Source organism: Poecilia latipinna, unplaced genomic scaffold (assembly GCF_001443285.1).
Source record: "Poecilia latipinna isolate Pla-1442-1.1 unplaced genomic scaffold, P_latipinna-1.0 Scaffold140, whole genome shotgun sequence".
Lineage (NCBI taxonomy): Eukaryota > Metazoa > Chordata > Actinopteri > Cyprinodontiformes > Poeciliidae > Poecilia > Poecilia latipinna.
In genome coordinates, this window is record NW_015112756.1 from 411,219 (window position 1) to 483,307 (window position 72,089).

The 72,089-nt window shown below is 38.0% G+C and overlaps 1 protein-coding gene and 1 long non-coding RNA gene across 2 annotated transcripts; one reads left to right on the plus strand and one right to left on the minus strand.

The window, feature by feature from the left end:
- The first annotated feature begins 22,568 nt into the window (after nucleotides 1-22,568).
- Nucleotides 22,569-30,763, plus strand: btbd3b (BTB (POZ) domain containing 3b). The gene is made up of 4 exons (XM_015028964.1): nucleotides 22,569-23,590; nucleotides 24,910-25,000; nucleotides 28,231-28,349; nucleotides 29,725-30,763. Exons 1-4 carry the CDS (start codon nucleotides 23,253-23,255, stop codon nucleotides 30,755-30,757), a joined length of 1,581 nt encoding a protein of 526 aa, XP_014884450.1. The 5' UTR covers nucleotides 22,569-23,252; the 3' UTR covers nucleotides 30,758-30,763.
- LOC106945343 (uncharacterized) lies at nucleotides 23,605-24,969 on the minus strand. Its single transcript, XR_001424539.1, has 3 exons — nucleotides 24,877-24,969; nucleotides 24,587-24,734; nucleotides 23,605-24,432 (listed from the first exon to the last, which is right to left on the minus strand). It is a non-coding gene; the product is annotated as an uncharacterized LOC106945343 (long non-coding RNA).
- Nucleotides 30,764-72,089: the final 41,326 nt, after the last annotated feature.

Below are 72,089 nucleotides of genomic sequence, written 5' to 3' on the forward strand. Positions count from 1 at the left end.
ACGTATGCCAGCCTGCATCAACACAGTGAGTCCTGTGAGACATTGCTAAGCCGCTCCTGTAAAACGGAACCCTACGATTCAGGGATTGCTAATGTGCGTCTATGTGCCTTCTGTCTGCTTGTTTGCACTGATGGCTGGTCGACACTGGTCACAGTTACGGCATCTATAGGAACATGAGAGCACAACAGACGACATTTCAGTGATTTTAACCAAACATATCTGCGAGTCAAATTTAATCCTGACTGGAGCAAAACGTGGACATTTAACTTGGATTTTGTGTTGAGAATCAAAGATGAGCTGCTTTGTGATGCGTAGTTTCACTACAACTTTACAGCATCTTTATTCTCCTTTACAGTTTTTCTGGTAACACGTAACAATGTGTGTTACGTGTTATGTGTTAAGTATTATGATATACAAGATAAACTAACACAAAGTGATGCAGAACTGTAAAATGGAAGAGAATATATTCAAAGGTATTTTATAAATAAATACCTGACGCCCCTAAATACCATGTGCAACCAATTGCCTGCAGAAATCACTCTCCAAGCTCTGTAAAAATTAATTTCTGCATAAATACGGATATTCTGTGAAGGCCTCAGAGGTCGTTTCAGAACTTGAGGGAACAAACAGCATCAGACCTGCAGATATCCACAGCTCAGGTGGGAGAATCAGGGACATAGTGTTGTTGCAATTGTGGTTTCCCCAGGTCTGACTTTAATAGCACCTTGGCAAATAGAAAGTAATAAAGAATTCCAACGTCTTTCACAAGCCAAGCCATTTAGGGAAATGGCATAAAAAAAAAAAAAGAGACACCACGAGGTGTGGAATCATGCTGTAGTGAGCTTTTCCTTTAGAAGAGATAAGGACAAAGCTGAACAGAGATCCAACCTGAAGGAAAACCTATAAGAGACGAAAAAAGACTAAAGCCTTCCAACAGGTGAACAGCTACAATGGGAGGGTTTAGAGAAAAGTGTTTTTTTATATTAGAATGGCCCAGTCAAAGTCCAGACCTAAATTCCAATAGAGAATCTATGACTAAACTAAAAAAATTTAATAAAATAAAAAAATAATAAATAAATAAATACCACAGATGTTTTCTATCCAATTTGAGTTTAATCAAAACCCCAAGTCTCTAGAGAGCCTAAAAGACTTGAAGCCGTTTGTTTTGGCAAAAGGTTCTAATTCAAGATGAATACAAATACACACCACACGTTCATCACAATAACATTTTAATGTTTGTGGCTGTAACTTAATAAAGTGCAACAATTCAAGGGCATTCAAACTTTTACAGAGCACAGTAAATGTAATGAAGCTGCAGCCACTAACAGGACATCTCTGCTTTCACTTTTGGTCTAATTCATGCACAGTATTGGCTGCGTCTCTTCACCCTGTCCCCATGCTCCACCAACCAGCGTCTGACGATTTGAAATATTGATTTGCATGTCCACCCATATAACCACGCCTTGGCTTTGCTGTCAAGTTCATTTAGACGAAATCTTCTTAATGGCCTTTTGATGCCAATAGTGTGGCTGTGGCCACAGAAGAGTTGCAGGGATGTGTGTGTCGGTGGCGGGGAGGGGGTGATGGTTGGTGTGCAACCAAGAAGGAAAGAAATATAAACAGTGTAGAGATTCTCATAATTAGAAATCATCTTTGAATTCAGCATAGCTAGATGCAAGCACTGTTTTTAGGGCAGAAACCTGCAGTTATTCATGTGAAGAGAATAAGCTGCTTGGTGCATCAAATCAGGTTGTACACTGTATTTCCCAATTAGTCATTTCAGCATGGATACACTCTTCTGCTTCACATAAACAGCCAACAGCCTTGCCTGAACATCAAGCCACACGCACTCATAAGCAAAAACACAGTGAGGGTAAGAAATCCTGCGTGCTATGAGTTATTTCTGAGACGGCCTTTGCAGAGAGCACGAGGTAAAAGGTTATTCTGTTGTCACAGAGTTTAGGTCAGTGGTGTGTGGACAGATTTTAGGCTGAAAACTAATGTCACCCGCAGTCCATTTGAGAGATAACAAGGTGACCTTTTCATGTACAGGATCTAAATGACAAATTGATGTTAATGCCTCGGCTCGAAACCTCTTTAGTCTTCTGCTTCGTGGGTTTCTTCTTGTCAGACTACTGCAGCTCAGCAAGAAAAGATGCGGCTGATAGCTGAAGGGTTCCTCCATTTTTCTCTTGCAGTGATTTCTTTTTTTTTTTTTTTTTTTTGGACCCTGCGTCAGTCAGACAGCAACAGTTCATCACCGAGCCGGAGAAACCAATGGTCTTTATTCTCACTGCCACGGTCCCTGACACCGTGTGAGTGGCAGGACCGAGAAAGAAAAACTACTGATGCAACAGGGCAGAGGCAGACGAGATGGGATTGAGGAGCAAAAGATGAGAGGCAGAAAAGAAAGATAGACGGATATTAGCTGTGAGGAAAGATTGAAAGGAGGAAGGCTGCAACCCTCTCAATGTGAAGGTTAGGGTATGCTCTGTGCTGCCCTGAAGTGCAAAGAAAAAGGTGAGTCACAGCACACACTGTGGGGTAGGCTTATTATGAGGGAAGCAGATGAGAGGAGGTTAGAGAATGAGCAAGACGGGATTGATCTCCCCATTGTGCTCAGTGTGAAGCCCAAACTCTTTGTTGTTATAATGTCATTAGCTCATCCTTTGGCCCTCCTCTGAAGATTTGCATCATCTCCTTTAAACCCCTGTTTATTTATTTATTTGCATGCAAAATATAGGTCATGCATTCATACAGACCATACATTTTTAATAGAATCGCAGCTTTAGCTCAAACGTCTGCAAAGAGCCCCTGTGAGCCACTCTGCCGCCGACTCGGGGTCTGAATGGAGCAGAAACGGCGCGCCCGGTGCGGAGCGGTGCAGGGTGTCGTTAATGCCAACGCTAATGCTAATGCTAATGCAGACGCTGTGTGATGAAAAGGTTTTGTATATCCTTGAATACAAATATGAATACAGATTCACACCACACGTTCATCACAATAACATTTTAAAGTGTTAGGTGAGCATCACAGCATCCTATGTGCTGTGATGCTCATAGGGTAAAAAAAAATAAAAATAATACAAAGCTTAAAACTTTGGCTAAATACCTGAGCATAGATTTTAATGTATTATCACAGAAACTTATCTAGATGTAATCCTGGGCTTCCTAACTGATGAATACGCTTTGTGGTTAGGTCGTATGAGCTACTTGTGGTTTAGAGTTGTCGTTTCCTGGGAAAGTGCTCCTCTAGCGCAATCTTAAGTATTTTACAGCCTATAGTTTTTCTTGATGATGCGGTCACTACCCTGGTTTATCCTGGTGTAGGCATTATGAATATGGATTGTCAGTAACCACAATATGCAGAATTTTGTATGTAGGCCAGAAAGTTCTCTCTTTAGGTAGTATTACTCCAGATATGAATAAATTCATGCAGTTGTATAGTGGAAACAACAGCAACAAATAAAAAAAAACCTGTGGATGTTTGTTTCTGTGACAATGCCAAGACACAGGAGGGCTCTTAACTAATTAGGTGACTTCATAAGACAAATGTGCACTGGATTTTATTTTCGGCTATCAAAAGGGGATGAATGCACATGCATTCGACGTTTTTCAAATATCACTTTCAAAAGAACATTTGTAAACCAGGAATCATGGGATACATCTCAAAATACCTTAGAATTTGAGGTTACAATTGGACAAAATGTGTAAAGGGTCAAGGGATTTGAATCCTTGTGCAAGGCACTTTATATGATTACTTCCGCAAAAGGATAAGCCAACTGATGAGAATGTTATATACAGAAGACAGCAGACTCTTATCTGTGTTTGTGTAGATCCGTCTAGCTCCATTTCTAGGAATCACAAAGGAGCCCAGAGGCAATAAATGGCCTTTTCCCTCCCACAATATTTTTACTCCTCTCTTACCAAACAGAAATGAAAAAAAGGCGCTCTCTGTAGATCTTTAGTGCGAATCATCACTGCTGTGGTTAAGCAAGTCAAACATGTATGCGCTCCCGTAAAAGAATTAGGAATCTGACAACTCTCCCCTCACCCCCTCCTAAAAGTCCAAGGCACCATAAAGAACAAGCAATTTTCAAAATTTTAAATTAAAAATGACTTACCAGCTGCAATTATTTTGCTCATAATCTCTGTAATGGGTTTGGATGTTTTATTAGCATCCTAGCGGGATTATGAGAGAAGCACTTAGAGCCAGATTCATGTTGAGGTCTCATTTATTCTCTTTATGCACATTAAAATCTGATATGCGAAATGTGACACCTCTGTTTGAAAAGAAGGCAACGCAGTGATTGCTTTGATACAAGAATTCTTCTGAGGTGATAAAACATTAACCGTCTCTTGATGATAACAGCAGATAAATGATAGAGATGTTTAAGAGCTGCTCTTTGCTTATTACTTGTCCCACATTAGTCGTTTCCGAATGAAAGCGTATTTCTATTACATCCATTCCCCCACCCTGGCTGCAGCCTGATTGCTTTCAGCACCTCTCGGATTGCACCAACCAGCTTTTGATTTTATTGACGCCACATCTATTTACACGTGTTTATTTCAGCGAGCCGATATTCTCCTGCTGCAAACGGGGGTGTCAAAGCATCAGCACATGCAGCCTTTACAGTCTGAAACATGCATGTAACAGTGGCGCCACGGAGAAGCAATTTGAAAAGGCTGCCTGACGTTCTCGTTCAATGGAAGCGCAGGCAACTAACGCCAAACTGTGGCATCTACATTACAAATGAAACGGGAGCTTATGTTAGACTGACAGGTTGCTCAGCTGAGTGGAGTAGAAATATTATATATCGAATGCATTAAATGGGTAAAAAATCAATAAACGTCTGCCCTGTCGGTCTGGCAGAGCAGAAAACCACTTTTATTTCACGCTCTGTCTAAGAATGAAATTGCAGGCACCAGAATATAACCATGCATATGTTTGACGTTATAAATGCTCGCTTTCTTTGTGTGGCTTAGTTTTCTCACAATCTCTTACCTGTAAGTCAGATTGCAAAACTCTAATTAATTTTCTGCTTTTATTTTTTTTTTCATGCTGCAAAGATGAAGCTTGATTTACTGCTGTTATCTGTTTGTCTAACACTGACGGCAAGTTTCTCATGTTAACTAAAGTGAGGCGCTGCAAAGTGAAGTGATAAAGACATAAACAGAGACAAAAAAAAAGAGAAAAGCTCTTTCCAAATGGCAATTTATTTGTTTAGGAAGTGAAGAAAAAAAGGGCCTTTTAAACCAATCTGGTCTTAATTGAAAAAGTGATCACCCTATAAACCCAAAAATTGGTTTTGCCATATTTGGCAGCAACAACAACCTTTTCCCTCATGTTTATGGTACCTCGCAAGGAGGCTTTTACATCACTGTGGATTAACACCGGCCTTCTCTTTGTTTTCATATTTAATTTAATTCATTCACACTGAAGTTGAGACATTGATTATGCCACTCCATAATCTTCATTCGGGGTTTATTTCAGTCATTGTCCTGCTGCGTAACCCAAGTATTCACTCAAACTTAAGGTCACAAACTGCTGGCTGAACAATGTCTCTCAGGATTTTAAAGGGCACAGTTTATGAATTTATCAACTCCTGTAACTCGTTGATGTTCTATTGTAGCAAAGCAGCTCCAGCCGCCACAGTCCGGTCAAAAGTGCTTTTGGCTTGGCGCTCTCCTTTGGATGCCATTTTTGCCAGTGTTATTCTTAATGTGGAACCATGAACACTGACCTGAACTGAGGGAAGTGCATCCTGCAGTGCTGGGTCATAAATATATTCCTAGAGAGAGGTTGGTAGTTATATTTACTCATGAATATCAATTTTAGTAACCTTTTGAAAAATAATTACTAGATTTACTGCTCCATACTGTTTTTAAAAGGCTTTTATGGGAATGATGGCTTTCATTCAACAGTAGCTGGATAGGCAGAAGGGCAAAGAGAGAAGGGAAGACATGCAGCAAATAATTTGGGTTCAGGAATCAAAACCTGCATAGAAGACTGCGGCCTCTGGATAGGGTGTGCATGCAAACAATGCACTGACCTCTGATACAGATGAAAAGATACTTTTTTTCAGCAATACAATAATTCTTTTCTTGTATCGCTGTAGCTGTTTCCACGAATACATACATGATTAATTGTATGTAAACAAAAATACAATAAACTTTGGCAAAAAAACCCCATCTCAAGTTGTTTCAGGAAATCTACCTAGCTAAAACTACTTTCCTTTTTTTATAAAAAACCCTTTTGAAATATAAAAAAGGTGACTTTTACTCCTGTACCTTCACTTTTTTCTAACCTAAACACGTTTTATTAGGCTGATTTTTCTCGTTTATATGAGCTGCGAATATCGTCGCAGCTGTTCTGCGAGCCAAACTTAATTTCGGGATCCCATAGTGACAGTTTATCAGCTTAAAAAATAACCTCATTTTATCATAAGGCAGAAGGAGAAGCTGGAGTCGAGGCTTAACAAAAATAGTAGGCAATGATTTCTGACATAAAGTTAAACACTTAGTTTATTGCTTTGAAATGTTGTTGTACATCTACTTTATCATAGCTTCTTACTCTGAAAATAAACTTATTTAAGCGAGTTTAGCACAAATTGTTGTCAGATATCATAAAAAAAAAATCCTACTTATAGAAAAATAGCAGAAAAGTGTTTTCTCGTCGAAAGTTAGTGGTAATATGCTTCTGAAAAAAATGCCACTATGAGTGACTGTCTTGGAGAGACATGTATGTGTGTGTGTGTGTTTATATGTTTACATCTCACTGAACACCGCAGAAAACCAGCAGCGTTGACACAAGCCACATCGGCCCTCTGTGGCACATCAGGGACAGCTGGATGTTGTCAGCCAGCCATCGCTTTGATGAGAATGGGCTGATCGCAGCTCATGGGCCCCTCCCACTTATAAATCAGCTTCTCAGCACTCAGGGATGGATTACAGCAGCGGCAAGCAGAGCCATACCTGCTGTGCCACATTGGAAACCCTGCAGTAAGCAGCAATTTCAAAAGGCTGTGTTGCCTTCCTGGCAGACAGATGGAAGTTCTGTTGATGTTATAATCTCAGAGTAAAAAAAAAAAAAAACACTAAATTGAATTCAGCTTTTACATTTCATTCATTCGTTTTCATAGCTGAGTTAGGGGAGGAGAATAAAGTGGGTAGATCATCAGCTTAACTGGGAATCGTCAGTCAACTTTATAGAAAGTCCGACAAGCAAAGATAAAAAAAAAAGAAACATGTCTGGCTGTATCCAGAGTAGCCTCGCTTGCACCAATAATTAATTTTTTATGTATTAATTCATACTATGGAGGGGTTCTTTTTCAGTGGAGATGGCTTGTTATGGAAAAAAAGCTGCATTGCCAATTGCTGACTGTCCAGCACAGCTGACTGAGTGAGGATGCACAGAACATGGTGTGCTCGGTGAAAGCAGAGCTTTTAGCCATGCATGACTTTTAGCCTACCAGCAACAATCGACTGCAATCTGCTCTTTACAGCATTTTTCCTCATGATTAACAGTGTTTTTGTTGTGCTTAAAAATATGTCTAAACAATGTCTGAATAGTGCAGACAAACTTAGGGTAAAGCTGGCACACAAGTACACAGCCTAACTAGTGTACTTGGTCGAAAGTGAAAGTTTGATTCAACATCTAATGAGTCTTAACATAGCCAAACACTTCAGTTCAATATATTTTATTGCTACTAGTTAATGCTTGTTGAGTCCTTGCTAATGAATTAATGACTTGTATTACCCTCAATGACTTGCTTCAGCGGTGACTTGTTTTCACTGCTATCTGATTGAATATCAGAATATTAACAGATGAGAAACTGTTATATACTTTTTACCTGCGTTCATAAAATGATATAGTGCATAACAACTAGACTTGCCAAATTTCTGCTCACCCATTTTGGGAGAAATCAGAGAGGTGATGTCTGAGGGCTTTCAAGTAATAATCCTGATCAGAACCACAGCAGAGTTTACAATCTCTATCTGAGTACTGCCAGACTTTTAGATTATTCTGTGATTCTGTGATTTGGCCAAAGACACTACTGTGAATAACAGATTGACCTGACTCACCATAAAGAGCTTTTAAATCGTTGGATAGGTTGCCAGTTTGTCAAGTCTTTGAGCTACTGGTTATAGGTAACAGGTCGGCCCATGTCTTCCTAGTGACTGGACAAATAATTTAAATCTTATAACCAGCAACCAGTTAATGTGAAGCTGAAAATCAGAGCACCTTTGCACAGCATGGATTGTTAATAACTGTGACTAAATTGCTATTTCAAGGAGTAAAACGATTCAGAGTTAAACTCTGGTGACAAAATGCATGCAGAGTGAGTAAAAGGACTAAGTGTTTAACATTTTCTGCCAGGAAAATCGACTGTTAAAAATACAAAAACAAAGCATTACATTCATTTTCACACATAATCTAATTCTTAACCGTGTCACAGAAAAATCGTTTTAATTAAAAAGCTATAATCCGTCATTCCCTCCTGACCTTTTCATAAAGTTTTAGTGAAATTGTGAAGTTAATTGTAATAAGGAATTACAAGCTACCCTCAGGGTAAACACACACAGAAAAAAGAAAATTATAGTTCCACTGACCGTTCAACAATCAGATTTGCACGCTTTTAGAGATTTCTTCTCAAACAATTTCTCCATTAGCTCAGAAGAAACCAACAAACGAATCTCCTTTGAAGACTTTATTCAAGCCAAGCCATCATGATATTAATTTCTATGGCAGTCAAGAGGAAAACTATGGTTGTCTTTGTTGGGAGGGTTGACAGCAGCCACACCGTGACCGTCTCCCTGTCTTCGCTGTCTTCACTCATCCATGTCTTTCTTAGACACTTGAACAAATCAGTGTGTTTTTCAGCCTCTGCCTGAACTTTTGTGGTTCATATTCTTGCTAGTGTTACCATTACACTTAAAGATCAATGAACTTTGCGACACAAAAAGAGAAGTAATTCTTTTAAAACCGTGTTTTATCAATGAGGAAGCAGAATCTCAGTTATTATATAAAAAAAGACTCTTTCTTTTATTCGCAGACCTTCTGTTCCAGCAGATCTCTGCTGTTTGCAGCTATTCATTACATAGTTTAAAAAAATAAATAGTGTCTGACAAACGCATATTATGCTCTGTGGGTTTTCCTTTATCTGCTGTGATTTCTAAGAGCTGCATCTTTATTGTCTGCAAAGCCCAACACAGATTTATTTTTCCCAAATAGGAACAGCTCCTGAGCATCCAGAAATGCGTCATCTGTTGTGCTGGACTTTTTGTCCCCCTACCTGTGGAAATGATTTTGAATCATGGTATTTTATTTCCCTCCAGTGGGTGTTAGGTTTTATCTAACTTAAACAAGAAATGAGAATCTGCTTGCATGACAACGTTTTCAACATTTAAGTTAATAAATAAAACCGAGACTCTCAAATAGCTAAGGGAGTTGCTATCATTCTTCAGGAGGTTAGGGACCACAGCCAGATGCAAAAAGCTGAAATCCACAATTTCCTCTAAGAACGCTTATATGTGCCAATTTTAAACGTTCCAACACCAAAGATACTTTAATATGCAATAAATATGTACAATGGAAACTGTCTTGTTACTACTGCAGAAGCCTCATCTGAGAGGAGGACTGTGTGCCTTTGTGTAGCTAGTTAACCCAGTCAACGCCATTCGAAATAAAAGACACTGTTGAATTGGCTGCATGTGTTGCTAATACCATCTAATAATGCGCTAAATAGAACTTAACCTGGGTATTTTAACTTCCTAAGCTACATTTTATTTTAAATATTTTAGATGTCCTCAAAAAAAATCTGTGAATTTTACACAAATAATTTGGAGTCACATTCTGTGAATGTTAAACTGAATCGAGTTTAACATCTTCCCTCCCTCCTTATGATTTTTAATTTAGTAAACTAGATTGAACCCATTTAGTAAACTTGGCAAAGAAAGAATACCTGTACAGACGTCTTTGTTTAGCAAACTTCCAAGCCAAATTCTACGTTTGTTAAAAAGCAGACAACTGAACATAAGGTGTCACTGGAAACTTTCAACAACATGGACGAGTTCCCCTTATCGTTTGACCATTTCTATATAAATGCAACTTATATTCCAGAGTGACTTAAACATGTTTCTGTCCTCTTCACGAAGCATTTTTTTGCCTGATGTGACTAACCCTTAATTTACACTGCATGTGGTTCCGCTGCGCACTTCGCAGGCGTATCGCTGCTGTTCTGGAGCTCCCCATTTTACCACTGTTTGCTTCCCTTGTTCACTTCACTGAGAACCACAGAGGCGCTACAAGACGAATGTGCAGAAATAAAAAAATCAGATGATAAAGCCGGTGATAAAAAGGATGCGTAGTATTATGACAAAATACTGCAGTTCTCAAATTCCAAAATTAACATCTTTCCCTCTGTTCTCCCACTTTGTCTGCTTTGACTGGTGTAGTGACATGAGCAAATATTGATATATGTATTTATGTAACTGATTCATGCCGACAGCTTATATACTCATAAATATACAGGTAATATTTTGAGCAAATAGGGTCTGCCTAGGCGAGTTATTTTGAAAATACATACCCTGTGCTTATGCATTTTCCTGTTTGGGTGGTGTGATCTTTGAAGATTGACTCCATACTTGTGCTGGCATCTGGCAAAAATAGGACCAGTTCTAATTTTAGCGACATCCTCGGCGGAAGTGCGGTGCGCCATGCTGTCTTTCGAACGTGCAAATGTTCTCATTTACTATAATGGGTGAACATTTACTGCGAAGGCCACACCATGGTGGTGTGGAGCCAGAAGCAGTGTAAATTAGGGGTTATATTCTGGAGTAACATATAGTCCGGAAAATACGGTAAGAGTGTTTCCATCTATTGGTTTGGAGCAGATGCTGAAGCCATACTGCACCTTGATACATCATGCGTTGGTAACAGATGGAAACTGAACTGCTGCTGACATTAAAAATCCTGTTTCACTTCACAAAAACTTACTGAAAGCAAAAGTGAAGCTTTGTCCATCTAAATCTGTGTGTAGTCTTTGAAACAGACAGAAATAAATAAATTAGCTAAACAACAAAACAGCTACTTCAAACATACTTCACTAAATGTCATCTAAACAAAGTGCGTTTATGCATCACCTCTGTCTTACTTAAAGTTGCATCAACAATCAGTTCTACAGAACCGCTAAAAAGATGCGGTGGATATCCCTTTTGGGCTGGGAACTCCAATAATGAGAAGGAGAATGTTGCTGGGGAGAGAGAAGTGTGGGTTTCCCTGTGGAACCCGTTATGGACAGATAGATGGATGGATGGCTGTTGGTGATAAAACTAGAAAAGGTCATATATTTAATTCTTACATCAGCCATGTTGAAGCTGCAGATAAGTGATGAGAAATTAGCTCTGTGAAGGTTAAACTTCCCTCTCAGGGGGTTGCTAATTAGTCTGAATGAACAAATATAGGTGGTCACAGGGCTCACCAGACTTAAACTGCCATGAAAAACGTTAATGTTGGTGCAGAGTTGGAGATTAAACTGAGAGAAGGAGGATGGAAGAAGGCAGGGGCAAAAAAAAGGATTAAGAATCAGCTTTGAGGGGCTTTTCCCATGTGCTGTGCAGAAGCATATCTTTTTTTTTTTTTTTTGCTTTTTCACAGGTTTCTACAGGGGCTGCTCTCTCTCCGTTCTGAGACCCCAATCTCCTCTCTGACCTTCTGCTGCTCGGCGGTTTCTGCCTATTAACGCGCACTGAAGCGTGCACCCAAAGTCACAATTTCATAGTCCATCCAGAGATTTGGATCATATACACACATAGTTACAATATGCTATTAGCAGCAAGTTATCATTTATTTGAATACAATGTAAAGTATTGCTTACCAAAACTGTATATTCTCTGAACGCCAGAATAATGAGGGAGAAAGCCGCTCTCTTCGGGGTCAGAAGTTTACATGCACTAAAAGTATGTTTTTAATAAAAGTCAAAACATTTAACACCAAACGTTCTTCCAGATACAAAAACATTTTTTTATAAACTTTTAAATTTGAAGAGAGCCTTAAAAATATCTTCCCAGTGCTTTGACATTTAGCAAATATAAATGTATCCAGTAATTATAACCAATGTAAATCAGAAAAGTTACATTTTATTTAATGTCAGACATTGACAAAGAAGTGTCTCTTTACACTATTTGCAAATATTTTGTTTCAACTATATATCCATGGGAAATGGGAAGGTTATGTGTTGTTGTACTGAGCATATGACAAGTGCTGTCTCACTGCCTGGTTTATTAAGACAGTAGGAAGACATTCCCTCTTTTCTAAACAATAGGGACGTTATTACAAACTATCTCCCATGCTCCTTATTCCATCTGTCTCTTTCTTTTCTCCACGCCTGCATGTGCCTGCTCAGCACTCTGCTCCTCCGGGGCTCCTCGGGTGCAGCTTGAACGCATATGGAGTCTGTTTAGATATTTATCTACATATTTATCACAATCCACGGCACAAGTCTCATGGAATTATGTTGTTCACATATGCATTAGCACTCGCACTAAGACGTGCATTGCGATTGCTGCTTGTCTCGTGTAAATAAATCAATTTCTGCATCTGCATGGATTGCAGACGCGTCAAATCACATCACAGGATGAACCATATGGTCAGCCTTTTCAGCACCAGCGGGACTCCCACCGACACTTTGTCAACACCCAGTGTTCCATATTTCAGACATAGCAGGATCTGCTGTGCTATTGCAGACATAAGCATCTGTGCATCCCCCCATAAGTCTGACAAAACATGCAGGTTTCAGCACCTGATCTCTAAATAGCTGATTTTACATGACAAGCACCTCCTGCCTGACTGCCATTATGCAAATCAGTGAAATCATCTGCTGATGCGACGTTGGTTGGAACAGAAGCCAGCATGATTCAAACCGTTACTGATTCAAGTACTCTGAATTTAACATCTAAGTGTTGGTGTGGGTGAATTTATGAAAATGACATTGGGAACAAGATGTCTTCCAAACTCGGAGCTGAAACTAGGAGTCTTACATGTTTCAATGACACATGTGAGCAACAAAGACCAAATCTTGACAATTATACCGCTCTTTGCTCAAAAAGGGGATGTATTTAGTCATGAATATAAACTAGATTAATATAAAATGCTTCAAAGTTTTACCTGCAATGGGGAGAATAAATACTGCACATCTTATTTTTCTGAATAAATCTATTCTAATGAGGCCTTTGACAAGGTGACAAAGGAATCAAAACAGATGACTCCATAAAATATGTGTAATAAAATAGAATGACCAAAGTATTACGTTTAAGCCACGCATACTGAAATGTGTCATTTGCTATACCAGAAAAGCCTTATTTGGTAATGAAAACGTAGGAATGTTAGGTTTAAATGTTAATGGAGAAACTAAACTAGACTAGAGGAGATGTGATTTGGATTCATTCTTCTAACCATCTCTTTAAATCTTAAATGCTCTGGGCTCTTCTAATCATCGCATTGCAGTCTAATCAGGAATTCTGTCCATCGATTTCTAATCATATTCATGTCTGGTGATTGACAGGGCCATCTCGACAGATTTATTATACTTTCCTTAATTAGTAGTGTTCCCTTGGCTGTGTTTCATTTTGAGATTCTAATCTCGAATATCTCCAACTTTCTTCATTCTGTTGGTAACAGAATGGAGATAAACAATAAGCATCAATAATAATATTTTATTCATTTATAGCACTTTTTAAACAAATGCTACAGAGTACTTCACAGTAAAGATAATCAATTAAAACATCATAAATGACAAGAAACACAAAGGGTAAACCGCATAATAATGTAGGACAAAATGAAATGACAAAAACGCAAAAGAAATAAAAATATAAAAAGCCCCATTATACAAGTAAGTTTTAACTAATTTTTTAAAGGAAGACAATGAAGAGTCCTGTCTAATATTTAGAGAGAGAATATTCCACAGACTAGGAGTCCTGATCTAGTCCTCCTAGTCTGTGGAAAAGACTAGGAGGACCAGAAAAGCTCCTCCTGTCACCAGCTGAGCTCTGGGAGTGGAAAGTAGCAGCTGATTTAAGGATCCGAGATTGCGAGAAGGGATATAAAAGGTAAGAAGCTCAGATAGATATGATGGCGCAAAACCATTCAGGGATTTAAAAAAAACAAACAATAAAATTTTCAAGTCAATTCTAAAAACCACAGGGAGTCGATGCAATGTGCTGATGTTTATGGGCTATTGTGAGAACGCTAGCTGCCCCAAAGTTCTCTCAGTCAAGATGATTGAGAGAACCACCAGAATACAAAGGATTATAATAATCAATCGAGCGTCCCCGCTGCATGATATTCTCACCTCAGGAACTCACAGAGCTCAGTTTGGTTTTACTGAGTCATTTTTCCCTGCAATTTCACTGGCTTCTCCAAATGCTTTTCAGCAAGCTTTAAAGCAACTCTCGACAAGTTTTTTTTTTTTCCTTTAGCAGAGACGTTTTATTGAGTTACCACTCACAGAGATCATTGCAGTTGAGTTAACTACTTATTGCTTTCCTGGTAAAACTGTACATACTCACACCAGATCTTCCCGAAGCTTTCTCCAAGTGGTAACTGGATCTCGGATTGATCTTCAGATAATGCTTTTTGACTCCACTATGAGAAATCTTACAGCCTTTATCTATATTGATGACTTGATTAAATACATGAGATGGAGATACATTAACAAAATAAGAAATCTGTTTAATACTCATTCATCCCATTGTGTTATTAGATTACTAAACATTGTTTTTCAGTGTTGCTGAGGTGTTTTTCAAGTGACTAGGACAAGAGTGAGTTTGTAAGACATGAGAATACTTGAAATCCTCAGCATGAGGGCCAGGACTCGCCTTGATATTCTTGTAGTTGTATTAAAATTATCCTGAAATGGACTCTTCTTCCAACCTTGGTAGGACCTTGACTTCAGCCTCCAAAATAAATTACTAGTCTGAATTTGAAACAACAACAGCCTGCAACTGGTTCTGTGGCAAGGTGGATATTTTAATAAAAGTCTTAACCTTGGGTTTACAGGGAGACTGTGCTCACTGTAGAATTGCTTCCTCAGCATCCTCTCTCTCTCTCTCTTGTGTCAACAGAAGTGATGTATTGCCCCTACGCATTTTCAGAATAGCCTCAACACTGAATATGCAAGCTGTTTCCAGACTGGATTAGTGTGCAAGCCAATCGATATTGATTACAATGTTTCCCACAAGCAAAATCCTAACTGTACTTATTGTTCATATATCGAAATATTTTGATCATTACTTGTGGAAGCCCAAGAAGAGTTTCCTCATGTAGCTGGATGACTGAAGCAGAATTTCTTCAAAGTGCAAATTCTTCTTTTAAAACTCGGAAAACTTTGAGGATTTATTAATTCCCACTGACTTAAATTCATCCATCAAAGATTCAGCAGAAGGTCACTAGGGTCCTGAAAACTAAACCTCGTTTTTAAACCATTTCACGGGAGCTGTCACTTCTGGGATATTAGTGTCAGGAGTTGTAAAAGGTGAGAATGCAAATGCAAAGAGCAGGTGGCAGACAGGGAGATGGATGACACAAATTAGTTTTTCAAAGGAGAACACAAGGGGTTGCAAAGCAAGGAACTAGATAGGAACAAAAAAACAAAAGCTGAAACAATGTGACAAGCTAGGAAAGTTAAAAGAGTGGTCTGATGAAGATCAGAAAAAAACAAGTCAACCCAGGAGTATAAGTGCTATAAGACATCATTAAATCCATGTGATGAGATACATTAACAAAATAAAGTAAATTAACTCTATGATCTTTAAAGGAAATTCAATATAATTTTTTTTACAAGTTCTCTTTGTGTTTAGGCTTGCAGGACACATAGGCATCAATGCATAACATGAGGGTCACCAAAAAACTCAGGAGAACTAAGCTCAGTCATTCGTCTGCTGTGATTCATTTTCAAATCTTGAATTTTCTGTTCATCATGATGAACCCCGTCCTGTCTAGCTACTTTTCATTATATTCAAGTTCTGTAACTGACAGGGTCATCTTGGCAGGTTTATTTTGTTTTTCTTAACCGACAACATTTTCTTGACTGTAAATGTTTTGCTGAAAAACACACCCTTGTTTCATTTTTATATTCTGATTTAGAAAATGTTTAAACTTTGTCTAAAGAAATATATTTCACACTTTTTGCTCTCTTGTACAAGACGACAAAGCGCAACCTAACTCAAAAGACGCAGTTGGTTTTGTGTTTTGAGTGTTATTTAATAATAATGTAGCTCTGGTAATGTATGCAAAGAAAGGAGTGAGAGGGGATCTGTTATATTGCATTCTGTTGTTACTTTAACCAAAGCATGTATATTTAATTAAAACCTAAGGGCATTGGCATGACTTGTAAAAAAGGCGCAATACTTCTCCTTTAATTACACACTGGGAACTCATTTTAGAGCAAAAATCACACTGCTTAACCCAGAAACAGCTTTGCCACATTTTATTTACAAAGCTGTAGTTTTAAAAAAAAAGCATAGGAAATTAGTTAATTATTACACAAGTAAAGAATTGAATTTGAAAGTATTAAACACTGACATTTGGACATATCATGCGTACACAATACAGTCATTTTTTTTTTTTTTTGGTTATTATTTTTATGTATGCAAACATACATGCAGGGTCTTGCAGGGTCAATCTGAAAAACCTTAAATGGATATGTGTGTAGAAAACATTCAATTAATGGGCAGACATGCAGAAAACTATGCCAAATCAGTTTTATACGACAGCACAGAGAAGATGAAGAGTGAGCAATGGAATAGGATGTGTGGGAGTCAGCATGTGAGCGTGTTGTGGGCCAGGGTTAAAGGGTCGTCTCTACACTGTCATTACTGTATCCACACATTTAGCTGCAACACACACACACACACACACACACACACATGCCGGGAAACACAAGCACAGCCACAGGATAGGTGCATATAAATTGACCTGCACAGGCCAAAACAACGTACCTATTTTATATGGTGGCTCTGCATGTGATTCAGAGGAGCTTCTGGCTCTTGCAAACCTCCTACAATCTTTGGTATTTCTTTGCGTTCCCAGCAAGTGAAATTACCCCCATAGATCTTCCGAGTGTGACATATTGATTGTTAGCCAAAGGGGAGGCTATCATCTCATCTGCTGTGTAGCTGCCTTTCTGGCCAGTTAAAGTGTGTTGGGATATTTGTTGGACAAGACGTTGTTAAGGGTTCAAGTTGCTAATAGAGGATCACTGCATTTTTGTAATTAAATGTTTATCCTGCCATTTGCTATAACTGCCATTTGCAACTAACAATGCAGTTATGCAATACAGAGGCTAAATCTAGCATGAGTGCTGCGAAGGCCAGTGGGTCTGATTTGTCAAAAACCTACATAGATTTGGGGAAAAAAAAAAAAAAAAACATTAGTCCCCCATCTCATAAATCTGTTGGCTTAAAGCAATCGCTATTTTGACACTTCTATCTATTCATAGTTTTGCCCACCCCACTGTTAAAATTTCTATAATAAATGGAGAAACGGGCGACAGAAGAGAAAATGCAAGGCAGACAGAAAAGATGAATCATAGTCTCCAACACAAAGAAAGTGTCCAAATATTGTGTCACATCTTGTTATTTTCAAAGTAGATTTACCTCAACAAGTGTTGAGCAGTCGCACATTAGAAGTGCTAGATAAGGTCCTGCCTCAGTCTGGCAGCAACCAAACCCAAATTAGTTCTTCACACACCACACTGTTCTGCAAAAATGCACATGCTAAAATGATGGCCTTCATAAACTTTCTCAGGCTTTTACAGCAGATTCTCCCCAGAGGCAAGCCCACACCCTCTGCAGTACCCCTAAAGAAACTGCCCACGGTAAAATTTGACTGAATGAAAGCGTTTTCAATCTCATTTTGAGAAGTTTCATCCAAAAGCCCCCAAGCATGGACTGCATTAGCTTAGGAGTGTTAGGTATCCCTCTTTTAAATCCAATTATGGGTTTGGGAATAACTTCATAATGACATGCGTGGGAAGAATTAATAAACTTAATACTCACTGGCAGTGTTGTACATGAACGCATTCAAGAGCAGTTAAATTTCTGAAGTACTTGCAACTTAAAGCTGTTTTTCACATGACAAAGCTGAAATGTGCACAGCTGTCACTGGTGACTTTGAATGCTAATTGGCAACGAACAAAAGACAAAAACTGAAAACTTTAAAGGCCTTCTAAACATGACATAGCATGATCGTTTTCTGATGGTGCTTTGCAGGAGCTTGGATTGTTGACTCAACTGAGGTTGTTTTGGTAGTGAACAATAAATAAACATGAAGTGATATATACTCACATATGAATTGACACATCCTGAAATTAGATAAAAATTGGTCCTCCTCCCACCCCCCCAACATATTATGTTGATAACTAAACCCCAATGACAGCAAATGGTAACAAAAAAATCAAGGAAAGTGATGGATGAACTACAAATTTTAGCCTCACAAACACACTTTAGCTGGGGCAGTGCACGTGCACACAAACCCTCACACTGTTCTTGCACCCGACTGCCAGCTCTCTCCAAGACCCCACTGAAACCCCCCCCCCAGCTCTTTCAGGACTTCTAAGCCCCATATCTGGGTGGACGCCATCACTTCCGCCCCTTCCACCTGTCAGGTGCCCTTGCCTGCTTTAATGGTGGCAGCAGAGTGAGGGGTGGAGGCAGAAAGGAGGGGTACGGAGAGCCAACAGTGGACGGCGAGCTGCTGGATCCCATCCCTGCCTTCGTGTGCCAACCCTACATCACAGTTCATTTCGCAGCCTCCCCTCTCCTCCGCTGCGCTCAGCCAAGCCTCTCAGCAGGTTTCCCTCTGCAGAAGAGTTCTGTCGCCACACAGGGTGGCATCTCTGTGCTCAAACCCAAAGTGGCAAGCAGCCACCTCCACAACATAACTAATGACTTAGCATTCAGAGTTTTGCAGAAATTCTATTCAAATTCCACTGAACCCAAAATAATTCACACCAATACAGATTTTTTTTTTTTTTTTACACTGAGCATATTTCAGCAGTCTGCTTTTCTGGTTTGTTTGTACAGCACACCATCTGTAGTTAGTTCTTATAGGACGGAGGTGTCCTGGTAAAACAACTTTGAAGATAAAGGTGTTTCATTGAGCGCTATCCTCAAGAAGCAATCAACAAAGGCACAGCTGGACTTCTGCTGCTTTTTAACTTCGTCTTTTGATGTTTCTACCCCACAGCAGGAAGAAAACTGTACAGAGGAAAGGAATTTAAGAGACCTGTAGTTCCATCAATATATAAAATCATTTAATATTTTCTAGCCTTAATTCTGAGAGGACTAAACCTTGAACCAGCAGTGTTCGTGGTATATTTATATATGCACACACATACATGTGTGTGCATGTGCAACATTGTGTTAAATGTGATGATTATAGCAGCTGTTGGTCTTTGTTAAACTCGGTGTTAATTGCAGTGTTACTACAGTTATGCTAATTTTTCACTTCTCTGTGAAAATGTGCGCCGAGGCGATGACAACATGCGAGATCAAATCAATGTTGACGACGTAACAACACAATCATTACTTCCTCCCTTCACTCCTGAGTCTGGATGTGTGAACAACAGGATTTCATTTTCTGCTGATGAATGGAGGGAAAATGCAATTAAACCATTTAAAACTGATATTTGGTGGCATTAATCAAATACTGTAGGCAGCTCCTGGGCTGTACGGTTAGATAAATTGTAAAACTGTCAGATTTATTACGCATATTAGCAGTTTCAGATAAGGAACCATCATTTTAACTTCTGCAGATAATAGACATTTATGACAATGGATCTATCTGGAATAATAAAAACACAGCACAAGAAAACCTTTTCCCATCATCATTGTTTTTGTCTGCATAATATGTTTTTTTGTTTTTTTTTTCCTTTCTGGTGTTACTTGTGGATTTGGTTACCAGGGTAACATCTCTAGTGGCCTGCAATTTCAGAGTATGGTGCCCCGTAATGTTGGTTCCATGTTGCCATAGCAAATTTCTCTGTTCGACAGCATACACTGTATCAGGGGGCTTAGTGGGCTAATGCTCCTCAGTGCAGCAAAACACTAAGACAGTTAATTAGGTTTTATGGAAAAATCAATATTGAGACTGGTTCAAGGAAGAGTCTCACCGGTAAATTCATTTAACTTATCCCACTCTGTTTGTGAGTTTTATTTTCACTGTTATGAATGTGCAATGCAATATGAACACACATTTTAATAGAAATAACACTAACACAACACTATGAAAATAAAATAGCAAACTAACCAAATACTTTTTTTTCTCTTCATGCCGGTTATCTAAAATGATACTTGGGAGAGGTGGATTTAAGCATTTTATAAAATATCAAGTCCTGTTTTGAAAAGGTTTGTGCTGTTATACAATGTGAAGCGTGTTTAACAGTGTGTGTTACGTTTTTGCCATCACAACATAGTCTTGAATCTTTGTTTTCCATTTTGTATCGACAACCTGGTCATCTGACTGTTTAGTGAACTTCATTAAGTCTCTGGCCACCTAGTGGAGGTCAATTTATTATTTAGTGATTTTATGAAACAATAGGATCAGACAGAGTTGAAGCAACAGCTAAGTTAAACCTTAAGAACAAATGGTTCTTCTAAATTACCCTAAGGATGACACTAGATCAGCTGCAAAGTACTTTAAAAGGTCTTTTCCCAGCTATGCTTTCATCACCAAACAAATATAGATGGTTAAATAATGAACTCTTTAAACATAATGACACCCCAGAAAGTGAATTATTCTGCAAAACATCTACAAAATGATTATCCCAACTTAAATAATAGCCAAATACAGCAGAAATGTCTGTCAAAATCAAATTCTTTGGTCGAAATCATATACACACAACCCATAGAAAATGGGCTGAAGACCCATCGTGATAATATACAATTAAAAATGCCAATCTTAAAATGGACTACGTATGTTAAAAAATATCAAGTGGGAAGTCATTCAAAAGAAGCTTCCTCCACCTACGAAACAGAGTAATTTAACCTTAAAATTATTTTTAAAGAATGTTTTTACTATATATGTAATGCTAACTTTCAGTTGGGTCAGTTAATGTCAGACAAAATAGTTCTGCTTTTATACAGTGTATGCAAATATCTGGTAACAACTCTGATGCTGATGGCACAAAATGTTTTGATAGTTTTGTAACAAAAAAAACAAAAAAATCACAGCTTGACTTAGATGAAGATAAAACTGCAAATGTGACAGTATCAAATCAAATGTGAAGAAAAGTGAGCCTGCACATTTAAACAAGGTTTTGGTAAGAAGGCTAAGAAAAAAACATCATTGCTGAACATAAAGCTGAAAATAATTAAGAATTTGACCAAGCAGGCTAACATGCCTGAGTTTCAACAGCCTAGATTAGACTTAATCTGGGCAGTAAGATTCAAAACATGCTGCAGCAGCACAGGCATGCCCACCGCTAATGTCTCAGTTCACTTCCCACATTTCTGAAGAAATAATTTATATAAGTTAAATGAATGATCAGTTGTTACTGAAACACTGGAGAGTTGAATGGGTATAATAGCCTTTGTACCAATCTGAAGGTTGAATAACCCAAACAACAGATTAAAAACAATAAAAATCTTTGTGGGCTCACATGTCCATTTATTCAACAATTTAGTTTTTGAATTGAAAATGTTGCTTATTTTGATTGACATAGTTTTCAATTAAAATGCGATTAATTGCAAATAATTACTTACAGATCATAATTAACTCAATCGAAACTTTGAATAAATTGATTATTAAATATGTCCCCACATATTTAGTAAGAAAGGAAACAATTACCGGCAAAATTGGAATTGATACATTAAAAAAAAAGATGCCTCTCTAGTGTTCAGTGAAGGAGTGTTATTTACGTAAAAGTCTTGTATCTTTGTGCAGCTGAAATGCAGGACAGATACTCAATAGCGTGGCAAGGGTGTAAATAAACAATTAAAGCCTCAAAGGAAAAAAGTAAAGCTACTGTGCAAGTTAAACAAGAAGGACAAATAATCCATATGCATTTAGAGAACATTGTGCTGAGAGTACATTGTATTCTTAGCTCCATGTACTCTCCGGATGGGATGATAAAAAATTTACAAAGACATCTTTGAAGGTCTTTTTTGTTCTTTCAAAGAAAAGTTGTTTGAAACATCTCGGAGGTAGAAATCTATGGTGAAGCAGTGTAATCCCACTATAGGTGGGGATTCGATACTTTCAACCGCATTCAATACAAATGTCATATGATGACTAATCAAATTCTACCTAAACAATTATTAAGTTTATTTATTGGAGTTAAAATTGAACCCTTTGGCTTCAAGTAAATGAAACACATGGAGGAAAAGCTGTGGATTAATCTGTCTTTCTTATGAGACATGACTGCCACTTTAATTGAGACGTACCCAATTACATATTCAAGCATGTGCAGCCCTATAGGCTGAATTAGCTAATCATAAATGCTGCCTGCTGCCATTGGCTGAGCTCCTGAGAGAGCTCTAAACTGTGCTGAGAGGGGGGCGGGCATGCGGGGGCTCTCAATCTCTTCTGCGCTCTCCCATTCAACCCCTGTAGTCAGCAGAACGAGAGGCTGAGCGGAGCAGCGCAGCATTCACAGCTCCTGCATCCTGCAGATGAGTCTGCTCCGAGGAAGAGAAGGGGAGAAAAAAAACGATCCTGCCACACAGAGAAAAAGAGTCACAGATGAACAGAGGCAGAGAGGGGATGAAAAGCACAGAGGGAGAAAGAGGGCAAAATGACAGGACCTGAGTAAAAGGTGCTGCCTGAGGACAACTGCAGCGATACTAAATCTGGAGCTGTCAGGACAACCCTCAGTGAGCCAGCGAGTGAGAACGGCAAGGAGAGGAGGAGAGAAGAAGTGGATTTGAAGAGCTGATCTTATCACTCTGGACAAGCAAAGATGGGAACCCTGAAAGGCTCTCCATCACCAGATCAAACTTCACATCAGAGAAAAGCCTTCAGATCGCCGGTTTGAAGCTTCTTCTTCAGGGAAGTGAGAAAACAGAGAAGAGACATATCCTAGTAGTTCCAAAAGCTGGTGGAGCAGACCTCACGCAGGACTCTTGCTGCCGAACTGCTCAGAGCGGCTCAAATCTCTCCTGTCCTCATCCCCCTCAGCCCTCCATCACACCTGGCTACTCCTGCCGGATGTCTTCTCTGCATGCTCTCCCACTGCTCAGCAGTTGAACACACTCATGGTCGATGCCAAGGGAAGGAACATGAAATGTCTGACTTTCTTCTTAATGCTTCCTGACTCGGTGAAAAGCAAGTCAAGCAAAAGCTCCAAAAAAGGGAATGCCAGTGGCAGCTCCAAGCTGCCCCCAGTCTGTTATGAGATAATCACCCTGAGGAGCAAGAAGAAGAAGAAGATGTCTGCGGAAATTTTTCCCACCAAGAAGCCGGCATCCACCACCACCACCACCACCAGCAGCAGCAGCACCACGGTGCAGGAGTACCAGCAGCAGAACCTCAACAACAACAACACGATACAGAACTGCAACTGGCAGGGACTCTACTCAACTATAAGAGAAAGGTACAGTACGCCAAACAGGGAAGCTGCACACTGCAACACAAATGATTCTCATGACTGCAACTATTTGGAGACTTACATGTGTACTGATGAATGAGAAACTTGTAGAAAGATTCTCATTTATCAGTATCTCAGACAGAACTAATGCAAGCTAGTGACCTTCATATTTGTGGTTAGCTATAGTGAATGTGAGAGTGTCATGGTATGATTGTCTTAAGTAAAAAAGAAAAAAAACAGTATAAGGATCATTGAATGAAAATTAAAACAAAAAATATAACAATTTTGTTGTTTTTATTAAAGTAGACCATAAATAATTTGTAATGGTGTTAAAATTCTTGCTTTTTGCAGTTGGGAAATTGAACTTCAAATATTCATAATCTTCATAGTAGTGTAACAATCTGGTATTAACAGGTTAGGTGGTCTGGCTATCTGCTTAGGTAGCTATCTGACATTCTGCAGCTTATCAAATTTAAAACAATATCACCTTAATAAGAGCAATGGGTTGCAGTCTTTTAGATTACATATTGTTCATGTGTTTCACAAATTAAAATGTTTCCAAACGGCAAAATGTATCAATTTTTGTGAGCAAGAGAAAAGTGTAGGAAGGAGCCTTTTTCTCAGCCATCTGGACAAGCAGTGCTCAGCAGTCATTCCAGCCAATCCACTGGAATCTTATTGAAACAGCTTTAAACTGCACACGTTAACCGTATGCGTTTAAAACCTCGGTGTACCTCGACGGCTGCAACCGGCCCCTGCCGTTGTGCCGGTGTTCTGTCAGCACTGTCCTCATTCTGTTGGGGAGACCTCTGTTTACAGCCTCTCCCACTCCTCCAGCCTTCACTGCTCTGATGCAGTGGAGAACAGACAGGCAGCAAGTGTGTTTGATATGCACAACATGCAGAGGCTGATCTGTGCTAAAAGCTAAATATTTACTTTGGCCTATCTGTAAAAGGCCCCAGCTGTTCGGAGCAAAACGTGGGCTTTTCTTTTTTTTCTGACCTGGCTTTTGTTGTCTCTCCAGAACGTCGCGGGGCTGTTTACCCACCCCAGTGACATGTACTCAATAATATATGAGCACAGCTTTATTGTTGGTCCCGTTCTTTCACAGCGGGGACTTTCCATTAAGTTTGCAGTCTTGTTCGTCTGTCTTTGTGAAGAGAGAAGACATAAAACGAAATGGTATGAGGAGAACTCATACGGATGAGACTGCTTTAGTTTAAATAAAGCAGGATGAAGGATGCTACTGAGCAGTAATGTTACCAAACTGCTGAAATACTATACAGACGTACTGATTTTGTTCTTCTGCTTTTCTTTCCCTTCAGAAATTCAGTGATGTTCAACAATGAGCTGATGGCAGATGTTCATTTTGTCGTGGGTCAGCCTGGAAGGACCCAGCGGCTGCCGGGCCACAGAGTAAGAATCTATATCAGTAAAAATAACAGCAACAAGAAAAGGAAATCAACAAACAAGGGATCAGGCAGGCTGAGTTTCATAGAAGGTCATTTCATAGAAGCATGAAAATAATAATCTTCCATCCTGTGCTTTTGTGGAAGTGAAATCTTTTGTGCTCTGTTCTCACTTCCGCACCATGTGTCTTTTCCAAGACAGTCTTCAATTATTTATATAAATGAGGCTGAAAGAGAGCGAGCAAGAGGAAGGGGTCGTCTCCTCCTCAGCAGTCATCTCACACAAAATAGATTCGCCCTTGTCTCAGCCCAAACTATGCTTTTCAGAACTGCTTTGGAGGTAACCGACTTTAAATCCAACAAAGGAAGATGAGAAAAGAATGGGAATTTACAAATATTAGGGTCCATTTAAAGTGATCCCTGGTTTGGTTGTTCCATTAGTGCGATTTATTTAGGCAGATGAAAACCCAAAGACTCGCACTAGTGTGCAGACTAAACCGCACACCAGGTACGAAGACCACCTCAATTTCAAACAAACTCTAGAGTGATGTGTTTATGGTCTGAATGTGATCCCACCTCAATCCTACACCTCAACCAGTCGGTGGCTGCAAACTTCAGCCAAATGACTTCCCATATTCAGATATGTGTTGCATTGTGGGATGCGGTAGAGTAAATGACATTGCATTTCTTTTTTTGCTAAGCATAAACTGACATGTAAGCTTCAAGCCAGGCTCTCAAAATCATTACACTTATTCAATTATTTTGTCTGAAATAGTAACCAGAAAAACTAACAATTTGATTAAATTCTTTTCACGTGCTTTCAGACACCAAACCACCAGGAAAAGTTAGAAATTAAGCTCAAAAACTGATTTGGATAAAAGTAAACGAACTATGGGTGTGAAAATGCTCTTAGGAAAGATTTTGGAAAAGATTTCGTATACTGTAATGCTATAATTCACAACTAACTCGTTTAAGCATTCCTTAAACTACTTTAGTCACTGAACCTTTATAGCTTACTCTGCAGATATCTGCTATGACTTCAGACATTTAAAATGTTTGACTTTTTTGTTTTTTTAAAAATCAGAATTTTTCTCACAAATAAGTAAAGGGAGCAAGCTTTCGAATTGATGCGTAACTACGCTAACTTCTGTCCCTGACTTTCAGTTAGAGAAAAATAACTAAAGTTTAACCAGGTCACAAGGCATTTTTAAATGTCTTCTGCAAACATGATACCAAACTTTTACTAATAAGCAATTTACTGATGAAAAACTAGAAAAAAGTATGTTATCGCTTATTAATTCGTAAATAAGAGCGGAATTTCAAGCAGGAAAATCCCACTCAGCTCTCAATAGACCATAGATGCAAAGATCAGAACTACTTCAGTCGGTTTCAATTAAATTCCAGCTGTTTAGGTGCTAATTTCAACAATTTAAAACCTGCAAATAAGTCTGCTTTATTTAAGAAAATAATTTTTTTCTAGATTAGTTATCATTAGATGCTCAGATAGTTAGTATTATATCTAACTTGTACCATAATGTTACTTAGCCCAACGTCTTTGTTTCCTCTGCCCACTGAAGTGTCTGCTCTTTCAAGATGTTCAGATAAATAATTAAGATCAACTTTTTCTTAGACCGTATGCCCTCTATGAATGCACTCTCACATTTACTTACTTTAAACACAATTACACAAGATTAATACGGTAAGTCCCTTTAATATCTTAAATTCACCCGTCCAACCACATTAGCTTTCAATAGCTCCATTTTCTCTCTTTTGGTTCATTATATGGGACCAAATGAATTATATATGATTTGGAGCTGCAGTGCTCTTGGTGCATTTAGAGAGAACAGTTATGGAAGAATGATTTGATGGCCCTTTATGCTGAGACATTATACCAATAGGATTTAAAGATATTCAGCTCAGCAATCTTTATTGTGTCCAGTTGGCAGGAAATTACACAACCATTAGCTTTGCAGTTAGTTCCTTAGCAAGCCAAGAAAATATCTAAAAGCATTAAATTTGTTTATATCTATGAAGTACATTAGAGCATGACCTGAGACTAATTTAATTCATTTCTACTATGTTGTTCCTTAATCCACATACAAGAGCATGTGTGTCTCCCATAATGAAGGAAACGATATATGTTTTAGAAAATTGTATTACAGCATGTACCAGCATCTACAACAATAGTGATATCTTTTCGAGCATTTCCCCCTGACTGGCTGCAATTTAGAGAAATTTATTTCAGGAAATTTATGCCACCCACATCTTCACCTACACATGCTCGCACAAACACTTCCACACAAAGATCTGAAACCTGAGTTTATAAACAGAACTTGAGGCCCTGCAGTGTCTAATCGAAGCGTGCCTATTAATGAAAACGGTGATTGTGTTGCATCTAATTTCATCATGATTCAGATAATTCATTAATTCCAGCAAACTGAACCTTTAGTGCACTCTGTTAAGTATCTAGAAATCTGCCTTCCTGTCCGCAGGGAAAAGGAAAGCTGGCTAAGAACTGCAGAGAAAAATCAAAGGATTAAATATTTCCATGACTTAAGCTTTTCTCAGATACTTGCATTTTTATCCAAACAAAAAAAGGATATATTGGACCTCGTCTTTCGCATATCCATCTGACTATGCCAAACTTTGCATAGTCGGATAACAAACGTGTTTACTTTAAACAAAAGGCTAGGTTTTCCAGGCATAATCTATTGTCAAGTCATTGTTGGTCAGAGTTCTCACAGAAATGAAACATTTGCTTTTTTCTGTGGTTTTACAAAATGACCTGAGCAAAAATAATTACAACCCGACCTCAGTAATTACTGCATAAGCTTTTATCTGCCATCACAGGCATCAGGCGGTTCTAACTGCAAACAAGCTCTAAGCGCCTGATTTTAGGCAATTCCTCTGATTAAATATTTCTATCTATCTATCTATCTATCTATCTATCTATCTATCCATCTATCTATCTACCTATCATACTGATGGTATGCAGACTCTATATTGTTAAGATTTCACTTAATGTTTTTTTTTTTTTTTTTTTTTTTTATTTTGTGGTCAGATATTAAGCTGCACCCTCATACAAGATGACTAACAAGTGCCATTGGCAAAAAGTCTGGGGCATGAATCATTTTTGAAATCTCAAACCTCCATAACTGTACATATAAAGATACAGAGATGTGCTAGTAAGTTGTATATTCTCCATTGTCACAGTGTTTTCTCTTCTTCTTTCCACAGTACGTACTGGCTGTAGGCAGTTCAGTGTTTCACGCCATGTTTTATGGTGAACTTGCGGAGAACAAAGATGAAATTCACATACCAGATGTGGAACCAGCAGCATTTCTGGCCATGCTAAAGTAAGGAGGTTCAGACTGTTTGTCTATTTTTCCCTCACATCACTGATATGTTACTGATGCTCTTTGTCTAGATCAACGCTTTTCTGTTATATTTTGGATGAAACTGCTCAAAACTCATATGACTTATTACACCCGTCCATGCAATAGTCAAGCGTATTATCTGTAGTGAGAGTACATAAGTACAATCTTTGACTCATTTATGCCAAAAAGAATCACACTCATGTTTTCTGAGGAAAGAATGCTGATTTAATTACAGTGAAACACCCAAAATTACATTTTTTGCTCATTAAGTGAAAATAAATAAATAAAGTACACTCTGATGCACGGTAGAACTAATAGTGGATTCTGTGATGAGCTGTTCAGGTCCTGCTGCAGCACAAGCTTTCCCAAACCATGACACATCCACCTATATGCTTTATAGTTGGTATCAGGATATTTTTCCCCTAAAAATACCAAACATGTCCTCTGTTCTGGTGTCTCAATTATCTAGTCTTAAACTCATCTCCCAAAGAAACGCTATTCCATAAGTCTTGGTCTATGTCTGTTTTTGCTCAGTATGACTTTCATGTTAGTCTTGGAGAGAAATGGTTCCCTCATCACATCTCTCATGAAAGTTAAACTTGTGCAGTTTATTTCTGGCTATGCAGGGATGCACTTTCACATCAACAGCACAAAAGAGATTTTCGGAAAATATTTTTAGCATTTTGCAGTCTGCTCTCAGGTTGACCTTGCCTGGATGGACAGGCTTGGCTTGTAGTTTGTTAGTGTTCTCCATTAGGAGACTACGTTCTGTACAGTGTATTGGCTGATTTCAGATTATTTAGAGACCTTTTTAAACTCCTTACTAGAGCAAAAAGCTGCTGCAATCTTCTTTCTGAAAGTCTCATTCAGCTCCATTATCACCAATGGGTTCACTCTCACTTTACTCGACAGGAACATAAAAAGCTAAATGTCTGAGGTGTCAACAAGATAAACCTGAGTCAAAATGCTGAGTCATGATGTTGTCATGTTGGGCACTTGATGTGCAGTTTTAGCCCATTTAAATGGGACTCAATCTTCCCAAAAGATTCAGAAAATCTGAGGATTTTCTGGTTTATTCCTCAACAGAAACTGCATTTTGATCAAATTTTAAATAAAATTTTCACAAAAGCCTATTCTTCAACATTTATCATTTTTTATTATTCTTTAGTATTGATCCAATTTGAACTAAATATTGACTAAATAAATGACTTTACAACGAGGTAAACTCACAATTTCCTTTCACTAAATTTCCTAATTTCAATAATGTTGCTATTCTACCTCGCCTGATTTTACAATAACATGCTAAACATCATAGTTTGATGATGTGTCTAACGTCCAATTTCTACTCCAACAGGTATATATACTGTGATGAAATTGACTTGACTGCCGACACCGTGCTGGCCACTCTCTATGCTGCCAAAAAGTACATTGTCCCTCACCTGGCACGTGCCTGCGTCAACTTCCTAGAGACAAGTCTGAGCGCCAAGAACGCCTGCGTGCTGCTCTCCCAGAGCTGCCTGTTCGAGGAGCCAGAGTTGACACAGCGCTGCTGGGAGGTGATTGATGCCCAGGCTGAGTTGGCTTTACGTTCAGAGGGTTTCTGTGACATTGACTCCCAGACCCTGGAGAGCATCCTACAGCGAGAGACGCTCAATGCTAAAGAGATAGTGGTCTTCGAGGCTGCACTTAGCTGGGCTGAGGCCGAGTGTCAGAGACAGGAGCTCACATCTTCTACTGACAACAAGCGTAAGGTCCTGGGAAAGGCCATGTACCTCATACGTATCCCTACAATGGCTCTGGATGACTTTGCCAATGGAGCGGCCCAGTCTGGCGTGTTGACGCTTAATGAGACCAATGACATCTTCTTGTGGTACACGGCAGCCAAGAAGCCCGAGCTTAAGTTTGCAAGTCAACAGAGGAAGGGCCTGACTCCGCAGCGCTGCCACAGATTTCAGTCCTGTGCCTATCGAAGCAATCAGTGGCGCTACCGCGGCCGCTGTGACAGCATACAGTTCGCTGTAGATAAAAGAGTTTTTATCGCCGGGTTTGGCTTGTACGGATCTAGCTGTGGCTCAGCAGAGTACAGCGCCAAGATAGAGCTGAAGCGTCAAGGTGTGCTGCTGGGGCAAAACCTCAATAAATACTTCTCTGACGGGTCCAGCAACACCTTTCCAGTATGGTTCGAGTATCCGGTCCAAATTGAGCCAGATACTTTCTACACTGCCAGTGTTGTTCTGGACGGAAATGAGTTGAGCTACTTCGGACAGGAAGGGATGACAGAGGTACAGTGTGGTAAAGTGACATTCCAGTTCCAGTGCTCCTCAGACAGCACCAACGGCACCGGGGTGCAGGGAGGGCAGATTCCTGAACTTATCTTCTATGCTTGACAACACGTCTAATTATTTCTCTCATTTTTAGTGCACTTACTGAAGCAGAAATGTATCACTTTGTGCATAACGGAAGGTGTTATTTTGTTGCAGCTTGATGTTAGACCCTTGATATGTTTTCTTTACTTATTTTGACATGAGCAAATGGTCCAGCTCCTGGTCAATTTGCCCCGTCACCATTTCTTAACCGGTGTAATTTCCTCCCCAACTATACTTGCATTTTATTGGCTGAATTACATCAGTGAGGTTTTTTTTATTACTATTTTTGCATTACTTTCATAAATTCCAAAGATAAACTTATAACATTTTGAAAAATATTTTCTGAAATATTGGGAGAGTATATTTTGCTCCTTGACAACCAATTTTTAAAGTATTTATTTTATATTCTACAGATAAAAAAAGCTATTTAAATACACTAAGTATTTTTTGTTTTACTTACCAACACTGAATTACACTGAACCTCTTTTTTAAGTCAGTCAAGTGGAACAAAGTTATTTTTAGTTAAGTCACAAAGAAACTTTAAGCAATTTGTGAAAACCCAAATGATGAGGTCATTGCTTTGTACACTTCTGATACAATTCACAAGATTTCACTTAATTGAAGGTGAAAGTTGATGTGTTTTCAGGGAACATCCTAAACACACAGCTTCCTTTTGTGACATCGTGGTTAGATCCAGAAAGGAGGGAGACAGGGGTCTGTGTCCCAGAGATGAATGTGCTTTGGTGCAAAATAATTGACCTCAGATTTAAAGCAAAAGACATTGTGAAGATGTTGGCTGTCATTATCCACAGTAAAACCAGAAAGAAAAAAACAGTTGTGTTGTTTATGTAGTGTAAATTTTTGCTTTAAAGAATTACTTTAAATCCTTGGTTGCCAAAGCTGGTTTAAAATATTCCCTTGGTGGGTAGAAATTGATGCACAGGTAGTATGAATGAAGCCTGCAGTGGATGTTTCTATTTCATATGAGAAAAAAGTTACGTACGAAAAGGTGAAGGAGCAAAATAACCTAAACTGGACCATTTAAAATAAGTTGCTGAGTTGCCCAAATAAATAAACTGCCCTTATGTCTCGCTCTAGAATAAACAAAAAAATTCCTTGCACTACAGGTGCATGTACAGATGAACATATGTACATTTTGAAAAATGTATACGATGCCACAGTTGTGGCCTTTGTTGGCTGTATAGATATCTTATATAATAAAAAAAAAAGTTACAGTACGTTTATTATTTCTATATTTGCACAGAGTGCACATATATATGAGCAATACTTGATTCCATGGTGATCATTTTATTCCAGGAGTCTCTGGACCCTTATCATGGAGATGAAAACTACTGTACAGCTTTCAAAACCAACCCATGTTTAGGATCAAAAAATGAATATGAGTAATGAGTATTAGTTATTTGCTTTTAGGTTGTTTAAAATGGACCGCTGCCTTTTCAATATTGTTCTGGAAGCATTAAATAACACCTTTGAATAACATTTATCTGCATTCACACCCTCCGCAAACCATCTTAGCAGGGCCTCTTGCAAAACTAGGGCTGCACAATATTAGAAAAAAAAAAAGAAAAAACGTACGATAATACTGGCGAATGTTGATATTCAGCTCAAATGTAGTTTCTTTTACCTTGGAACTGAAACAGCTAAGTTATAATTGCTTAATGATTTGACCATAATGGCATCATCTTAATTTTTGTGCTGCATTAAACAAGAGTATCTAAGTATTACAAGCATAAAGAGCTTGAGTGCATGCTACTTGAAAAAGTAGCCAACACTTATTGCAGTTCTGGCGGTTCTTTGCGATATTGCGTAGAGTGGTGTTGCGATAAATTTGCAATATATTGTGCAGCCCTATCCAAAACAATACCCTCATTTCCAATGCTGCTTTGCCTCACGTTTACAGAATATGAACAGGAAAGGGGAATGAAAATGATAAAATCCCAACTAACCTCTTATTAATGCATGAGCAAGGTTACAGACCTCATTCAAGTGATTTTCATCAAGACTTGTTATAAGAGGCGATGCAACAACATGCCTGGTTAAAAACATGTTTTTAAAGTTTATTTTTCTTCTTTAGAAAATCTTTGAATGGTATAACTTATGTTGTCATCCCTCATTGTCACTATGTAGCCTCATGTATTCGCCTTAATCCAGGAAAGCAAGGTGTCTGAATATGTTTCATTTATTTTTTGCTTGATATTAGTTTTGCTTGTAAAATAGAAAGTTGACTAATGTGGATATGTCTAGAGGCAAATGTAGAACTTAAATCCTCACCATTCACCACTTCCTGTTGAAATTTTGTCCAGTCATTTATCCATAGTGATCCCCACTGCAGCACTCACAACGTGGACAGACTGGATCTGTTGCCATCTTATATGTATGTACTACTAATTACTGTGGCACCTTGTTTTTGTTTACGGTAAAATAACCAGTTGAACTGCTGTTTATCTGCTGAACTGTGTTAAAAAATTAAGTGCACCGGAAATGATGGAGCACTCCCTTCTAATGTGAAAAAACAGTTTCAGTATTCATGGAGCATATTACTGCACAGCTGCACTGATGCCGGCTTGTGAATAAGTTTGTTTTGCTTTTTTTGCTAATTTTTAATGCAGGTAATTTCGGGGGGATTTACTATGCTACTGAATATTCTTTCTGATGAGGGATAAAAGTCTTCAGGCTTGTGTGCTGGTGGTAATGGATGGGTAAACTGGTGTACATGTCCTGTGTTGTATGTGCTACTGTACTGCAAGACAAGCGAATGTGTATGGTTGTGTATGATGCAAATAAACAAAAGTTGTACATACGCATTGTGTATTTTGTCTCTTTAAGGTTGTATGTGGCTGCATGTTCAAAAATTAGGACACGGGGTGACATCTCTGTTCAGTGCTGCAGGGATTTTGAATGTCAGGTTGAGCAGTCAGTTGATTGTCTCTGTGTCACTCTGACACCCCACCGTTTTCTGTCAAATGCAAATTGTGTTCTCCATCTTTCTTAAACCTCTTTGTACGTTGAAATTATTCTAAAAAAAAGAAATATGCAGTTCTGTAAAGGTGAGTGAGGATTTTTTTAACCTCAATCCAGAGGAAGGGCTTATGTTTCAAAGTTAGAACAGATCAAAGTAAAAACTGATATTACAAAATTAACCACAGATTAGAGGTGGTCAATGTTAACCTTAATCGACAATCAGTAGCACTGAAAAACAAAAAGGATTTCCAATTCACTAAACAAACGCATCATAATTAGGAACCACAACCATTTTTGGAGCATAAAAATATCTACAAACGGGAAGTTTGTGTTCAATAAAAATCAGATGAAAGATTAGGGATTCATAAATTGGGATAAATATGTTTAAAAACTGCTACCTAACAAAGAACCTGCAGCACATTTTCTCTTTATTCGGGTATATATATATATATATATATATATATATATATATATATATATATATATATATATAAGAAAAACTGGAACAAAATCAAAATTAGCAGGCCAGACAAGAAATGCCATCGAAAGTTGATCAGAAATATTCTGATTGCTGAATTTCTAATCTAAGAGGTCCGTGTTTAACTCCCAGTGATACTGATGAAGACCGTTTGAGAATGCTTAGGTGATACGAGTTACAATGAGATTTAATTTTCTTCGGGAAAAATAAAGTGTTTCTGAACTGAACTGAAATTTTTCATCTCATATTATATCTAGGCCGACTGATTTAAAAAGAATATTTAAGAATATTTGCAATTAGAAACTCTCTTAAGAGAGTTTCTAATTGCAAAGGAGAGATAACTTTTTCTAAAAACAATGAATCAAAAATACACTTTGGGAATTAATTAGATTGTGTATCAGGTTATAAATATGTAGTAATGCATCTCTCACTCTTGAGACCAATGTTTCTCTTTGATGTGTGCGAGTTCGCCAATCACATCAACTCTTGTAAACTTTTATATTAATACAGAACCAGAAGCCAGAATTTGCACAACCTTTCCAGAACTGGCCAGTAACATGAAAAAATGCTACATAGTTTAATGACTCTTGACCCATAATACACATCTCCTGTTCTATCATTCAGACGGTCAGGTCAGAATTAGATTTAAACAACATGAAAACTTGGATCTTTGCCGTCTTGCATCAAGGGTTCAGGTTGCAGTTGGTGGTGTGAGAGATGTCCATTATGGATCCGCAGGGCTGCAGGAAATGCGTGAGGATTTTATCTCGATGTGAATTTAAATAAGAGGAATGTTCCCGACACCCATACTAGGTCTTTGCCACAAAGACCTTAGGCGCTTCTGAAAGAAAAGAAGATCTAATCTGGAGTTAACAACAGTACCCAGTAAAGTAGATCAGTCTATCTAAATACACAAGCAAAGTTTCATTGTTCAGTAGGAAAGAAAAAAATATATATACATGTCCCAATCCAAGTAAAGTTTATGTTTTGTTTTAATGCTGAGAAGAACAACCCCATGCAGAGACCAAACCTTTGTGTCACTTTTGATGCATAAACAAAGCACCCGGGCTCTGGTGAGAGATTTCCTCCTTTTGTTCACACTGAACACTTTTTTCATTCAACACTATAATTTCATAATTCTTTGGTATTTGTCACAGTCAGTTCAGTAGACAGGGTGGCTGGAGGAGGAGTGGCAGAAGGAACTCAGCTAGTGATGATCAACAAGAACTGAATCAAGGCTCGGTACAATGGTGACATTAAAAGGCTGCACATAAAGAAAGAAGAACATAAAAGTCGCCAGATTTTATTCTGCAAGGGCTCCACTCTTCGTCTTGTTTGCTGCAGGCAATTCACTGCGCAACATTCTAATAATTTCCTTTGCAGCAAAATGTAAATGAATTAATAATAGCTAGAGAGGGAAGGAAAACCCAGCTGTGGGTGTAAGGAATTCATCAAAGAAAATTATTTCTGTATAGGATTTTTAATTGAACCTCGTTCCCACCTCAAGGAAATTTTCCAGTCTCGCTTTAGGCCAAACGTACAGCTTGTATCTATGAGATAATATTCAAAGTACAGAATATGCTTTAGTGTAAAAATATGCTTAGCAAGTGTTATGAAAGTCCAGAAGGTTTGCTGGAAAGTCATGATGAATGCAGAACATTTAAAGGGGTGTTTCAAGATTTTTGAAGTAATTCTCTGGTAATCTGTTAGCATAACCGACTTGACTGCCGAAAACTCTGGCGTTTTCAGAAAGCATAAATTTGACTAATCTTAAAACAAATAAGTGTTTTGCACACCAGGTATATTTTAATTACTTAAAAGAAAACAACAATATGTTTGGTTAATAAAAAGAGCTGTAAATTATTTAAATCAGGGGAAAATGTGCATGACACACACAGCGGAGGTAAACCATATTACATCCCAGTTGTGCTGCCATAAAAACCCTGTTTACATAATCATGGTTTTGTCAAATGAAACAGGATCCAAACTGCTGCAGCCAGGCAGAAAAGTAAAAAAAAAAAAAAAAAAATAGTAGTTTCATAAGCAGTGGAAGCTAAATATGTTGCCGAAGCATTATGCTAATCAAGCTATTTAGTCCTACAACTATAGAATGGTATACCTGTCACCCACAGCCATTACTGTAAGGCCTGATCAAAACCTTGAACACTGGCAGCTTCCCACAGCATGGGCTGATGAGGGCTGAGCATGCTACTTTTTCTATGTACTCCAGAGCCTCCATTCAGACTGAAGCATGTCCTCTAAAGCTGCTCTGTGGCTTTGATAGTATGGAGAAAGAGGGGCCCTTCTTTCCCCAGGGTCTGATATAATGAGAGCAAGCTTTCTAAACATGATCCACGGCTCTCTCAAATAAGCTGCTTGAAACGGCTCGAGACTGAAACACTACAACAAACAGCACTGATTCATTTGTACACATGCACTCACTCCATCTCTCTGTGTGCAGCTTTGGGGTAGGTGGGTGGGGGGAATGGGGGGTAATGTGTTTTAACATGCAGTAGGGTGTAGTATGGGGATGGAGAAGGCACAAACCCTCAGGATTCCCACTTTATGTGCATCTATTCAGAATATCTGCCGTTTCGGTTTAATTATTTCCTGCTGGCACAAAGAAAATGCAGATTGACAGATTTTTAATGATTAGATTCAGTTTGCATTTGTATACATATGAATACAAATGCGTTGAGTAGTTATTGTGAAAAATAATAGGTTTCAAATTTGGTCATTATCTGCCAAATCTTATCACTTTGCAGCTGTGAGGCTGGTAATCAATAGATGCTTTATTCTGCCAAAAAGGTATTTCTTTTGTCAACCAAATAAAAATTTTAGCAGCTTCTCTGGGAGCCAACACAGCATTTCCTCCTCATAAATACACAAGTAATAGAGATTTTTTTTTCCACCCCCATTTTCCCTCAGTTTAACCTTCATGTGACTTAACACTTTCCAACGCTGCCACTTTCTGTATAAATTATAGCAGGGAGAACAAAAACAGATGTAGTTAAATGATAATACCCGGAGTTCTTTAAAATGCGGCTAAGCTCAAACAGCCTGCTTTTGTGGCCCAATTTAAGAAGTGGAGCGTTATCTCCTGTTCTTCTGCCCTTTTTAATGTCCTGCTTACCACAGGGAAAAACCACTTTCTGTGTCTCTCTGTGCAATTAACACTGTTCAAAACAGCATTACCTAGGCAACTGTGGCCTAAAGCTAACCACTGGAGCTACTGCCATGCAATTCATTGCGACTTTGAAGCAAACATTTCAGCTCTCAAACAAAGAGGGTCTGGGTGTAAAGTACCTCCATTTAAACCATCACCACATTCATGCAATTGGCCCATATAAACAGCCTCGGCAGTTAATTGCAAGTTTAATTGTCAGCGTACTAATACCTCTGATGTCAGCAAAGACTTTTTTTTGTTGTTGTTACTATTTAAGTCAAATAGCTAGTTGCAGATGCCTCAACTGTGAAGAAAAAACTTTCAGAGCTGATGAGGTACTGCTGTCATCAACTTGTGGACTCTATTTTCTTCCCCATTACCCTTCAATGGAAGGTACTACTGGCTCAGTGCTCTTGTATTTGGCTCTGTATCTTTCCTGCATTGTCAGAACAATTTCTGCCATTGATTATGTGTCTATTTGTTGTTGTTGTTGTTTTTTTTATCTCTCCCAGAAAATGAAACCCAATGTGTGTGAATAGCTGTATCTCCTTCCTGAACAAACTACTAACAGAGCTATTGTTGCTATCAACTTTGTTCAATCTTTCTTTTTCTTTCCCACAGAAGGTACACCTGGTTTAGTGCACCTGTGTTGACATCTGCCTCTTTGGCGCATAAAGCCAATGTCAGAGCTAATTGTTACCATTACAGGGACTATATCACTACCTCTGTTTTTATGTTCATCTCTTTTCTGGACAGAGCAAATAATAGAGATATTGCTACCATGAACTTTGTGTAACATTTGTTTTCTTGGCTTGTTTTATTAGTCAGTGAGAAGAAAGTACAGCTGGCTCAGTGCTTCTGTCACATTGAAAGTACTCTTTATGTTGAGATGAAACCAGGTATTGACAGAGCTAATGATGTCAATTACCTGTTCAATTTTCATATAAAGTTTTACTGACCCAATGGGTCTATTTAGAGCTATGACTCTATATTGGAAAAGACTACTGACAGAATTTATGATGCCATTAACTTTATATACTCCTTTTGTTTTTCTCTTTCTCGCTAAAGGTATTGCTGGCCCATAGCCTGTATCTTTGTGTTTTATGTTTCTGGACAAAGTTACTGAAAGAACTACTGCTGCTGTTAACTATGTATACATTCTTTGACTCTCTTTCATATATGGTACACCTGGTTGTGTGGTGTTGATGTTCGTTGTGTTTTCTTCCTACAGAGAATCACTGCAGCCATCACCATTGTATTGTCTTTTTCCATCTATAGAAGGTGCGGTTGCTCGGTTTTCTGCTTCTCCGTCTTTTCCTCTCGACTCCAAGCGGTACTAGAAAGAATGGATTTTATCTGGATGGAGATAAATACAAGATGGATTCTGTTTGACTAAAAATGAACAGGACTTCTTCATCTTATGAAGTGCTTAAAGTAGAAAAGTATTTTAATTGATGCTTGAGAATACAAAATTCTTAAATAATGAATCATAAAATCTAAGGCAAACAATAAAAATAAAATGATGAAATCCCATTGATAAAGTATTGTTTTATATTTTTACCAGAAAGATCAGATGATTCAACACCCTTGCATAATTTAAGTTGCCAACGGTGCTCATCTGACCCAACTAACAATCTTCTCTCCTTATGCTTTCTTTAGTCAATCCCCAAACTATTCCCTGCCTGCCCTCAATAATGGCCTCAATTTAAGCTTTGCCATGCATTACCTTCTCCTTATTTTCTCTTGCCTTTGAGATACCAAATCTTTTTTCTTCATTCTGAGCTGCTGGAAATAATCCCAGGACATGAGATGAATAAATGAGTCTTGTTTGGAAAAGTTTCCCTGTTGATTATGAGTGTTTTTATTCTTCAGCACAGAGTACACAGTATGTAGCAGAGCAGGAGAGAGTGACTAGACAGCTTTGACAAATGCAACCCCTAACAATGTCAAACCTATAAAATGTGTAACTATGGTTCAAAGGGAGATAAAGAGAGCATCAGACTTTCACATAAAGCAGTCAGTCCAAACAGATCCATTGTCCATATAGCTGAGTTTATGTGTTTATTCTGGCAGGCAGTAACGGTACTGCACAGGTGTGGGACTAGCTTTATGTATTTAATCAAGGAAAGTGGAGCATATGGTTTATGTGTTTATAAAAGAGAGAATATTCTTTGTAAACTTGCCAGTCTGTACTGATATAAGTCAGGAAAATGTATCTGTATGTTTGATGGTGTCAAATTTATCTTGGGGAATAAAGGGTCACTCCACTAAGTAGACATTTAAGATGAATAGAAATTTAGTTAAGATGTGGAACAAACCTTGTAGCAAAATCTCATGCTAAAACATTAAGAAAAAATCAAAACTTCAGTGCAAGTCAATTTATTAATTGACTGTAAAAATCCACAAAATCCCTGATGGCAGTCAGTATTTTATGCAACTGTCTTTTGCTAACAGAACAGCTCTTTGTCCTTTCCATGCACAAAAATTGGAAAGGTCTAAATTATAGAGTCCCAGGTCCTTCAACTTATCCTTTTTTCTAGAGCTTATGTATTAGAGTGGACCCCAGTATTCACCAGGGATAAGGACCACAGCTGCCCGCGAACAGCTGAAAGCTGCAAATACTTACTTCGCAAGCTGCATTTTCCTTAGAGTATTTCAAATGTGCTCTAAGATAAAAATAAAAAAAAAAAGGTCCAAGGATTGGTCAATTTTATGCAAATAATTTGGGGTTTTGTGTCATAGAAAAATCTAAAAATCAGTTAATCCACGTGCTGAACTCAGACTGGGTGGGGTCCACTGTATTAATAATGCTATATTTATTTAATCAGATTAGAAGCTGTAAGTTTCCAAAAAGAAAAAACAGTATAAGCAGCTTTAGCTGGATTTATTTCAAAACGGGATTTTTAAGGGTATTCATAACTCTACTGATTTTGTGAAAATTAACTATTTCTTATCTGATATTTCATCTTCACTGAATAAATGTAACTAAATTAAAGACTATAGCCAAATGCCATCAATTTTTTTCTGCATCGACATAACCCCATATTAATGGAAAAGTAAAGTTTTTGTTCAATTTCTTAAGCCAGTATTTTCACATTTACTGTTTGCCCATTTTATGTAATAAGTGAATTTATTTTTGGTAAGTTAGTTATAATTAGTTTACTTGAGAGCAGCAAAAGACGATGAATGATGTGGATATTCTCTTTTATGTAACAGAAGATCTCATCCTCCCTTGAGGCAACAAAGAGTCACAAGAGAGACATCATTTTAACACAATGAGTAATGCATCTCATTCTAACATAACATCTTGGACTATCAATTATTATGTTGTCACCTAAGGCGGTACTAAAGCAAGCAGAGCAAGAACACAGCATTTTTCAGGCTTCTTCTGCTCAAAAAGAGTGGCTTGCAATTTTGCAGAATTAGCATTTGTGAATAAAGACGGAACAATGGAGAAGTTTAATGCGAGGGAAAAGTGCAGGTTCAGGAAAGTAGAGTATATGAATAACTAATAGATTGTTGCATATTTAACAATGCATTTCATTGACGAGGACATATTTTGTAGTTTCTATATCAATTTTCACATAAACCTAACTGCTTTAAGCCCTCTGCTCCCAACACTTTTGCTTCCGTCTCACTTTCATAGACACAGAATATCACAAAGCAAAATATGTCGGAGCTCAAGAGGTCGGAGAGGAGGGGATTTTCCTACAGTGTGCTGATCTTCACCTCGAGCAACAAACAGGAAGGGGAGCAGCTGGAATCCCATTACTCAGAGAAGAAACACTTTTCATCATGCATCTTTTGAATAACAAAGCCGCACAAAATGTATTATGCAAGTCAAAGTTTAACTATAAAAACCCTAACAAAAGATTAGTCTAGAAGCAAATATTAGGCATTTTGCGTTATAAAGGTTAGAAATATCACCACTTATCATGCTGCTGCGTGCGCGAGTCACTAGCCACATTAAATGTCATTAAAGAGCTTATGTAATTTATCCAGTCACTGCAATATGTGAGGACTTCGGTCTTCTTCCTGATGTTATTCATTACTGCATGAATACATCCTTTTAATTTGCTATATCAATAAAGTCTCACGCACCGATGACTTGTTATTATCAGCGCCACATGCAGTTCACCGGTGCACAGAGAAAGAGCTTTGGTTTAGTAATATTTCATCAGTGCTCTATTAGGCTGATAAAAGGGATTGGATAAAAAAGAAGAAGGCCCATTACAGTTGAGAGTCCATGCCAGGTGTCACTCTAATTTAATGGAGCCACTAAAGACAAAGAGTTGGCCCGAGGGATGGCTTTCAATAACAGGCCTGACTGCAGATGACAAGTGGCATAGTAGCCTGTGATTGAAAGGACAGACAGGAGGCTTCAGGGCAGCTTCACTGTCTACTAATAATGAGTGAAGTTAGAAGCTCACAGATTCAAATGGTGTTTTTGAAGGGATAAGTGGATGCACAGAGAGAAAATGATGTAATTTAGAGAAATGGATTTAAAGATTTTTACTGAACTGGCACGTTACAGGAGAGAAAAAGAAAAGAAACAGTTTCTTTGTTTTGAGATAAAAAGTCAGTAACATGAAATGGAGAGTGTATGTAAAGGCTTAACTAAGGTTTTTTTGTTTTGTTTTGTTTTGTTTTGTTTTTAAGTGGATACTGTGCCTTACATAATAAAATGTGTCCGTAAAACTTATCCATATTTCCTCATACAGTCACAAACCTCAGTTTTATTTTCTCAAGATTTTTGGGATATAAAGTAACACATATGAACAGGGAGGGGAAATGATGCATGCTTTACAATTTTTGAAAATCAAAGTCTGAAAAGTGCTATAATGCTGGAGATTTGTATTCAGATGTGGCCCCCTTTACTCTGCTACCTCCAAACTAACAGAAGTCTCCTAGTAAGTAAAAAGTTTCCACCCTCAGTTAGGGAACATTCGTGAACAAACAGAATAAAACTGCTTTACTGACAGGAAAGTCAGAGAATGTCAGAGAAGCAGCCAAGTGGTCCATGGTAACTGCAGGGGAGCTGCAGAGGTTCACAGCTCGGGTGGGAGAATCTGACAGTGTCAAAACCAACGATCATGTCTTAATGAAAAGTACAAAGAAGAATATACATTTAAGATATAAGTTGAATTTTAAGTTGTCACAAGCTGCTTAAGGATACAACTTTTGGAAAACTGAACTCTGGCCAGATAAGAGAAACGTTACCTCAAAAGAACTGCAGTATTGATTTATGGAGGCTCAAAGCAAATGTATGCCCCACTTCCCAGGTTTTAATTAGTAGAAAAGGTCTAAAACCAAACATCGTTTCCCTCCCACTTGATAACTTGGCACTCCTTTGTGTTGTTCAATGACATCTCCAATAAAACAAAAAGCAGTTTGTGGCTGTCAGGTTTACAAAATTTGAAAATGGTTGTGAGCACCTCTGCACGGCAAGTTCACCTTCTGTGGGTCGTATTGGATTTTATTGTGGCTGATTCAGCTGTTATCAATATCTTTAGAAGTTGATCTATAGCTGTGCGTAATTAATGTTCACATCCAGATAATCATTAGAAAAGCCTCTATGCATCAAAAAGTAGCAGGACAAGACACCCAGTCAGCATATAAACTCTACATTCATGCACCACACCCTGGCAACCCAGACTGAGAAAAGTTTGATTGATCCTGAAAAATTAAAAAGGCAGGAGTGGAAATGAGTGTGGACATGGGAAGATGCATTACATGAATTATGCCTAAGCAACACTTTGTAAGTCATTTGGTTGCTCAGACATTCAATGCAGCAGCACAGGTTCTCAAGCAGATTTGCAGGATTAGACGTTGTAAGCCAGGCCAGCTCAATATATTGATCTCTCCTCACTGAGAGCTGCATTAAATTTCTCAACAATTAGATGAAGCTGAAGGTTAATATGGTGCTTCGTTAATCTGCTCACTTGCCCTAATAATAACTTTCTCTTCAGGTATGTTTGGATTAAAGGCACTAAACTCAGACATCCACTCTGTTAACAAATATTTGTAATTAATGCAATGTTATTAAATACATTGGAGAGCGTCATTTCCCCCAAACTACTGCTCCTTTAGGCATATATTATTATTCTAACAGTGTAGATGATTTCAATGCCACGTTCAAGCCAGAGTGAATTAGTTTGGCCCCTACCATGACCCTGTAACCACTAACTCCTCCCATGACCACAATATGCTTTTAATGGCCTTGTATACTCACATATAGGCAATTTTGTTTCCATATCCACTGGCTGATTTTATATTCTGAAGACGTCTCATGACTTATGGCTGGTGAGAATGAAATTTCTCACATGGGATTAAGGAGATTTGTCTGCACTGTATGTGCATCGAGGCTGGAGACATAGAAAAGACAGCAGCACCGCGTGCTTGAAATGAAACCGTCATAATGTTATCAATTCTTATTTATAAAAGCCAATGATATGAGTCTCAGTGGTTTCTGTGCATGGATACCCGGTGGGTTTTAGGGATTTGAAAGCAATTTTCAGTGATAAATGATGGACAAGCAAGAATTCTGTGGTCAACAGAAAAATAAAGTGATAGCGCATCTGCTGAGGTATAGCAAACACAGCTTGACACAGGGCTCGAACGCATCCGATTTCAAACTACTGCAGCTATAGAATGAATTCATACGTCCAAATCTTCAGTGAAAGTAAGCAGCAGAGCAAGGCGGAGTGGGTGGGGGTGATACTGGCCAGCAAGTGGGGTAGGGGGATAAAGATTAGCTACAGGGGCTTTTGCTGCTGTTTGCAACTTTAGGCCCAAAGTAAGAGTAACTGGTTTTAAATAGGAAGAAATTCCTGATGTAGAGACTGATGTAAACTAAAGGCAAAAATGTAAGGGCATACAATACAGTCACTAATGTAGTACTAGTATCTACAGTCAAATCAGCAGACGCATACAGTCATTACCATTAGGTCAAATTGTAATATTTTGCAGGGATGATCACTTTTTGTGCATTAAATAACTCAAGAGGGGAAAAAAGAGTTTACAATAATAGTAAAACAAAGTCAAGAAAATATGATATTGGTAAACTTTTTTTTTCATTAGCAGTTACCACCATGGGTATGGTGTCAGTATGGGTATGAGATATTGCACCTCTTAGTGCAATATCTAAATGATGCATCAGACTCTTCCCAACATTTACTAATATTGCATATTTTGGGGCAGAAAGAACTAAAAGCTGAAATGTAACTTATTGCACACCCATTATCCTTCCTATGGAAGGTCTTTGTTGTTCTTCTATTCTATTACTACTGCAACAATCTGACCACTGTAAATATTTAAATAAGAAGCAAAGCCTATGAGCTTTATTGCATTTGTTTTCTTTCTCTGTATCAATGATGGTTCTTCCATGAGAAGTGCCCTGGGCAAGCCCCTTTTTCTGCCAAGTCCAACCAATCAAAGTGCAGGAAATCATTGGAGATTCAGGGATGGGATAAAATGTAATGCACTCTTGCACAAAGCATTGGATCTCCCTAATCTCAGCAGCAAGCAAGCAGTCCCTACACAACACAAGGGGCAACCAACTACCAATCGACTGCAAATTGTGAAAGCAAGAACGTTAGGTTAAGGTGAATCTCACACCCTGGGAAACTGTCCCTATGGCTCATGTCAAGAAGCATTATAGACTATGCTGAGCAGTAGACTTTGTCCACTGACAGAATGCTTACAAAAATTGTACAAGTATGCCAACCATACATGCGCAATTTAAATAGTTAGCAAATCTGAAACAGATTTACTGAAATATGATAATATATTGTATTTTTAAAAAATGTGCAATTGAAATACTTTGAAAAGAACAATGACAACAACTACAGAGGACAGCATCTTGGCTATTAAACATACATCAGGTATTAGAGTCCATACAACTGGACAAAATAGTTCACACTTATATTTTTGAGAATTCAATATATTGGTCAGCTCTATAAACGATTTCTTAATAAAATAATTTAGAAAATTACAATGTATATTCTGTCATATTAGAATGTATAATGGTCAAAATGTGTAACTTCATCCAAAGTATTTCCTGCACCAATACAGCAGCATGTCGTCTGGACTGGTGACTCTCACCAGTAAAGGACAGCATTATTAGATTGGGTCAATCTTATCACCCCGTTTTTTAAGTGGACGGAAATAATGAAAGACTCAATCATTCCTAGAGGCTGGGTTGATATTTATATGCTGCCTTGAAAAGTATTAGAAATACACAGTCTATATAACATTTATTTTAACAGCTAAAACAGCTCTTGTAAAATAGAGAAACTGTGATGTGAAGAACAAACCTTAAAAAGGTACCATGGCACATACCTTAGAACAGCAGTCTCTTTAGTTCGCACCCCCCCACCCCCCACCAATACATTTTCTTATGCGACATGAAGAAATAAAAATGGTCTCAGGATAATTATGTGTGTGTTTGAGGCAGTCATGTAAAATATGAATATTTCAGCAGATATAACAAGACTCAGATATTTTCACAGAGAATACATTCCAAACTCACTAAACTTCTGCTTTACCATCCAATTATTGCTGCAGTTGTGATAACTAAATCTCTGCGGTAGTCCCTGAGTCATCCAGAGATAGATGGAGTTGGACACAAAGCGCTGATAGAAAACAGCTGGACACATCCCAGAGGAGGCTGGATTCAAACTACATCCTGCTTTTAACATAGTTCCACATCAGACGCACTTTTGCGAGCAATTTTGCATGTTTACGTGCACAAGGCCGGCAGTAAGAACAAAGCAAATAAAATAAAAAAAAATAAAGGATACTTCTTCAATTTCACTCCATCCTGTGGAACTGTTAATTTAAGCAATTAATTTAAACTCACACTGTTCCGAGAATCCCCTTCATTTACTCCTCTCCTCACACACCGTAACACTTTACCCCCCGGTGGTGGATGGAGAAGTGGCTGCGGATACTGGCTCGGTAATTGGACAGACCTTCTAAAACATGCAGATGAAGCAATGTGAGAAAGAGAGGAGTGAAAGTGAAAAGAAAATCGGACCATATTCCTAATTATCCATTTCTCCCATTCCCTTTTCTCAAGCTTTGTTCGAGCTGCAGTCGTACAGCGGGGGGCTCTTTCTACTGCTCATGCTGGCCAGAGCATAATTAGGCACCATGTACATGGTTGAAGAGGGACTGAATCTCACGCTAGGGTCTCGGTGGAGGGGGTTCAGAGGAAAGCTGGAGCTTTGATGAGAGGGTTAAGAGCACTGTCAGCACTCTCACAGAGAATCACCCTGTCAGCTGACACCCAAGCTGTCTTACAAGAATCTTGGATGCAAGGTCAAAGGTAAAGCTGTCACATGTGAACGTACATCCACAAATTTAATATACTCTGAAGCGTTGAATACATGTTTTATTTACAGCTGAATCGAGATATCTACATACATCACAGTAAAAGACACATAATCTCACCTCTGGTTGCATAACATTACATTGTATTATTTTAGGTCAGTTAAGGCTAACATTTTTATTTTATTTTTTTTAAGTTGAGGAAAAAACATTTCAGGATCTTGCTTCAAATTGACAGTTTTGCATGCATTTCTTTACTATTTGGTGGTAGGAACTGACTTTGGGATTTTCCTCACCAAGCTTTGTCACCATAGTTTGCTTTAATTAATCTCCTGACAGAATTGTTTTAACAGTAAGCTTTGTTAACTACCCTGCTAACACACACTTTTTCGGCATTGACCATCATTTTTTATTTGACAATGTGGTTCTTGAGTCACTTTTTAGCTAATTGGGTGGTAAATTTAGGATCATTTCCTATTTGAAGGCCAGTTAGTACCAAGCTTTAACCCACTGGCTGGTTTCTTTAGATCAGGGGTCGCCAACTCCAGTCCTCGACGGCTACCATCCTGTAACTTTCAGATGCGTCTCTGCTCAAACACACCTGGATCAAATAAACTCGTCGTTTCCAGCCTATTGCAGACAGGAATGAATGCTGGTGAGGGAATTCAGACATTTTGGAGCAGAGGTGAATCTAAAAGTTGCTGGATGGTAGCCCTTGAGGACTGGAGTTGGTGACCCCTGCTTTAGATATTTCTTCAATATTTACACATAAAGTTCTACGATGTCGTACCTTTTTGTCAAGTTAACTAGTTCAGAATAATGTGATCTTGTTATCAAGCTTGGACTATGTAATCATAGTTTCATCAGAATACAGCATATGTCTCTAAAAAGTAAAGTATTTTTTCCTTAAGTACAAAAAAAAAAATCAAGCAACCTGTCACCTTGTTTTTTTTGATGTCGTTTTGGAATAACAAATGTTTTCTTACTGAGCTTCTCAGTCCCTGTTGTCACAGGAATAGGTTCACCACAAATATTGACACTCAGTTAAGCTTCAGTCAGCATCTTCACAAAGTATTTGGCTTTTGATCTGGGGTTTCCAACAAATACATATTTAATGGTTGGCCTCAGCATCTACATCATCTTCTTGAAAAATGTTGCAAGGTGAGCACGGAAAAAGAGACCATGATTTTTAAAAACGGCCAAACATTTGTCAATTTTAAAGACACGGTGTACAGTATGTAAAGTAAGGCAGGAAAATGAATACACAAACACCAACAAGTGGTAAAAAGTATACTAAGCATAAGTAACATGTTTCTTAAAGTTCTGCAAGAACCTTGTGATGATCATAAAGGACAAAGTACAGACTGTCCCGAACTCCTCTGCATCAGACTCAATCTCCCTGTAATCCATTTTCAGAAAAGCAAAGCATTCCAGCATCAGCAAGAGGAAAAGGGTTTAAATAAACTTTCTGAGCTCGGAAGCATTGCATTTCAAAATAAGCTCACATTTTCCACAAACTGAATGTACTGATGTAATTTTGCACCAAAAAAGGTGAACCTTAATGTTTATTTGATTGATTTCAATAAAGCTTGGTATGTTTGACACGCATATTAAGGTTTGTTTTTTGTCTGTGCAATTTCATCTTCAACAAACATCCTGAACAAACATTTTTAGAAAGATTAAGACCCACTAAAGTGATGCCAGTGAAAGCTCTGCAGAGACTTCCTCCCATGGTTAAGCTACCTACCGCAGCTAAAGGAGGCTCAGGACTACCGCTATTGCATATATTCTACCAGACCACTCTTATCACCAAACTATAGGACCATGGAGGGGTAATAGGATTGTGCATCACAGAGAAAGTGCCATGCTCGCCAAGCAGGGAAGAGCTCAGGCAAAAAAAATAAAAAAATAAAAATCTCAAGAGCCTGGCCAGCACCAGGAGCAGAGAAAAGCAGGAGGGGAGAATATGTTCTTGTCGCTCCATAAATAACTGTGCTAAATTGAAGGCTTTGGAGGGTCAGTGGGATGCTGGTCTGTTAGTGTATATCTGAAGGCCGGGATAACCTGTAATCCCACATCCCAGAAAATGAACAGCACAGCAGTAACAGCAAAAATGTATTTTCTATAAAACTGAAGCCTGGGCATTAACGAGTTTGGGGACGCAGGGAGAGACAGAAACTAAAGGAGAAAGGCTCAAAGTCGATGCCTGAGTGCTAGACGCCTTCCTCTGCTAGCTGGGTCCCAGCAGGAGGAGATAAAAGCAGCTCTGGGTCAAACAGGGATGGAAAGATGAGGAAGGGGTGGGGTTTATTTGACTGGCAGACTGCTGTACACTCCACATGACTGAAATGGATGACGGCTACAACCCAGTTCTGGAGGCTAACAACGCAACTTCCCATCAAGATTTTGGGAGACCAAAGTTAAATGTTGCTGAAGGGGGAAATTTATCAAGAATTAAATGAGTGGGTGTGTATTTGAGCTACATCGGCACACTAGAGCTCAGGGAAAGGGCATTAAAAGCCACTGCAGGTGGGTTAAGATGGATACAGGCACTCTGATTCTTCTGTGTTGTGTTAGAGAACATAAGGTGCCTGAGGCAGCAAGCATTGAATGTGGTGTTATTGTGGAGACTTAAGGTTGTTATTGAAAAGCGGGCATTGGGATACACTTCAGCTGCCTGGAGATATAGAGTTTCTTGCAAAGGTATTCCTAACTGATCAACTTTCTCACATCCAAGATACCAAATGTAATGTAGTTATTGGTATTTAATTTGATGAACCAACACATAGTCGTGACGTAGAAACCGATCCATTGGGAGCAGTTTTGTTTCTTTTATATGCACAAAATAAGCTGCTAAGAAAACAACTACGGAAATCAATAACTGGATGCTTCTATCCTTATCGTTAAAGGGTTGTTTTTCCTTGTTAAAATTTTTCACACACACTAACTCAGTAAAGTAGATTTAGGCATTCAGACGTAGCAAAAACCAAAGAGAGAAACATCAGTGTGAGCAGAGACTTGTGACCCTAAAAAGCAGCAGAGAAAGAGTTGACAGCAGGACAGAAAACAGTTTGCTGTTTCACCGTATTTTTGTATCGTATCATTGATTATTTAAAGGAAAAGTATTTTCCAGGCAATAGTGCCATTCTATAGCACAGACAGATAACCATGTTATTCAGTAGTTTTAGTATATATATATATATATATATATATATATATATATATATATGACTTAAAATAAATTTGACTTTGAAATTTGACACCTTGAATTTGGCTTCTGTCTCTTTAAGAAGCTCCTACCCTTCTTGACTTTCTGCCTTGAGTTTGTTATCACAACACTACTCCACCATTACACCATTTAGCATCGTTCTTAGGAGCTTTGGCCAGAGAGGTACTTCTATGATGAGATCAGCAGACTTGTAATTCCACCAGACTTTTGCTAATTGCTGCTGCCACTATTCTGTATGAGCTGTGTGGGGTTAGAGGTGATCTGTGGGGTGGAAGGTCAGCTGGAGACTGCAGCTGCAATGAGTAACTTTGTGTAAATAGGCACATATTAGAGCAAGCATTTAGGCACCCCCAAATGGCTGCCATGGGAGAACTCCTCAAACATGCATCAAAGAATCAAAGCAACAGTCCAGGTATGTTTTTGATTAGGGAATGACATAATAACGTGATACAAAGCTCAAAAACGTTGATTTTACATAGTTGCCCCTCACCTCTTTAAAAGTTGTGATGTAGCCAGTGGGTTCTGAATGGCTTTCACTTTATGCCTAAGGTGCCTTGCCATGAACTGGCAGGTTGTCCAGGGGGATCAGGCATTTCATCCACTAGACCAGGTTTACACTCCAGTGCCCCTCCAAAGCAAAGGTTTAGAAAAACAGTTAAAATCTGCCGTTCACCCTCTTAGTTTATTCATGATATTGTCAAGTGTAAGAGGGGTACCTAGAAACTGATAAATCTAGGTGATTATTTTAGTTATGCATCATTAAAAATGAAAAGATGTCTTACAAAATCAATTTTTAATTAAAACAAGTAGTCTTGCCACGTTGAACTTTCATTGGGAATTACATATGTGCGTCACGTCAACATGACTAAATTTTATTTATGACAAGTTTGATGCCTCCAGCATTTTATTATTAAACCCAAGATGTGCATCAAATTGTAATTTATCTTAAAATGCATGTGAATAAAATTACAGGCTTATTTGTGGCAAACGAGACTGTCAGCCTAATGTCATGTGTCCCGCTAAGGACGCACGCATCTTCAGCTTTTCCCCCTCTGAGTTGGCTGTGTTTCTAATTTATTTCTTGTCAGGCTTGATGAGATAAAGTGACGAATGCCAAGAGATGGTTGTCAGGAGAAGACAGGGTCTTTCTTCTTGCTGCCTTTTGATGGCTATCAGGGCCTGAGATCTGGCTGAAAGCGTGCCTGCTGCTCAGAGGGTCAATAACCCTCACGCTGCTACAAAACTGTCTTTGTTCTGTGACTGACACCCGCTCAGCATACAGCTTCTGTCAAGTGTATACATGTCAGGATAAAATAAAGGATAAGGTATTTTTCATTTTGAAAGTGTTGTGTTTATAAATAAACAAAGCGGAATAACATGACAGATGCAGAGATAGCTGCCCAGCTTTCACGCATAGAAAAAGTCTGCTTTGCTGCTGATTAAATTTATATTTATATGCAAATTGTTCAGATCCTGTCATGCACGCTTTACAACTGTTGTTGGTCATTTGACAGCCAAAGGTTTGTTTTTGATCCTCAGATCTGTATGCTTTCTTGCCTCTTATACACATATATGTCTTTCCCTGCTGATTTAACCCTCCCTGATTGTCACATTAAACACAGTTTTCTGCTGTCTGAATGATCCCCTGGTCTGATCTGAGGGATAACGGTACGTCTTTGAAATCCTTTGTACAATTCAACATTTCAGCTTTACAGGGTTGTGTCTCTCCATACAAGGCAGCATATTAATTTGCCTACTCCTCTCTATGCTTTTCCTTCTTTTAGCGTTTCCATTTTAAGAAGACAAAGTCTACCCCACCAGTGGGTGAGCTTCTTATGCTTCAAAATACACAATCCCCACAGCTACATACAACTGACAGCAGTAAAAACACTTATTTTATTTCACATTTTATTTTATAAAAAATTTACCGTTTCTTGGCTGCTCATTTAGAAAAAGGAGAAAGAGACAAGGTTAAAAGGTAATTTTACTGTCATTTTATTTGCAGTATTACTTTTTTTATTAATAATTTTGATTTATTAAAATGAATACCCAATAGTTTGTTTTAAACTGGACTAATGATAAAAACAACAGGATAAAATGAACATCTATTGTTGCAGGATTTCACAAAATACAGTTTTTAAAACATTGTTAAACAGGGAACATCAAGGTTGTTGATGTCAAAGAAATTAAGGGTCAAATTTGGCATTCAAAGCAAATTAAAACAAGATGGCTCGTCATAAAATGATCTTAGAAGAGCTTAAAGTCTTCATCATGCTGTTTGAAGCACCCAAATATGTTACTTTGTTCGACAACCCTGCGTATTTCTGAACCCCTGCTGTAAGACAGGAACGGTATCATGAAAACGTGATGGGCTGTGCTAATATGAGCCAACTGTCTGATCAGGATTCAGCAGGTGCTCTGTGTAGAGAGGGCTGACGTTTGCTTGGGATCATCCATCAGAGCTAAATGGCAGATGGTCCTCTCTGTGGCCAGGCAGGAAGCACACTAATACAATTGCTGCAAAAACACAGGGAGCACTCTACCTGCTGATAATCCACTTATGCACGGACAAAGCTGCTTTAATCTGCCCGCTCCTTTCCTGCACCGCCCCTCGCCACACGACAAGGCCAGGCTTCCTGCTGGAGGATCACCGCTGATCCACTGCACGTATGTGCACAGACCGAGCACTGACGGGGAGCGTTATAATGAATCCTTAATCACTCTCGTGTGAAACAGGAGGATCACAGACATTAAACACCAAGACTTAAAAATAATCACATGGTCATCATTTTGGCTGCCATTTACATACAAGAAATAACAAATTTCAATTAAAATAACTGTGAAATGTGCTGCAATACAAAGGAATATTTAGTGTTTGTGAAGCTAAATTAAAAAAAAAAAAATCAGTCATTTAAAAAGAATAAAGCCAATGAAGATATGAAAATGAATTTGCAATATTTATCAGTACTATGTCTACATTAGTGTAATTTTATTCTATACTAACAATGATGTTCGAATGCAGCTCAGACATTCTCTCCTGCCTGTCTATTGTGACAATGACTGGGATTTTGCCCTCTAATACTTAGTTATCAGGGTTTCATAAAGCTCCTATAATAGTCAGAAAGTATTCACTTAAAACACTGGCAGCTGTGTTATGTTATATTACAACAAACCCTTCTGCAATCTTGAATGTAACTTATGCTAAAGAGCTGTGCATAAAAAAAGTTTGTTGTAGTTTCTGGTTAACTTACTTCCTCTCTCTTTTGATATGACTCTTTGATCATTCTGTTAGTGACCTTTTTTTTCCTGCATGTTCTTAAGACAAAATGCCAACGAAACTTACAAAATGAAAACTCTGCAAGTGAAGCAATTTGCATAAAATGTCTAAGCTGTGAAGGACTACGGTTCAGATATGCTCTCCAAGAGTTTCAGCTGACCAAGTCGCATGACATGGACAGGCAGAAGGCTGCAGCAACCAGCACAGTCCCAGATTTGTCAGATGGCATTAACACATACACAAATAGTTCCTTATCTGCATTTAAACTGAGAGGGCAAATGATTTAAAGAGAGTTTTCATTTTATGAATTTGGGGGTTAATCCGTAACAACAATATTAATATCAAATACCCAGACAGTGGGACATTTTTTTCCTGAATGTTTCCTGTGGATCAGAATGCTTAACACTAACGTTTTCTATGTTTCCAGCCTCTCGTTTGACATGTTGAGTACCAGGTCATTCCATTTCTACAAATTTAAAGTCTCCTTACATTTTTTGCCTAACTCATCTTTTCTCTCTGTTCCTTTCTTGCTCATCTTCACAGACCCCCAAACTGTTCAGCCCTCTTCATCTCACCATCAGAAGGCCAAAAATTCCTTGATGCGTCTGATTTATTAAACAACCTCCCGTGGTGTGTTGTGTTAGGATCCGCTCTGGACTTTGACACAGCACTCATTAAACCTGTAACACTACTTTTGAATAAATAATCAAATTATCTTATATTCTTTTGAAAAATCTTACAGTAAAATGTCTTACTCCAAAAAAGATCACTTAAAATTATTATGCATCAGCAGCGATAGACTATTTCTAACAAATAAATAATGAGATTTTAACTGTCTTCATTGCAGATTTATGTGTAATATAATAAGTACATAATAGTCATATATATTCAAGCCAGGTATATGATACCAAAATAAAACAAACAAACAAAAAAAAAACTCTGCCCATAGACTACATTTCTAATATGAAAAATAGTAGTGCCTTGCAAAAGTACTTAAACATTTTCACATTTTCCAAAATTACTAGAAATTTCTGCCTAGTTGTAAATTGCAAAAGAATCATGTATGATTTTTAAAAATTCTTACAAATGAAAATCAGTGGCATGTAGTGCTTAAATATGTAAGCCTTTTTTCTCTCTGTAATAGAATCCACAGAGGTCTCGGGTAACAAGAACAAACCTTGCAGAGTTATAGAAGCCAAACCAGTTCCTGCTGACATCATCACATTCAACTTACGGCGGCGCTCATTTCACAGACATCAAACCAAACCCTATTTCTCTGTACCTTTTTACATTTTCCACAGTCATCAGCATCCAATCAAAGAGAATTCATGCATCCCCTTTTTGCAAAAGCTTTATGAATTGCTTTTATTTTAAAACAAAAAAATAAGGCGTCTTTTTGAAACAATTATAGTTGTCTTTTTTTTTAAGTGTAATATTTGCGGCTCTCAGCAGGTTTAATTTAGCTGAACTTAGATGGAAAATGGCTCTTTAGATTGTAAAAGTTGCAGACCAATGTCCTAGAAGATACTCAAAGCTTCGGATATTGTTTTCCAATCTAGTTCTATTTTAAAGTTCTGCAGAACTTTACCCTTGACCTGTCTGCTGTGTTCCTTAGTCTTCCTGATGATGTCTGTTAAAGCTGTTTAAATATATGCAGCTAAATAAAGTTGCCTGCCACAGTTATCAGATTTTTATTTGCAAAAAATATTGAAAGCCATCTTATAATTTTTTGATCCACTTCACCTTATGTGCTCCTTACCAACGGTTTACCACACACACACACACACACACAAAAATCATGAATACTTTTGTAATCCCCTGAATCTGGACACCACAACATAACTGATCTAGGTTACATTTTATTGGCCAGACTTGCAATGAGTCAAAACGGTAAACAAACTATTAAAACACCAGCATTTTCTAATAAAAACTAGTAAAATTTGAAAGACGATCAGTTGTCGTTACAACAGTTTGTATTTCCAATGTACGTTTCACATCACTTAAACATAATAATCTTAAGTGTTGATCATAAAACCCAAAGTACTTTATTTTGTGCAAATTAATGTGAGTTTTCATCTGATCTTGTCCTGTTTAATTAATAACTTTGTATGCTGCCCATTAACATTTGGTTTCTGCATGCTTATTAGAATAGCTGGACTTAGAAGTGGACCGACAGACGGAGCCGCCAGAACCTGGAAGTCCCTTTGGGAGTCATTAAATATGGAGATAAAGTTTATTGAGGTATTTTGCCAGGTTGTTTCAGCTGAATGGTCTTCATTAAAATAACCCAGACATATTGAGGCTGAGCAAAAAGAGGCCGCGTTCTCTAGTTTGATATCAGAAACCTCTGATAACCCAAAACTCCAGTCACATCAGAATAGATTTATAGCATATTTAATTTTCTGTATCCTGGGGTGTGGAGCCGATCGTGCTGGTGAACTCATCCATTTAACAGTTTGAATAACGAGTTGTCCTCTTTTCTCAAAGCATGTTCACTGGAGCTGTACGGGGAGGAGGTGTCAGAGCGGAATAAGAGCAGGGAGAGAATGAACAATTAGTGCAGAGTGGTGGAACGGCTCCATGACAAGACAGAGGCGGAGGGGGAAGGAGGCATGAAAGGGGCCAGGTGCAATATCGCATCCTTCCTGTCAGGGAGCTTAAAAAGGGAGAGCAGAGGAAGAGCATTTAGCTTCGAGAGATGCACGTGGAATGCTGACCACAGGTTGGAAGAATCGACTATTCACAGTGCGTCTCTTCTCTCTGCCCTGGTGGGAGGGAAGCGGTATCTACCAAGTGAAAACTGTTGCCAGCATTTACTGAGATGCTTGGAATACCGACAAGGAAAATAAGGTCTACAGGATGAGAGCTGACCTTGATCGCAGCAGCTGCGGTGGCTGGGAGAATGCTTGCTTGTCAAAACAATAGCACACTGCAAATGCAGCAAGTATGTGCTTCTTTAAACGTAAAGGACGCATCTTTATTCAGCTCGGATTTGCTTTTCCTTCGCCTCAACTTAAAATGAGTAAAAATCACTTCGACATTATCTAAATATATATTTGTCCTCAGTCCATTCAGAGGATTTAATGCAAAAAATTTTCTTGTATGTCTCTGTCAAACTCATTGCGTCAATCGTTTGAAGCAATAAATGATTGATGCAATTTCCAGGTTACATTAAATTAGTACTTGTTATGAGACACAATTGATCATTAAGATGTTCCATATTTTCCCCATGTTCTTAAATGTAGAGCGGTTACACCTGGAAAGCATTTGAACTAGTTTTCTTATCAATTATTAAGGACTGATACTGCCAACTCAAATTTCAAATTCTTTTTGGTTACTCTTGCATGGAGTCACAGGGGGCGCTGTTGTTTCTATTTATTTTTTGCACTTTATTTACTTCCGTACACCTCTTTAAGGATCAATTCAATGACATCTCCCATCATTACCATGTTAAATATATTCAGCTATTTCTTTGTTATAAACCCATGTATATTGCTAACAGTATTCATTGATACTCAGAGGGATTAAATATTGACATGAGCACATTTTTATGAGCCACGGTAAGTATTTTGGGGAACTTTGAAGTTATCCAGGCTAAACTTGAAATAAATACAACTTTTGCTGCCTTCAAATGGCCCTCTATTTGTAAGTGAACACATCCTGAAACCTAAAAATCTGAGAAAGGGTGGCAAACCCGTTTAGCCAAAAAAATAATTACTTCAAGTTTAGTTTAAGTAGCTGTTTTTCCGCAGCAAATTTGAAAACTGTTAACTTTATTTTAGGTGTCTTTGTCTAGTATTAACATCAATTTGACGTTCTGCAACATTTTTATATGGTCAGAATTTAAAATAAAATACTGAAGAAATCTGTAAGGGGGAAGTGCATTTTCACATATACAACAGCATACTTTGGTAGAATAAAGTAAAATACTTCTTGTCAAATTAATCATAGTGCTTCTCAAAAAACTCGTAACATGACCATCTATGGATGAAAGTGTTATGGTGCAACATGTCCCTCAACAGAGACATATTTTTTTATAAAAAGGAAAGTTGAATGCCCTTGGAATTACTGATTGCTTTTTTTCTTTGATTAGTCGTCATTGCAATTTAGTTTATTTTTCATTGGTGTTCAGTATTTAGTCAGAAATTGTCAGACTACTTATAATTTGTTCTTTTTGTTTTCCTAAAAGGTGTCCCGTTTCTTTCAGTCATCAGTTGCTGAAAGAACAACTGGAGGCCACTTAAAATTGCATTCATTAAGGCAGTTCGATTGAAGAAGTCCAACTCAATTATATCCCATTTAACACCAAAAAAAAACTTTGAGACGTGTTAAAAACAAGTGCAAACTTACTGCCACAGCAAGCTAGCACCATTACCTTCACGCTGAGCCTTTGTCCTTTCTCTTGGATGTCAAAGGAGTTCTTTGGCATTTTAAGCATTTTTTATAAAGCAGAGTTAAGTTTCTACTAAGAACTCCCCGTGTCTGTACATCATTGATTAGACGCTCTGCTTGGAGCTTGCCTTAACATCTTGATTTACTGGTGAGGCAAGCGACATGCTCAATAGCCCCATCTCCTTTCACAGTCAGTGTCTTCTTCCTTGTCTAAACCATACAAAGCCTTGTCTTTTAGTTTCTATTGACATCTTACTCCCAACATCAATATAAGGCCGCTGTTCATCCACTAACAAGTAGAGAACATTTTTGCGGACAATGAAAGCAAAGGCAGTTGTTATTCTTAAAAGCTTTTCTCCTTCATAAGGATTATGAAATTCGTATCTGGAGTAACACAGTCTAGCATAGAAGATTTAGAAAAACCTAAACTTTCATTTGAACGAGAAAAACCCCATGTTAAGGAAAAACTAATTATAATTACTGACACCTCATCTATTCATATGGTTATAAAAAGGTACAACCATTGTTAGAAAAGAGAAAATTATATCTTCTATCACATTTGACAAGGTTGTGGCTACCGACAAAGGGTTGCTCTTTCTTGATGGTTCCTAAATCCTCTTCAGATCCTCCTCTCGCCTTTTGACGTAACCAGGTTTTCTATGGGGTCTAGGTTTGGTTCATTGTCGTCATGCAAGGCTGATTTTGTGCCTCCTGGAGCATTTCTGTGTTGATCTGGCTGTATGCTTGGTGATCCTACTGAGAAGCCCATTGATGACCTATTTTCAGTTTTCTGGCAAAAGCAACCAGGTTTTATTCAAAATGAAAATGTCTTGGTATTTTAAACAGTTGATTATTCTATTGACTTCAACAAGGCTCCCTGGGCATTCAGGTCCACAGTATCCCACACACTCCCCCATACTTAGCAGTGGGTGTAAGGTGCTTTTCTATATTCATCTTTCATTTTACACTAAACCCACAGAGGGTGTTTTTTTTAAAGAAAAAGAGAAAAAGGGGCTTTTATGGCTTCATTTGCTAACAAAGTGTTGGCAAATGATTGTTATGATAAGCTTTAGAGATTTCTTTTACTTTTCTTCCTGTTCCTTTCTGGCAAGTCCATTCTAGGGACCAACAGCTAACAGAAATTTGCCTCTTAGCTTACTAATTAGAAGTTTCTACAAACTTAAAGTAAAGCATAGTTAAAGCCAATCATTTATAAACATATCTTTTCTCCACTGGAAACGTTTGCTGTACAGTAATAATAAGTAAAACTGTTGCCTTTTAGCAAGAAGGTTTTGGGTTTGAATCCCACCCAGGGGTCTTAGATGGAGTTGCATGTTCTCCTTCTGTATGTCTGGGTTCTCTCCAGGCAGTCAGGCTTATGATTCCAAAAACATGACTGTTGGTTTAAATGTTTTTTCTAAATTTATTTTTGGTGCAAGTGTGAATGGTTGTGTCTTCCTATGGACTGGAAACCTGTCCAGCGTGTCAGGGTGCCCCCCCTCATCTGATGAACATTGCATGGGCGTTAAACCCTCTCTACCCTGTGACCCCATTAGAACAAGCAAGTACAGACAGCGTGTGGTTGGATACATTTCCTCATTCAATGGTTGGATTTTTGAAACTATATGACGGTGCGCTACACACCTTAGACAGGGAAGTCAGTAAATGTGGTCTTGACTTTATCTCTTTCATGGAACTGGACATGCATCTTGAACTCTATACCAGATTAGATAAGGAATATCACAACATGCTTGCTGGATCACTGGCAACAGCACTGTGGATTTTGTCAGGTTTAGGATGTAATCTCTAATGATGGAACCCTCAACCATTCATCCCGCAACTATTTTCTATTTCTCCAGCAGCCTGAAGACAAAATGCAGGTCATACCTTTATCCATCACTGGATGGGATTTGTTAAAGCAGTTAGGAATGTTCAGTTTAAAAAAATATATATATATATTAAATTGTACATCTTAAAAAGACAATCAATTAATTGATTAAAAATATTGATTGTATCCTTCTACTGCTGATCGGTAGAAGGTTAATGTATTCAGATCATTTCATGTATTTACTGAGCTGTAATAGGAAAACATTTGAGACTTCAGATTTAAAAGTTATTTCATGAAAGTGTCCTGACCAAAAAAAGCCAGCTGCCCACATCATCAATGCAACCTGAGTCCAACAAATACCGTTCATACGTAGAGATAATTTTAAGGGACTAAAAACGTGATAAATGTGCTTATGTGATAAACCACATAAGCTTAAAAGCCAAGATGGTCTAATATTAAATCTCTCCAGTTGTTGCAGGTCACACAGGTGCAGAATGATAATTTACAAGCAGACTTATCTGCCATACAAATGCAGCTGCACTGACAGGAAAACAGTTTATTTTTCCTGTAGGTGGAGAGAGTTGCCTGTTGGCACAAATGTAATAAATATTCAGGAGTAAAAAGCGATCTGTAAACATAATAAAAATATTTCATCTTGGTCAAATTCCAAAATTATTTAAAGCTTACCTCAAGTAAACAACGGATTCTGCCCACTCATCATTTTAAATGAAGGCAAATCAAAAATAAAAGAGTACACCTTGCTTCCTAAAGGGTAAAAGTTAAAATAGCAGACAGGTACTGCTGCTGATTCTTATCTCTAAGGATTTAAAATCCATTAAATCATTTTCCAAATTCTGTTTTGTTTTTTTCCTTCTTTCCCCCCACGTTTTCAGTTAAAACCATATTTATTAACCCAATAGGAGTGTAATTGTGGAGTGAATAGGAAACATTAACCAATAGCCAGAGGTCCACATTTATTGTTATTCAGATTTTTATAAATATAACAGTGCTGTGGTTAAACAGAACACTGAATGATTTTACCAGGTTTAAAACAGGACTCCCCTTATATTTTTTGAAAAGAAAACTAAGAACTCATATTTTTCACATTTTACAAAAATAAACATCTCGGTTAATGATAGTAATATCACAATATATTTTTACAAATGTTCTAGAGCTGAACTATACACATGCAAACAGTAAACCTTTGTTCACACTTCCACAATAAGGTCCTTTGTTCCCTTGTCATCTCAAATGAAGCTCTCATGTTTAGCTCTCGTGTTTCTGCAGCCCTGCACTTACATTGCTTTACCTAAAAATGGGCTATTGTATGTTTTTTTTTCTCCTTTTAGTGTTCTTCTTATACACGTTTCTGATGTGAATCTTTACTATAAGTGGTATCCTTGCACCTCCAGTGCCTAAAAGTTTTCCCCCATGAAACTTGATAGCCCTGAGCCTTTTGTTAAGCTTTGAGTTTTTAGTACTTTTTAGAGAATATAGGTGTTTTGTTGAGTTTTTTCACCATGGCTGGTCTTTCTCTTCTGGGTGATGGACAAATTCTGAGAAATTATTGTAGACTCCATTTTGTGTCTTAAATTTCATGATCCCCCCCCCCCGCGCTTTCCACATCACAGAAGTCATAGGGCCCTACTTGGCAGATGTCGTCACCTCTGCAAATGCAAGAGTTAGGGAAATTGCAGGTTTTCAGGTATGTTTAGCACTTTGCTAATGTAGAAAGAGATCCTTGATGACCTTGGAGAAGCACCTGTAGCTACTCATCAATCTGGGAGGGTTGGCAAGACCATTTCCACTCAATTTGACATCCACCATTCTGCAGTGAGAAAAGTTGCAAGTGGAAAATGTCTAAGACAGCTGCCAATCTTAGCAGGAGAGCACTTTCCATCAAATTCCCTTCAAGAACAAAACAGCACCACCTCAGAATCAACAGATATCAGCATTTTAAATTTTACAGGTCAAGCAAAGACAGAAACAGAGTTAACATATAAGGGGTTTTTTGGAAGGGTTGTATCTTTGAAAATTGTAGAGGACATAACATAGGTTTGCTCTCTGCAAACTATATCTCGAACAGACTCTAAACAACCCTCTATCATCAATCAACTCAAGATGCAGGTTGTTTTTAAGCCTAAAGGATAAATTTGTAGAATTATGTAAAATATAAATAAAAAAAAGGTTTTCACAGCTGAAAAATGCACACCAGAAAAGTTAATCTTGTGAGCTGAAAGTGCCAACCAGCTCATCACCATCCCACCCTTGTAGGAAAACACCAGAACAATTTTCAGTTCCAACTCAGGTGTCTGTGGATGTTCTCAGGTTCTCTCTAATGAATAAATGACCAAGGAAACATCATCTGACTTAAAAACATGGCCTGACCCAGCTTGTGAGATAAAAGCCTAAAGTGAGATTAATCACTGCTGTCGCGTGCGAGTCGTGTGCGATGACAATCTTTGTTTCTGCTAATTTATGGCCTGTTTATAACAAAAACTCTGAAGCTACATATTTGAGTCTAACATGCTCTTTGCAGTCTTTATCCACTTATCACCTATCTTGAGCAGCTCAGGTAAAAAACAAACAGTACAGCAACATTAGACTACACTATGTTACACTAAATAAAATATCTAAAATATCTAAAATCTATGCAACATATAAGTACAGTCCTGCATTAGGGCAGATAAGTCCAGGGTGGTTTCACAGTAAGAATAAATGTTTTTAAGTAAACGGTTCGATACGGGTAAATTCAGTCATAGTTCCCTGAACTCCAAACATGTCTCTTGGTATAGTGAATATTTCATGCCAAGTGTCACAGAGCTGACAGCAGTGTTGACCACAGTACAGCTCTAGCAGATGTCTAGAGAGCCTGCACAGTGCCTTCTAAAAGCACTAATATCCCTTCTACTGTTTTATTTTGGTACATTACCATCACCAGCCTCAAGCATTTTATTGGGATTTTAAGTGATAGAACAATACATACATAATAGTAGATAATGTTACACTTTTTTTTTTTTTTACATTCAATTTAAATATAATTACCATCTAAACACCAGCTTTGGACATGTAGAGACTCAAATTTTTGCTTATCATTTAAAGTATATAGTACCTATTCACAGGTTTTTCTGTGGACACCAAATTAGTCCCAGAAAATTCAGATTTTTGTCTATAGCGCATGTAAAACATTCAAAAGAAAATCCAGCTTAGAAAGCTGAAATATCTAGGGACGATGCTACTTGACACCATTGGATTGTTTTTGTAATTTGCGTTTATTTTCCTTGGCATTGATTGTACCCCCAAGAGTGGAAATAATGAAGACTGTAGATGTTATCTTACACTGTGCAAAATAATACATATTAAATTATTTATTAATATATAAATTATTATATTTAGTGTTTAAACTATTAAGATAGGCAGTTACAAGCTTTCTTAGAAGGGGTCTCGGATATTTACTGTAGCTATTCGTAGGCAGCTGTGGTCTCTAATCCCTGTGACAGTGGGAGGATTCCATGTAACTCAACATTTGTGAACGGCAATTTTCAGGACTTTCCATTGATTCTGTATTAAGCTATAGTGTGTGACAAACTTTGTGCAGGAATTCTTATTTTAATTCTACAATGGCTTTGTTCTTGCTGCTCTTCTGGATTAATTCACAATTCCTCAATAACCGGTAATCCCACCTGGTCTGTGGATCTTAGCAACTCCTCTCACCTTGTCTTGGTTTGTGTTAATGCTCTTGTCAGTTGTCACTTTCGGTGGCCAGCCATGTATCAGTAAATTTGCAGAACATTCTATCCAATTTCAAATGACTGGTTAGCCAAAGCATAAGATATTGTTTTATATCCCAACTGTGATTTAAACTTCTCCATGTCTTTATCTCTGATCTGGTTTGTAACGTTTCTTGGACTTCATGATGCTGGTTGTTAACTAATGTTCTCTAAAAAACTTCTAAGGCCTTCAAAGAACAGCTAAATATTACATTAGACAGAGGTTCACTCTGTTCCCTAATAAGAGGACATTTGAAGTCAACTGGCTGAATTGGATCAGATTAAAGAAATGAATACCACACTTTCAGGTTTTAATTTGCCCAAAGCCTTTAAAAATCGTGCAATAATTTAATGCTACTTCATGATTCTCCACCAAAAGTATCCAAATTAAGTTTTTGCAACACACTGTATTTTACAGACTGAATTATTGCGAGTCATACAAAAACATAAATGTACAAAAAAAAAAGCACAGATGAATATTTCACCTTTCAGGAGTTTATTTTATACCTCTACATATAATGCAGCTGTTTGAGGAATTCTCTCCTTTTACAGAGCTTGTCTTGAAACCATAAAGCATACTGCTTAAACTGAATGTTACATAAAACTAGACATATTTATCTGGTAATAAGATGCTTGGTTATGTACAATTTCTTTCTCAACCACGCACTGTCATTTGCCTACATAATTGTCTGGCATTAGGCCAAGCATTTAAATGCATTGTTGGTCTTCAAATAGTTTTGGGGGGGTGACTGCTGAGCTTTGACTGCAGTGCTCTGATGGTCTCTCTAGAGAGGCCAAATCATGCAGTCTTTTTATAGCAGAAACACATCAAGTGTAGCAAAAACCCTCCCTTTCAGGCCTACTTTCTCAAGGTTATTTTCAAAGATGGTTCATGTCTTGCTAGAGTTTGTGGGTTGGGCCTTAAGTAAGCCCCGCCACTAGAGATGCAGTGTAACCCTAACATGGTGGAGCTGAAAGGGCTTCAGAGGCCGCAGAGAGATCGGGGGACAGCTAATTTGAACCCGTGGGCAGTTTGGATGGGCGCTGTCGTTCTTCCAAGAGACTTCACACACAGTCAGTTTATGTCTGCTGTAAAGCACTTAAGGATAATGAGATTTAGGCTTTCTGCGCATAAAATTTGACTGCCTAGAGAAACCCTTGAGACAGTGGTGACCATGTACTGCCAAAAAGCGCAAAATAGACATATCAGAATCGCCACATTTGACTATGAAAGAAAGGAAAAGGGATAACAGGGATAACTGCAGCTTTAGGAGGATTATGAAGTCAAATAAATTAAACAGTTAAAGGGAAATGTAGAAGTGGAGGGCTGCGGCTGGATTAATTGTTTAACTAATATCAGTTAAAGGGAGAATGCATCAGACTAGGAATGGTGTAAAGAGCAGAAAAGGACATCGCTAGTTGATATACATGCCTTTATGAAATATGTAGCTATTTCTTTTGAAACCTTAAAGAAAAACCAACAAAAAAGTGAAAACATTTCCGAGCACCTGTTGTATAAAATCTTACATAATATTACAAAGTGACAGGAAGGAGTGGACCAGGTAATCATTGTTATCTTTATAGTCAGGTACATTCATTGTCCTGTTGGGTCCTCAATCACTGCCAGCAGCAAGAGAAGTTATGTTGCTATCTATTTTGCAACTGGCAAGCAAATTTGTAGTCATAACAAAAATATGGCACGCTGTTAAAAATTATGATGATTACTTTTGTAAATGCATAACATTTGATCAGTGCCAATAAAACCTTAAAAATTAATTAAAACAGGTGTCATAGTTCCTACTGGCAATGAGATTAGCTTTCTCCTGTGTGCGTGTGTGTGTGTGTGTGTGTGTGTGTGTGTGTGTGTTTATGTAAGTGTCTGCTTTTCTCCTCTTCTCCTTCTGTGTTGCTACAGACTTGGCATCTAGACCCCTGGCAGGCTTTATAGCACACCTGCTTCTCATCCGACTCACCTCCAAGCTTCATCATTACTGGGCTGTTCTCCTTTCTTCTCCCTCAAGGTCACTCTTAATTGCCTGTCAGGTAACACCGAGCCCAAAATCAACCACCAAAGCTTCAAATTGGTTCATCTTTTAAAATTTAGTGGTACCATTGTTTTTATGATTTGGCACTTCTTGAGCTAACTGCCAGCCTGCTATGGTTCGAGTTTAATTTGAAAGAAAGCAAAAAAAAAAAACACAGCACATTGTCTAATAAACATTTCCAGATGCAGTGCATAGTATTATTAATTACAAGTGAATTGTAATTGAGTCGATAATACAAAGTGGGTAATGTTTGTAAAACAGAAGAAGGAAATTAAGATATTAAGATTAAGTGTCGGCTCCCATCGCTCAACAACTATAAAATTAATCCATAGATGACGGCATCCATTATTACTTCAGCACACTGCTGTGAAACATCTATTATTTTGCACATGCGGTATGTGGTCTAAACTGTTCATGCAGAAGTGTGACTGCAGTCACATTGAATGAGTAGAGTGAATGACTATGCAAAAATATAATTTTTCAGCAAAAAGGGGAGAGGAAAAAAAAAATCGGAATTGAGCATCAAGACCTGTTGTATGAACGTAGCCTATGTGTGATGAAAACCTAATGCTATACATGGCAGCGACCACATTATGAAACATGGAGGTGAGTGCATCGTGGTGTCAGTAATCCCTTAGGGACAGGAAAGCTGATACGAGTTGAAAGAAAGCTGGACGAACATCATTTTTGTCTGGAAAGCTGTGACATCAGAAAATTTGAAAAAGCTCAAATTTTAATACCCTACAAGGGCTTAGAGTTAACAAGACATTGTACTATCAGTATATATATGAATCTCAGTAATTAATTTTTCATAGTCCATGATTAGAAAATAACTTAAATGCATATTTTTATCCTTTTACAAGTAAATTCTGCTACATTTACAGGCTCAAGACAACAACTACCAGTCAGAGGATGCTGTGTTATAACTGTGCCTAATTTGGTAAAGGATTTTGTTTTTTGTTTTTTTAAAGGATGGATTTCAAATATAATTCTTGCAATGAAAATGATGAAGACACTAAATCAACTCTTCTTCAAAGACCATGTCTGTGTCAGGACTTTGATTGCATAATTAATAAGTTCTGAATAGGGTAATTAATAGGAAGGTTGCCATGCACATAGTTCTGCGATTTAATCTATTATTATGTCTTGGATTTTTATTAGGTACACCACCTTGAAACCACTGTGAATTTTAATGTTTTTTTTTTACAAGATGTCCTCAGAGTTTTCATTTTCCCAAACCTTTTAATGAAAATCGACTGGAAAGATGATTTTTTTTTACTTTCTTTTCCATCTGGCATAGGAGTGTCTGCAGTCAGCCTTTCCAAACTTATGTCCTCTATTCTTGCACAGCTTTCCACAAACACATACACACACACACGCACACACACACAAGCCATCTAATAGCCATCAATTCCTACTTCTGAAATTGATCAATAAATCATACATCATAATACAGCACTGCACAGTTTGAATAAAAATGTAGGAAACTGAGAACTGAGCATTAGACTGACTTTGCAGAAAGTGAACCGCCTGCAAGGCTAAATTTGCAAAGACGATGCAGCGCAGAGTTGCTCAGCTCTACTGAGCAGCACAGATGTGTCAGGATGGAGGGGAGGAGGATGCCAAGGGCAATGTAAACAGCATCCAATTACCTGCCTGGATGACGATTCCTGCTAAGCACATACACGTGAAGAGGCCAGCGCATCTGCCAGGAGAGGCACACACACCACAAACAACCTCTGATTTACTGTACCATCAGGCACACTGTACTGAAGCACACATTGTTTCATTTTTCAGTTTGTAAGGTTGTCTGAACACGGATTAGTGATCAACCAGGATTGGTTAATTAGACAAAATGTGATGAGAACTACACCTAGACTTTTGTCAATTCAATTATTGATTACATCTTTGGTGGACGAAATGTTTACATCTTTTACTGTAGCAGTTACTGTGTCTTACAAAAATGTTTTGTCCTTGATATTACAAACAACTGCTTCAATGCATTTAATGCGTAACGATCAATTGCCAACAGAAAGGAGTGAATAACTATGGAAGAAAATGTTTTTTTTTTACCCCAAGCTTTGTTTTGTCAAATGTAGAGTGCCTTTTTATGCACCCCCCTTTACTCAAATATCCTTAAATAAAATTCTGTGTAACCAATTTCCTTCACACTTCTCCAAGTAGCTTAATCTCAGTACAAATCCAGCTGATCTGTAAAGACCTTGGAAGTGTATTAGAGAACATAAGCAAACAAATAGCATGACAAAGACTAAGTAACACATCAAACAAGTCAGAGGAAAGTTGTGGAGATGTTTGAAGCTCAGTAAGTTTATAAATATATTCCAAGCACCAATCACCTCACAAAGTACGAGTATGGCACTATTATCAACCTTCCAAAATATAACTGTCCGGATTAGCTGAGAGGCCAGGCAAAGAAAGAATTACTCAAGAAGAAAAGAAACAAGAAGTCCATGGTAACTCTGTAGGAGCTGCAGAGATCCTTTGCTCTGTTGGTAGGATTCACTGACAGACTTAAATTCAAAACTTTGTGAGGAGTGAGACTAACATTGCACCCAGCCTGGAATACAGAATCCACACTGTGAAACTTGGTGGTGTGTCATCATGCTGTGGGGATGCTCTTACTCAGCAAAGGTGGACAAGCTAGACAGAGTTGATGTCAAAATTGTTTGAGATAAACACAAGGGAAACGTCCAAGATGCAAGGAACTTTAGAGTGGAGCAGAGGTTCATCTGATGTTTGTAGTTATGACAAAATGTTAGTAAGCTTAAATATAGTAATTTTGGCAAAGCTCTGCAACATGTATTCTCAGCTTTATAACCTTTTTATGAGACATTTATGGCTCAGATTTTGGCTGTTCCTGTTTCTAAGAAAAGAGGTGAATTATGGATAATTAATTGGGAGAAATAAGATAACATTTGTGTAATGAATTAAAGTCCCAAATGATAATTTAATCAAGCATCTTAAAAATGTTGCTCTTTATTTCCTAATGTCACAGCGAGAAAATGGAGAATGTTCAGCGAAAGATATTTCAACACAACCAAAGTTAGCTAAGTCCTGCAGCTAAAACTCTTACATAATGTTCCTGGTAAAATCCAAAACTTCCCATCTGCGTACATCTTACCCCCAGGTGGTTTTCTTCATATCGTTTTTCACTAAAAATGGGACCCTATCCACGAATAGAAAGGATAAATTACCCAATGAACACTGGAGTTTTATCCAGAGTGAAATCAGCAGAGGCCATTTGCATAATTTGCCTTTGTCCTCCCATGTTCATGCCAGCTATGTATTTATCTAACATTTAGACAAACCAAAAAGCAACATAACCTATTTTGTTATGGTGGGGCAGTAGGGCAGTCCTCATTGATAAAAGATAGTAGCTACAGGTAAATTAATTCAATAATCACCAATATATATATATATATATATATATATATATATATATATATATTTTCCACAAAGAAAAACATGCAAAATACATATCTAGGTATATATGCAGATATTTACATATCCAACATTTTGGAAGAGTCTAGAAAGACATTTTTTTATCAAGTGAATCAGATGTAAAAATCATTCAATAATCCTACCAAGGTAAAATCGAGTGCTAATCTAAAAAAAAACATAAAAGGTCTGACTTCAATTTGTCAGAAAACATCTTGATAATTCCCAAGACTTTTGGGAAAATGTACAATAGACTAACAAGACAAAAGAACTTCATAAATATTATATGAAACTATACCATAACTAGATCCAAACATTGTAAAATGATATGAGGATACTGTCGTTCTTAAATCTGTCTCAGCGAGATCTAGAGCAGTGTTTCCCAACCCTGGTTCTCAAGGCACACTGACCTGCATGTTTTAGATGTTCCCCTGCTTCAACACACCCCATTCAGATGATTGCAATTCAGCAAAACCCTGTTAACCAGAAATCATATGTGCTGAAGCAGGGCAACATCTAAAACATGCAGGTCAGTGTGCCTTGAGGACCAGGGTTGGGAAACACTGATCTAGAGAAACTCATCCATGTGTTTATCTTTAGCCGCATTGATTACTGCAACAGTGTCTTCACAGGTCTGACTAATAAATCAATCAAACAGCTGCAGCTGATCCAGAACGCTGCTGCTCGCGTTCTCACTAAAACCAGGAAGATAGAGCACATAACACCAGTTTTAAAGTCCCTACACTGGCTCCCTGTAGCTCAGAGAATAGACTTTAAAATACTGTTAGTTTATAAATCACTGAACGGTTTAGCACCACAATACATTAAAGATCTGTTATTGCTGTACCAACCATCTAGACCCCTCAGATCTTCTGGTTCTGGTTCTGATCTGCATCCCCAGAACCAGAACCAAACGAGGAGAAGCAGCATTCAGCTTCTATGCACCACAAATCTGGAATAAACTTCCAGAAAACTGTAAAACAGCTGAAACACTGGGTGCCTTTAAATCTCAACTTAAAACCCACCTGCTTAGAGTTGCTTATGGCTAAATTAGGATTAGAGTGTGGGTTTTGATGTCTTTGATGTTTTTATCTTTACTTTTCATCTATTTACTAATGTCACATACTGTTTTTATTTCTTCTTTAATTATGCAAAACACCTTGAAATGCCTTGCTGCTGAAATGTGCTATACAAATAAAATTTGATTGATTGATTGATCTGGGAATGACTCAAATGGTCAAACAATTAGCAGAAGTATTCAGGAAGTAGGGCTATCAGTTTTAACCAGTATGCCGATGTTAGAGAGTCCTCATCAGTGCAGACACATAGCGTAGGAGTAGAATAAGTAATACCATTATTGATCACTGCTGTGATATTTTAGTCACTGTTCCTTTGAATGTGTGGCTGTAGCACAGCCACACATGACGATATTTGAAATATTAAAAGTGCACTTGGCATTACCAAAAACATCCTCAACTAATTTAGTAAACAAATTATGCACGTCATTTTGTCAAATGCATAGTAAGGCAATGCGAGAGTGTTGTTTTAAGATGGCATCGTGTCTTGCTACAGCTTTGAGATGAAAGAGAGATACGCAACCGTGTGACACAGGTATTGGGGGCTAGATATGATGCAATATTGTGGATCTAAAGCAGGAATTTCTGAAAGCCAGTTTTATTCTGGTTCCATCACTACTTCAGAATACCTGGGCTGACACAGCCATAAGCAAAGACGTGTCCCCCTTTTTATTGCTTTCCTGATTGCCACAGGAGAGTGACTGACCTCTGGACCATGCAGGGGCAGGTAATATTCACCTTGATTGTGCCCTCCCTGGCACCCAGTCCTCACCACCCCACAACTATGCTTTAGGGTCAGCGCTTGTTGGAACATCAACAACTGATGAAAGCTTGAAACACTGAAAACAGGTTGACAGGATATGCATGAAAAAGAAAAGGCTATGCCATCAGGCTGAATCAGAACAAAGAGAAAAAATAGACAGGACAAGATTTTTTCAGGCAGCCCAAGAGCAAAATGTAGAAAAAGACTAAAGAAAAACATAGAACAACACACTGAAAAGTGCTTCTCTTGATTTTTACTGTAAAACACTGCATGCTCAAACTGTTGTGCTTTTCATCAGTTGCTAAAAGCATAAATTATTAATTGTATTTTAAGGATTTAGGCAATGAAATGTTCTATTCTTAGCAAGCAGGCTTAGAATTTGAATAACATCAACAAGCTTCCAGTCTTCTGAATCTAATTGATTATGCATGCGCTGCATTTTGCCTCTCGAGAACGTTTTATATAGTCCTTCTCTGGCATTTTAGCATACGTCTTACCTTCAGTCGATGTCAAAAGTTTAAAAAACACACTTAGGAAGGGAAGGACAGAAAAATAAAAAGTCAGAGACAGATTACAAGGGAGAAGGCAAGTCAAAAGATGTTTAAAACATGAGGCCGTTTGTTGGCTTTCTCTTTTTTCTCAGCCATAATTAAATTCTTAATTAGCGAGCCCCGTGGAAGGAAATACATCAAGAAGGAATTCAATTTAACTCCCCAACGCATTTGGCCAATAGTGAAAGAGAGGAGGATGTGGGGGTGGTGGAGTTTAAACGTATGGAGGCAAAGCCAGGAGCAATAAATGAGCAAATTTATTGCAGATGCTACTTTTTTCAAGGAACAGAAATAGAGGCATCTGCTGCATCCATACAGTTATCGGTAAAACGCCATCAGTTGTGGAGGGAGGAGAAATGAAAAACCTTAAATTAATTTCTGATGGCTTTTCTTTCACTATAGCCATTTATTTTAAGAGATAGAAATTTCTCATTTTCAAAATTACTTTTAAGATTAGAGAAGGAATGTCCTGTCCTCGAGTATTTTGATACAAAAGCTCATAGCACAGTAAATATATAGGGCCAAGCAAAAGTATTTATAACCACTCAACTTCAATTTGGTTGTTTCATGTGATAGAAAATATTGTATATAATTGTGAACTGCAAGGAAATGTGGTTTTCAATGTGACCCAGCGGGAAAACGTGTCATTTGGTAAATGAAAGGTTGTGATTTGGATCCCAGCAATCGACTTGCCCACTCCCCAAATCACCTACCAATGACTTTTACCAATGTTTAATGTTCACCATGACCACATTGTAGCTTTAACTGTATTTTTAGAACCACTGTCCACCTGAAAGTTGAACGTCCATCATATTCTAAAATCATTTATCATGAAACAGGTTCTTCTCCAGGATTGTTCTATGTTTGAATCAGAAATCACTTTATTTGACAGGATTGCGTGCACAAACAAGGAATTTGACCTTACAATTTGATCTGTACTCGTAGTGTACAGATACTAGGTACAAGTATACACATTTTAGAGGAAACAAAATACATAAAACAGAATT

Excerpts from the sequence above, each read along its gene's own strand:
- btbd3b (XM_015028964.1), top strand. The coding sequence starts at position 23,253 with ATGGTCGATGCCAAGGGAAGGAACATGAAATGTCTGACTTTCTTCTTA. Across the intron at positions 25,001-28,230 it reads AGCGGCTGCCGGGCCACAGA|TACGTACTGGCTGTAGGCAG; the intron begins GTAAGAATCTAT and ends TTCTTTCCACAG. Across the intron at positions 28,350-29,724 it reads GCATTTCTGGCCATGCTAAA|GTATATATACTGTGATGAAA; the intron begins GTAAGGAGGTTC and ends CTACTCCAACAG.